Source organism: Salvelinus namaycush, unplaced genomic scaffold (assembly GCF_016432855.1).
Source record: "Salvelinus namaycush isolate Seneca unplaced genomic scaffold, SaNama_1.0 Scaffold402, whole genome shotgun sequence".
Taxonomy (NCBI): domain Eukaryota; kingdom Metazoa; phylum Chordata; class Actinopteri; order Salmoniformes; family Salmonidae; genus Salvelinus; species Salvelinus namaycush.
In genome coordinates, this window is record NW_024061031.1 from 71,490 (window position 1) to 133,547 (window position 62,058).

At 45.9% G+C, this 62,058-nt stretch overlaps 2 protein-coding genes across 3 annotated transcripts; one reads left to right on the plus strand and one right to left on the minus strand.

Annotated features, from left to right (window-relative positions):
* Positions 1-13,720: 13,720 nt before the first annotated feature.
* On the minus strand, positions 13,721-28,433 carry otud6b (OTU deubiquitinase 6B). Of its 2 annotated transcripts, XM_038986032.1 has the most exons (8): positions 28,202-28,433; positions 25,606-25,760; positions 16,801-16,905; positions 16,413-16,560; positions 16,046-16,210; positions 15,411-15,472; positions 15,051-15,157; positions 13,731-14,089 (listed from the first exon to the last, which is right to left on the minus strand). In XM_038986032.1, the coding sequence occupies exons 1-8, from the start codon at positions 28,275-28,277 to the stop codon at positions 14,005-14,007; spliced, it is 903 nt and encodes a 300-aa protein (XP_038841960.1). In that variant the 5' UTR covers positions 28,278-28,433; the 3' UTR covers positions 13,731-14,004. The 2 variants fall into 2 exon arrangements, with proteins under 2 accessions (XP_038841961.1, XP_038841960.1); XM_038986033.1 differs by lacking the exons at positions 25,606-25,760; positions 28,202-28,433 and having other exon boundaries at positions 13,721-14,089; positions 16,413-16,670; positions 16,801-16,906.
* Positions 28,434-29,345: 912 nt separating this feature from the next.
* On the plus strand, positions 29,346-58,589 carry pip4p2 (phosphatidylinositol-4,5-bisphosphate 4-phosphatase 2). The gene is made up of 7 exons (XM_038986037.1): positions 29,346-29,609; positions 36,611-36,759; positions 39,885-39,991; positions 41,663-41,786; positions 48,006-48,058; positions 55,957-56,047; positions 57,359-58,589. Exons 1-7 carry the CDS (start codon positions 29,501-29,503, stop codon positions 57,500-57,502), a joined length of 777 nt encoding a protein of 258 aa, XP_038841965.1. The 5' UTR covers positions 29,346-29,500; the 3' UTR covers positions 57,503-58,589.
* The last annotated feature ends 3,469 nt before the right edge of the window (positions 58,590-62,058 follow it).

The window sequence follows — 62,058 nt, forward strand, 5'->3', positions numbered from 1 at the left end:
GTCTACTCATACAGTTTGACTCGTACCTTCGATAAATCCAACATACGCACCACACAGAACGAACTGCAACTGCCTCTGCAACGCAATGCTGCACAATGCCGTTTCAATGGAAATGAATGTAATTCTGGTGTACCAAAATGCTATGCAGCTGTCGGTGTGTTCGAAGCGTAACACACACACTGCACTAACATATGATAAGCTATATGCATTTCACTCATTTACAACCGCTGTAGATTCCTACGGACCATTTCTATCTATACACATGGTGGTGACTCCTCCTAGGACTCCTAAAACGAATTCCACTAACTCCTATAATTCCACTAACTCCTATAATTCCACTAACACTTAGGACTCATTTTATTCCACTAACTCCTATTATTCCACTAACTCCTTTTATTCCACTAACTCCTATTATTCCACTAGCTCCTAGGACTCCAAAAAGTCGATTAAGGGCTTGGCATACTGCCCTGGCTAATCCAATGGTGAACTAACTATTCTGTTGATTAAGGGCTTGGCATAATGCCCTGGCTAATCCAATGGTGAACTAACTATTCTGTTGATTAGGGGCTTGGCATACTGCCCTGGCTAATCCAATGGTGAACTAACTATTCTGTTGATTAAGGGCTTGGCATACTGCCCTGGCTAATCCAATGGTGAACTAACTATTCTGTTGATTAGGGGCTTGGCATACTGCCCTGGCTAATCCAATGGTAAACTAACTATTCTGTTGATTAGGGGCTTGGCATACTGCCCTGGCTAATCCAATGGTGAACTAACTATTCTGTTGATTAAGGGTTTGCAGCAACAGCAATTTTATACTTAACACACATAAACATGAGCGAGCGTGCACACACACAAAGACCCAAACAGGACACACACATTAAAACAGATGTGGCCTCTCCAATGCCAGGCTTGTTTGTTGTTTTATTTTGGACACTCACTTGACAACTGGTTTTCAAAAAACAAACGAGACAAACCGTAGCACTGCTACTGTATGTGAAGCTGAACATTAAAAGGAACCTGCTGCTTGACTGGACCTACAATGGACTTGTAAGTGGCATTTGATAGATATAGGACAGTGAGTGAAGGGTCCAATTAAAAGTGTCCCCCCCGATTGTAAGAGCCATTAAATATGACTAAGACCCTGACAGGCTTTCATTCCAACTGGACATCCTCTCCGTTCCTCTGTCAAGGCCGTCTCTCTCTCTCCTAAGTGCACTTTCCCTCCTAACCCGACTAGCACTTTGGAATTGATTGAAACAAAATGTCACAATTATGCGATGTAACTCCGAGCTCCGAGCCGTCCTTCCATGCACGGCCTTAAATATTCATCAATTAGTGGCCTCTTTTTTTCCCCCCTAAATGATTTTTCATTCAGTTTGCAGAGATGTATGGTTCCCCTGCTGTTAACCAGTCTAAAGGCATTAGTTTCTGGGTTTGCAATTAAACCTTATGCATAATTCATGAGCCAGACCAAAACTCTGTCTGTCTGTCCTTAGACAGAGGCTCAGTCCTAAAAAGCACTCTATTCCCTATGTAGTGCACTACTTTAGACCAGGTTCCATAGCGCCCTGGTGAAAAGCGGTGTACTTTATAGGGAATAGGATTCCATTTGGGCCGCAGCCTGCTACAATGCACTGAGCTCTCTCTACTCTGGAGGCAGAGATGGGAAATGAATTCAGTCTCTCTCTCTCTCTCTCAGGTTGGAAGAGAACAGATGCCATCGGCCTGAGAGGAAGAGAATAGAGGAGGTGGCCGTGAAGATGAGCTTTCTGTGAGATAGATTAACGTATGCTGAGGGTAGACAGAATAGCAGAGGATAAGAATACCACTGAGGAAATTAATGTGTAGAAATCTATGAAACCTTAGCTCATGTATAAAGTATTACAATATATTGAAGAACATGTTATAACTAAATGATTAATGCAATAGCCAAGATGTCTGTATTTATAATATGGCATTAACATGTATATAACTGAAAATACAAAACAATATACTATCCTCTGAATATACAATAGAATACAAGTGGTTACTTTACTTATAGTGTTTTAAGTGTTTTCGTGTACATTTTCCATAGTGAACAACGGCAAACTCTCTATACTCTCTGTCCAACCTAGCTCTCTGTCGAACCTAGCTCTCTATCCAACCTAGCTCTCTGTCCAACCTAGCTCTCTGTCCAACCTAGCTCTCTGTCCAACCTAGCTCTCTGTCCAACCTAGCTCTCTGTCCAACCTAGCTCTCTGTCCAACCTAGCTCTCTGTCCAACCTAGCTCTCTGTCCAACCTAGCTCTCTGTCCGACCTAGCTCTCTGTCCAGCCTAGCTCTCTGTCCAACCTAGCTCTCTGGCCAACCTAGCTTTCTGTCCAACCTAGCTCTCTATCCAACCTAGCTCTCTGTCCAACCTAGTTCTCTGGCCAACCTAGCTCTCTGGCCAACCTAGCTCTCTGGCCAACCTAGCTCTCTGTCCAACCTAGTTCTCTGGCCAACTTAGCTCTCTGTCCAACCTAGCTCTCTGTCCAACTTAGCTCTCTGTCCAACCTAGCTCTCTGTCCAACCTAGCTCTCTGTCCAACCTAGTTCTCTGTCCAACCTAGCTCTCTGTCCAACCTAGCTCCTTGTTTTGGCCTTATGGTATTGTGTCAGGAGTCTGGCCTCTTACTATGGTCCTCTGCTGCCATCTGGTGGACATGCATGTAATAAATATTGGATTGAAAGAACAGGAACTAATTACTTATAATTATATCAAATACGTGTTTTAATAGAAGTACCTCTTCATACTGATGCAACACCATAGTATGAATGTCCACTCTTACTGAAGCACTGGTAGGAACAGAGGAGAACACATACAGGGATGGTCTGAGAAATAAGGCCATGCTAATACAAAACATTATTGTCCTCCCTCATCTTAAACGTCACCAACCGCCACTGTCTGGTAGTTCTGTAATCTGGCCAGTTATAACAAACTGTATATTTGATTGGGCAGTCTGACCAGCTTGTTGTTGGTTAAATTCATCTCAACTATTTTCTTGAGAAAACCAATTTCTACAGGAAGTTCTTCCAATTGGTTGTCCAGTGGACTGGGGGTTTCCAGTCTATGAAAACCGAGAAAAAATGTGGTTATATTTCTATATTAAGTCTAATCTCGGATGACCCAGAAGTAAAATCTTGAGTAATTTGGTCAGATGCTCAATATGTTTACACAGGCAGCACATTTCTGATATTTTTTTCCCCCAGTAATTGATATTTTGACCAATCACATCAGATCTTTTCAAATCAGATATTTTTCAGAGCTGATCTGATTGGTCAAAAACACAATTAGTTGCAAAAAAAAAAATAGAATTAGACTGCCTGTCGAAATGGAGCAATTGGGCACGTTCCTCTGCCGAAGCCTTGCTGACGCCTGGATAGGTATTTTACATATCAGCTGACCAGTGACCAGATCTCACAACACCTGGATAGGTATTTTACATATCAGCTGACCAGTGACCAGATCTCACAACACCTGGATAGGTATTTTACATATCAGCTGACCAGTGACCAGATCTTACAACACCTGGATAGGTATTTTACATATCAGCTGACCAGTGACCAGATCTCACAACACCTGGATAGGTATTTTACATATCAGCTGACCAGTGACCAGATCTCACAACACCTGGATGGGTATTTTACATATCAGCTGACCAGATCTCACAACACCTGGATAGGTATTTTACATATCAGCTGACCAGTGACCAGATCTCACAACACCTGGATAGGTATTTTACATATCAGCTGACCAGATCTCACAACACCTGGATAGGTATTTTACATATCAGCTGACCAGTGACCAGATCGTACAACACCTGGATAGGTATTTTACATATCAGCTGACCAGTGACCAGATCGTACAACACCTGGATAAGTATTTTACATATCAGCTGACCAGATCTCACAACACCTGGATAGGTATTTTACATATCAGCTGACCAGTGACCAGATCGTACAACACCTGGATAGGTATTTTACATATCAGCTGACCAGTGACCAGATCGCACAACACCTGGATAGGTAGTTTACATATCAGCTGACCAGTGACCAGATCGCACAACACCTGGATAGGTATTTTACATATCAGCTGACCACATCACGTTATAGCAATTGGTCGCACGCAACCATTGATTAATGCATGCAACGTCTGAGCAGGGCAACGTGACTATTGTCTGTCCGCGAGAGATTACATGGCAGCCCAATTCTGATCTTCTTTTCACTGATTGGTCAGCTCTGATAAAGATCTGATGTGATTGGTCAAAATACTAATTAGGCTAGTGGGGAAAAGATCAGAAATGGGCTGCCTGTGTAAACACAGCCTATGTAGCCTATTCTTCTATCATGCACAGGCTTGCTGTATGTATCACAATTAGGCTTTTGGTAAACAAATTGGTACCCTTTGACCTCTAGTGGAAGGACTGTGATGTGACCTTTTGATCTCTGGTGGAAGGACTGTGATGTGACCTTTTGATCTCTGGTGGAAGGACTGTGATGTGACCTTTTTATCACTGGTGGAAGGACTGTGAAGTGACCTTTTTATCTCTGGTGGAAGGACTGTGAAGTGACCTTTTGACCTCTAGTGGAAGGACTGTGATGTGACCTTTTGACCTCTAGTGGAAGGACTGTGATGTGACCTTTTGATCTCTGGTAGAAGGACTGTGAAGTGATTGTGGTTCAGATTGAGGAGAGTGAGGTTATGAAGTCCTTTATGATATGTGTGCGTGTGTGTGATGATGATGAGGGATTATCATGGAATGGCAGTGATGGTACTGTACCTATTCAGGTCACATTGACAGCAGGACAGTTTACATAACACCTCTGGTGGCAATCTTGAATGTCAAGAGGTGTAGGTAGCTCAGAACAGAGGCCTTCTCCTACAGAACATTATTTCACAAATTAACTTGTCAACTTTTCAATATGCAAATAGAGAACAAAAAGCAAAACATATACATTATAGCTAGCAGGCTAGTCATATAACCAGACACAGCTGTACTATAGCTAGCAGGCTAGTCATATAACCAGACACAGCTGTACTATAGCTAGCAGGCTAGTCATATAACCAGACACAGCTGTACTATAGCTAGCAGGCTAGTCATATAACCAGACACAGCTGTACTATAGCTAGCAGGCTAGTCATATAACCAGACACAGCTGTACTATAGCTAGCAGGCTAGTCATATAACCAGACACAGCTGTACTATAGCTAGCAGGCTAGTCATATAACCAGACACAGCTGTACTATAGCTAGCAGGCTAGTCATATAACCAGACACAACTGTACTATAGCTAGCAGGCTAGTCATATAACCAGACACAGCTGTACTATAGCTAGCAGGCTAGTTAAATAACCAGACACAGCTGTACTATAGCTAGCAGGCTAGTCATATAACCAGACACAACTGTACTATAGCTAGCAGGCTAGTCATATAACCAGACACAGCTGTACTATAGCTAGCAGGCTAGTCATATAACCAGACACAGCTGTACTATAGCTAGCAGGCTAGTCAAATAACCAGACACAGCTGTACTATAGCTAGCAGGCTAGTCATATAACCAGACACAGCTGTACTATAGCTAGCAGGCTAGTCATATAACCAGACACAGCTGTACTATAGCTAGCAGGCTAGTTAAATAACCAGACACAGCTGTACTATAGCTAGCAGGCTAGTTAAATAACCAGACACAGCTGTACTATAGCTAGCAGGCTAGTCATATAACCAGACACAGCTGTACTATAGCTAGCAGGCTAGTCATATAACCAGACACAGCTGTACTATAGCTAGCAGGCTAGTCATATAACCAGACACAGCTGTACTATAGCTAGCAAGCTAGTCATATAACCAGACACAGCTGTACTATAGCTAGCAGGCTAGTCATATAACCAGACACAGCTGTACTATAGCTAGCAGGCTAGTCATATAACCAGACACAGCTGTACTATAGCTAGCGGGCTAGTCATATAACCAGACACAGCTGTACTATAGCTAGAGCTAGCAGGCTAGTCATATAACCAGACACAGCTGTACTATAGCTAGCAGGCTAGTCATATAACCAGACACAGCTGTACTATAGCTAGCAGGCTAGTCATATAACCAGACACAACTGTACTATAGCTAGCAGGCTAGTCATATAACCAGACACAGCTGTACTATAGCTAGCAGGCTAGTTAAATAACCAGACACAGCTGTACTATAGCTAGCAGGCTAGTCATATAACCAGACACAACTGTACTATAGCTAGCAGGCTAGTCATATAACCAGACACAGCTGTACTATAGCTAGCAGGCTAGTCATATAACCAGACACAGCTGTACTATAGCTAGCAGGCTAGTCAAATAACCAGACACAGCTGTACTATAGCTAGCAGGCTAGTCATATAACCAGACACAGCTGTACTATAGCTAGCAGGCTAGTCATATAACCAGACACAGCTGTACAATAGCTAGCAGGCTAGTTAAATAACCAGACACAGCTGTACTATAGCTAGCAGGCTAGTTAAATAACCAGACACAGCTGTACTATAGCTAGCAGGCTAGTCATATAACCAGACACAGCTGTACTATAGCTAGCAGGCTAGTCATATAACCAGACACAGCTGTACTATAGCTAGCAGGCTAGTCATATAACCAGACACAGCTGTACTATAGCTAGCAAGCTAGTCATATAACCAGACACAGCTGTACTATAGCTAGCAGGCTAGTCATATAACCAGACACAGCTGTACTATAGCTAGAGCTAGCAGGCTAGTCATATAACCAGACACAGCTGTACTATAGCTAGCAGGCTAGTCATATAACCAGACACAGCTGTACTATAGCTAGCGGGCTAGTCATATAACCAGACACAGCTGTACTATAGCTAGAGCTAGCAGGCTAGTCATATAACCAGACACAGCTGTACTATAGCTAGCAGGCTAGTCATATAACCAGACACAACTGTACAATGGCTAGCAGGCTAGTCATATAACCAGATACAGCTGTACTATAGCTAGCAGGCTAGTCATATAACCAGACACAGCTGTACTATAGCTAGCAGGCTAGTCATATAACCAGACACAGCTGTACTATAGCTAGCAGGCTAGTTAAATAACCAGAAACAACTGTACTATAGCTAGCAGGCTAGTCATATAACCAGACACAGCTGTACTATAGCTAGCAGGCTAGTCATATAACCAGACACAGCTGTACTATAGCTAGCAGGCTAGTCATATAACCAGACACAGCTGTACTATAGCTAGCAGGCTAGTCATATAACCAGACACAGCTGTACTATAGCTAGCAGGCTAGTCATATAACCAGACACAGCTGTACTATAGCTAGCAGGCTAGTCATATAACCAGACACAACTGTACTATAGCTAGCAGGCTAGTCAAGTAACCAGACACAGCTGTACTATAGCTAGCAGGCTAGTCATATAACCAGACACAGCTGTACTATAGCTAGCAGGCTAGTCATATAACCAGACACAACTGTACTATAGCTAACAGGCTAGTCATATAACCAGACACAGCTGTACTATAGCTAGAGCTAGCAGGTTAGTCATATAACCAGACACAGCTGTACTATAGCTAGCAGGCTAGTCATATAACCAGACACAGCTGTACTATAGCTAGCAGGCTAGTCATATAACCAGACACAGCTGTACTATAGCTAGAGCTAGCAGGCTAGTCATATAACCAGACACAACTGTACAATGGCTAGCAGGCTAGTCATATAACCAGATACAGCTGTACTATAGCTAGCAGGCTAGTCATATAACCAGACACCGCTGTACTATAGCTAGCAGGCTAGTCATATAACCAGACACAGCTGTACTATAGCTAGCAGGCTAGTCATATAACCAGACACAGCTGTACTATAGCTAGCAGGCTAGTCATATAACCAGACACAGCTGTACTATAGCTAGCAGGCTAGTCATATAACCAGACACAGCTGTACTATAGCTAGCAGGCTAGTTAAATAACCAGACACAACTGTACTATAGCTAGCAGGCTAGTCATATAACCAGACACAGCTGTACTATAGCTAGCAGGCTAGTCATATAACCAGACACAGCTGTACTATAGCTAGCGGGCTAGTCATATAACCAGACACAGCTGTACTATAGCTAGAGCTAGCAGGCTAGTCATATAACCAGACACAGCTGTACTATAGCTAGCAGGCTAGTCATATAACCAGACACAACTGTACAATGGCTAGCAGGCTAGTCATATAACCAGATACAGCTGTACTATAGCTAGCAGGCTAGTCATATAACCAGAAACCGCTGTACTATAGCTAGCAGGCTAGTCATATAACCAGACACAGCTGTACTATAGCTAGCAGGCTAGTCATATAACCAGACACAGCTGTACTATAGCTAGCAGGCTAGTCATATAACCAGACACAGCTGTACTATAGCTAGCAGGCTAGTCATATAACCAGACACAGCTGTACTATAGCTAGCAGGCTAGTCATATAACCAGACACAGCTGTACTATAGCTAGCAGGCTAGTCATATAACCAGACACAGCTGTACTATAGCTAGCAGGCTAGTCATATAACCAGACACAGCTGTACTATAGCTAGCAGGCTAGTCATATAACCAGACACAACTGTACTATAGCTAGCAGGCTAGTCAAGTAACCAGACACAGCTGTACTATAGCTAGCAGGCTAGTCATATAACCAGACACAGCTGTACTATAGCTAGCAGGCTAGTCATATAACCAGACACAACTGTACTATAGCTAACAGGCTAGTCATATAACCAGACACAGCTGTACTATAGCTAGAGCTAGCAGGTTAGTCATATAACCAGACACAGCTGTACTATAGCTAGCAGGCTAGTCATATAACCAGACACAGCTGTACTATAGCTAGCAGGCTAGTCATATAACCAGACACAGCTGTACTATAGCTAGAGCTAGCAGGTTAGTCATATAACCAGACACAGCTGTACTATAGCTAGCAGGCTAGTCATATAACCAGACACAACTGTACTATAGCTAGCAGGCTAGTCATATAACCAGACACAGCTGTACTATAGCTAGCAGGCTAGTCATATAACCAGACACAACTGTACTATAGCTAGCAGGCTAGTTAAATAACCAGACACAGCTGTACTATAGCTAGCAGGCTAGTCATATAACCAGACACAGCTGTACTATAGCTAGAGCTAGCAGGTTAGTCATATAACCAGACACAGCTGTACTATAGCTAGCAGGCTAGTCATATAACCAGACACAGCTGTACTATAGCTAGCAGGCTAGTCATATAACCAGACACAGCTGTACTATAGCTAGCAGGCTAGTCATATAACCAGACACAACTGTACAATGGCTAGCAGGCTAGTCATATAACCAGATACAGCTGTACTATAGCTAGCAGGCTAGTCATATAACCAGACACCGCTGTACTATAGCTAGCAGGCTAGTCATATAACCAGACACAGCTGTACTATAGCTAGCAGGCTAGTCATATAACCAGACACAGCTGTACTATAGCTAGCAGGCTAGTCATATAACCAGACACAGCTGTACTATAGCTAGCAGGCTAGTCATATAACCAGACACAGCTGTACTATAGCTAGCAGGCTAGTTAAATAACCAGACACAACTGTACTATAGCTAGCAGGCTAGTCATATAACCAGACACAGCTGTACTATAGCTAGCAGGCTAGTCATATAACCAGACACAGCTGTACTATAGCTAGCGGGCTAGTCATATAACCAGACACAGCTGTACTATAGCTAGAGCTAGCAGGCTAGTCATATAACCAGACACAGCTGTACTATAGCTAGCAGGCTAGTCATATAACCAGACACAACTGTACAATGGCTAGCAGGCTAGTCATATAACCAGATACAGCTGTACTATAGCTAGCAGGCTAGTCATATAACCAGACACCGCTGTACTATAGCTAGCAGGCTAGTCATATAACCAGACACAGCTGTACTATAGCTAGCAGGCTAGTCATATAACCAGACACAGCTGTACTATAGCTAGCAGGCTAGTCATATAACCAGACACAGCTGTACTATAGCTAGCAGGCTAGTAATATAACCAGACACAACTGTACTATAGCTAGCAAGCTAACAAGGTGTTTGCATAAAAGGCTGGCTGGCTAGCTAACATAAAATTGTATTGGTCGCATACAAACATTTAGCAGATGTCATTGCGGGTGTAGCGAAATGCAACAGTGCAGTAATATCTAACAATACACACAAATCTAAAATAATTAAAGAATGGAATTTAGAAATATAAGGATGAGCAATGTCAGAGTCCAGAGTATGAACATATGGTCCCGCTTTAAATGACGTGCAGCTTATAAAGGCTTCATAAAGCCTTCATAAGTTCTTCACAAATACTACATACATGTGCCACTAATCCTCTATAACTGCATGTCATGTTCTATAAAGGGTTTATAAATGTGACATAACTGTGTGACATAATCACCAATGTCAAATGTGACATAACCCACTATGTTAAATATAAACCTGTGCTTAGGGTGGCATAAGCACCGCTTAATAAAGGCTTAATAAAGCATATTAAATCGAGGCATCACAAAGCATTTATAACCTTGGCATGCTTCTTGTTAGAGCATTGGAATGCCAGGATAGTGGGTTCGATTCCCAGGACTACCTATACATATATATATAAAAATGAATGCACACATGACTAAGTAGCTTTGGATAGAAGCATCTGCTAAATGGTATTTATTATAATACTCTAAAATACTTCTTTCCCTCCTGGGGGCACAGTCTATGACTGTCCTTCAGTGGCCCAGCCAGAGCCCGGACTTGAACCCGATCCAATATTTTCCAAAGGCACTGTACATATAAGACGAGTAAAGCAGTATGTAAACATTATTAAAGTGACCAGTGATTCCATGTCTATGTATATGGGGCAGCAGCCTCTAAGGTGCAGGGTTGAGTAACCGGGTGGTAGCCGGCTAGTGATGGCTATTTAACAGTTTAATGGCCTTGAGATAAAAAGCTGTTTTCAGTCTCTCGGTCTCAGCTTTGATGCACCTGTACTGACCTCGCCTTCTGGATGATAGTGGGGTGAACAGGCAGTGTTCACTGGTGGTTGTTGTCCTTGATTATCTTTTTGGCCTTCCTGTGACATCGGGTGGTGTAGGTGTCCTGGAGGGCAGGTAGTTTTCCCCCGGTGACGCGTTGGGCAGACCTCACTACCCGCTGGAAAGCCCTGTGGTTGTGGACGGTGCAGTTGCCGTACCAGGCGGTGATACAGCCCGACAGGATGCTCTCAATGGTGCATCCGTAAAAGTTTGTGAGTGTTTTAGGTGACAAGCTGAATTTTTTCAGCCTCCTGAGGTTGAAGAGGCGCTGTTGCTCCTTCTTCACAACACTGTCTGTGTGGGTGGACCATTTCACATCGTCAGTGATGTGTTATCCCCCCCGAGGAACTTGAAGCGTTTCACCTTCTCCACTGCGGTCCCGTCGATGTGAATGGGGGCGGGCTCCCTCTGCTGTCTCCTCCACGATCAGCTCCTTCATTTGTCGACGCTAAGGGAGTGGTTACTCACGTGTTGTAAGGACGGCCGTTCCACAGGCAGTTATTATTGTTCAGCAAAACATTAAGAACACCTTACTAATATTGATGTACCCCTCAAGCTAGAATCACCAAACCAACTTTCACATGTTCAGCCTATCCTAACTTCCAATTTTTAAAAAAAAACGTGTATCAACTAAAACTATACATTTGCATAAATTAGCATCAAATAATTCACCAACAGTAACTCTTGAACTGTTCCAAGCTAGAGACACTAAACCAACTTTCACATGTTCAGGCTACCCTAACGTTTATCAACTATAACTACATACACTGAGTGTACAAAACATTAGGAACACCTTCTTAATATTGAGTTACACACCCCCTTTTGCCCTCAGAACAGCCTCAGTTTGTCGGGGCATGGACGCTACAAGGTGTCGAAAGCGTTCCACAGGGATGCTGGCCCATGTTGACTCCAATGCTTCCCACAGTTGGGTCAAATTGGCTGGATGTTCTTTGGGTGGTGGACCATTCTTGATACACACAGGAAACTGTTGAGTGTGAAAACCCCAGCAGCGTTGCAGTTCTTGACACAAAATGGTGCACCTGGCACCTACTACCATACCCTGTTCAAAGGCACTTAAATATTCTGTCTTGCCCATTCACCCTCTGAATGGCACATACACAATCTATGTCTCAAGGCTTAAAATCCTTCTTTAACCCGTCTCCTGCCCTTCATCTACACTGATTGAAGTGGATTTAACAAGTAACATCAATAAGGGATCATAGCTTTCACCTGGTCAGTCGGTCATGGAAAGAGCAGGTGTTCATAATGTTTTGTACAGTCAGTCAGTGTACTGCGTTAATCTTGGAACAGATTTAGGAACGTTGATCATTTTCTTCGAGCTCATATTGAATGACTTTGAGTTAGCTTTCAAAAGCTCTGATAACCAGATTGCTAGCCATGATTTGGTACACAGGACACAAAAAGCTCCCACGAGAGAGGCAGGTTCCTATAGAAACACGACGCTTTATGACTTAACAAAATCCCATTTACAACACTCCTGGAAATCTGTTTTTATTACAAAAGAGATTATTTATTTTTTTGTCTGAACTTCAGAACCATTCTAGCTACTATAAGAGCTTTCCCCTGAATGTGTCCCGATCAATGGAAAATAAAATGCCTAAATTGGCACATTGGACATTCAACATGACAATATGTTCTGTTTTTTTTTGTATTTATGTCTTTCCAGTGGAAATGAAACAAAAATTGAAAACCGTTTTGATAATTGTATTGCCCATCAGCATACACACATACAAGACAATCAGCCTTCGATATTGCAGTCATAGGAAATAACAGCACATCACTACTAAAAGCAATATTTAACAGATAACATTTCCATGGTGATTTCAGGAGTTTCAAGCACTGATGAAGGGTGTATAAAGTTACTTCCAATTCTTCCTCAGCTCACTGACTAATCTCTCAGTCGCCACATAGTTAGGTGGAATTATTTTCAGTCTCCTCTGCCTCTCTCTCTCCTCTCCCATCAAATTCCATGGATGGCAAACACTTTATTTAGACAGTAAACCGTAAATCTGATAACACCATATAAACAGAACAAAAATATAAAAAAACGCAACATGCAACAATGTCCTTGATTTTACGGCGTTACAGTTCATATGAGGAAATCAGTCAATTAAAATTAATTCATTAGGCCCTAATCTATGGATTTCACATGACTGGGAATACAGATATGCATCTGTTGGTCACAGATAACTTAAAAAAAGAAAAATGGGCCTCACAATGGGCCTCAGGATCTCAGGATCCCGGTATCTCTGTGCATTGGATAAAACGCAATTGTGTTCGTTGTCCGTAGCTTATGCCTGTCCATACCATAACACCACCGCCGTAATGGGACACTCTGTTCACAACGTTGACATCAGCAAACCACTCGCCCACAAAACGCCATACACGTGGTCTGACGGTTGCGAGGCCGGTTGGACGTACTTCCAAATTCTCTAAAACGACATTGGAGGTGGCTTATGGTAGAGAAATTAACATTCACTTCTCTGGCAACGGCTCTGGTGGACATCGCTGCAGTCAGCATGCCAATTGCACGCTCCCTCAAAACTTGAGACATCTGTGACATTGTGTTGTGTGACAAAACTGCACAGTGGCCTTTTATTGTCCCCAGCACAAGGTTCACCTGTGTAATGAGCATGCTGTTTAATCAGATTCTTGATATGCCACACCTGTCAGGTGGAGGGATTATCTTGGGAAAGGAAAAATGCCCACTAGCAGGGATGTAAACAAATTTGTGCACAAAATTTGAAAGAAATAAGCCTTTTGTGCGTATGGAACATTTCAGGGATCTTTTATTTCAGCTCATGAAAACATGAAACCAACACTTTACATGTTGTGTTTATATTTTTGTTCAGTATAGTTGACTTTATAATTAATTATAATGGAACTCAATGAGAGTCTCAGGTCTCCTCTTGAGTGGCAGGGTCTCTCATACGTTCCACTGAGTTGTAGTGTTCTCCCAGTCCGTACGCATGCCGCATATAACTGAAACACAATGGCAACAGGCTCACTCCATCATTTGGATAATTTGTTTTTCTGCCAAATGGCAGCCACGTCACTTGGGGCTGAAGAAATGTACCCACTCAAATTACTTGATAAACTGATCTAGGGATGTAAGGGGAACTGACATGGTGCTAACAGAATGGTTAACTGACATGGTACTAACAGAATGGAGGTTAACTGACTTGGTGGTAACAGAATGGAGGATAACTGACATGGTGCTAACAGAATGGAGGTTAACTGACATGGTACTAACAGAATGGAGGATAACTGACATGGTGCTAACAGAATGGAGGTTAACTGACATGGTGCTAACAGAATGGAGGTTAACTGACATGGTGCTAACAGAATGGAAGAGAACTGACATGGTGCTAACAGAATGGAGGATAACTGACATGGTGCTAACAGAATGGAGGTTAACTGACATGGTGCCAACAGAATGGAGGATAACTGACATGGTGCTAACAGAATGGAGGTTAACTGACATGGTGCTAACAGAATGGAGGATAACTGACATGGTGCTAACAGAATGGAGATTAACTGACATGGTGCTAACAGAATGGAGGTTAACTGACATGGTGCTAACAGAATGGAGGATAACTGACATGGTACTAACAGAATGGAGGTTAACTGACATGGTACTAACAGAATGGAGGATAACTGACATGGTGCTAACAGAATGGAAGAGAACTGACATGGTGCTAACAGAATGGAGGTTAACTGACATGGTGCTAACAGAATGGAGGATAACTGACATGGTGCTAACAGAATGGAGGTTAACTGACATGGTGCTAACAGAATGGAGGTTAACTGACATGGTGCTAACAGAATGGAGGTTAACTGACATGGTGCTAACAGAATGGAGGATAACTGACATGGTGCTAACAGAATGGAGGATAACTGACATGGTGCTAACAGAATGGAGGTTAACTGACATGGTACTTACATAAGGGTGATGGGTGACTTGTCAAATTCCTCTCCAATCATTATAGCTGGGGAATCAGCTTGGAGCACTTCTATTGGCAGCTGAAGGACCTGTGTCAGAGCTCTCAGCTGTTAGGAAACAAAGGAACACATGAATCACAGAGTATATTTCACCCCATGTTGGTACCATTTTACAGTAAGGTACGCTAACTATAAGTCGTTTGTAAATGTCAATTTACAGTTTATAGATAATTTATAAATCATTATAAAACCATTTATGACACAAGGTGCTCTGTTGGGTCCTTTGATAAAACAAATTGATCAAGTGATTGAAAGGATTAACTCGCCTCGTTAATTAAAGTTTAAATAAATAAAAAGTTACCTCCAGTTGTCCACCCCAGGCGGCTGTGTCTGCCACGTCACTGCAATACTTGTCAAACTCATCTGGAAACACACACACACACACACACACACACACACACACACACACACACACACACACACACACACACACACACACACACACACAGAGGTAGTGATCACGCACTGGAGTGACACTGCAGAAGTGATACTGAATATATTTACGTAAGAAGATTGTTAGTGATAAATCCTACTCATCTTACAGAGTAAGAGTATCTTACAGAGTACTTCTCAATTATGCTTTAAGATACAAATGTCAAAAACAATCCTTCCTCCAAAAGGATGCTTTTACCAGATTACATTTCATGAAAATCCAAAGCATATTTTTATGTTATAATTTTATGTTATAATGTTAAAATAACACAGAGACGGTTTTTCTAGTTTAGTGAGGAATCAGCCATTCAAAACCTCATCAACAACAACATAAAACACAGAGCCGGTTATCTAGACACAGATTAAGTTAAATCCTGGATTGAAAAGCTATTTTAATAAAAGGTTCTCGCCACTGATGATGTTTTTTCGTACTCGACATGAGGCTTAATCTGTGTCTGGGAAACTAACTAAAACCCTGAAGTGAACAGAACAGTTGGTCCTCACCAGCCGTGTACATGTCCCCTGTGTTGGTGTTGGTGAGGAAGGGAAGGAAGTCGTCTGTGTGGCTCCTCATGTGCCGAGCGGTTTGGGCCCGGAGGTCCTTCAGGGTCAGACCTAAGCCACGCTGCCCCAACTGGTCCTCCACAGCACGGTACATACAGTGGCCATCTGAGGGGGGGGGCGGTTTACTTTACATGAACTTGCAGGGAACGAAATTGAGTCTTTATGCTCACAACCCGAACTCCCCCCCCCCCAGAGACACACACGTCCCTAAGAAAGTGCCTTGCTCATTCCAACCGGCAACCCTCCATTTGCTGGCCTGATTCTCTAACCGCTAGGCCATCTGCCGCCCCCCCGCTGCGCGTCCTACCTGAGGAAATCTCCCTGATCTGCAGCTGGCGCTCTACAAGCTTCTGGGTCAACTTCAGTCCCTCCTGGTGTCGCAGCCCAGACAGGTTCTCCACCTCAGCCTCCGCTATGCGACGCTCTCTCTCCTTCTCCGCGGCTGCCTTCTTATCCTGGGAGGGTTCAGAGAGCACAGGGAGGACATACATGGGACTTGAACGCCAATGAGAAACATGTCTTACCTGGCTAAATAAAGGATTACGTGAATCTCAGCTTATTGCACCTGGTAAATGAGAGGATTTGAACATCAAAAAACAGCAGGAGTTATTAAGGCTTATTGAATGGTAATATATTAATAATAATTAATAATGTATTAAGATGTACAGTGTCTGGCACAGTGCATTAGAGCTCACCCGTCTCTTCTGTGCTTTGGATGGACCTCCTCCTTGTTTGGCATCTTTCTGCTCCTCTTCTCCTTCCAAAGCCAGGGACTCTACTCCATTCACAACCTCTTCCACCTTAGAGAAGGAGGTATATTTTTATTTTATTTCACCTTTATTTAACCTGGTAGGCTAGTTGAGAACAAGTTCTCATTTACAACTGTGACCTGGCCAAGATAAAGCAAATCAGTGCAACAGAAACAACAACACAGAGTTACACATGGAATAAACAAACGTACAGTCAATAATACAGTAGAAAATGTCGTGACGAGGTAGGCAATAAATAGGCCATAGTAGCAAAGTAATTACAATTTAGCAGATTAACACTGGAGTGAAAGATGAGCAGATGATGATGAGCAGATGATGGTGTGCAAGTAGAGATACTGGTGTGCAAAAGAGCAGCAAAGTAAATAAAAACAATATGGGGATGAGGTAGGTAGATTGGGTGGACTATTTACAGATGGACTATGTACAGCTGCAGCGATCAGTTAGCTGCTCAGATAGCTGATGTTTAAAGTTACTGAGGGAAATGTAAGTCTCCAGCTTCAGCGATTTTTGCAATTCGTTCCAGTCACTGGCAGCAGAGAACTGGAAGGAAAGGCGGCCAAAGGAGGTGTTGGCTTTGGGGATGACCAGTGAGATATACCTGCTGGAGCGCGTGCTACGGGTGGGTGTTGCCATCGTGACCAGTGAGCTGAGATAAGGCGGAGCTTTACCTAGCATAGACTTATAGATGACCTGGAACCAGTGGGTCTGGCGACGAGTATGTAGCGACGGCCAGCCGACTAGAGCATACAGGTCGCAGTGGTGGGTGGTATAAGGTGCTTTAGTAACAAAACGGATGGCACTGTGATAAACTGCATCCAGTTTGCTGAGTAGAGTATTGGAAGCTATTTTGTAAATGACATCGCCGAAGTCGAGGATCGGCAGGATAGTCAGTTTGACGAGGGTAAGTTTGGCGGCGTGAGTGAAGGAGGCTTTGTTGCGAAATAGAAAGCCGATTCTAGATTTGATTTTGGATTGGAGATGTTTGATGTGAGTCTGGAAGGAGAGTTTACAGTCTAACCAGACACCTAGGTATTTATAGTTGTCCACATATTCTAGGTCAGAACCGTCCAGAGTGGTGATGCTGTTTCTGTTATTAAAACATGCCAAGTTATTCATCTGTGTGATTATCAACAATCGAAGATTGTGGCCGGTGATAACAATAATGATTCCATGAAATAAAATAACAGGTAAAAATAACATGATATTCACACACAGACACAAATATGTTCTAATTAATCATTTTGGAGGTGCTTATACAGTGGGGCAAAAAAGTATTTAGTCAGCCACCAATTGTGCAAGTTCTCCCACTTAAAAAGATGGGAGAGGCCTGTAATTTTCATCATAGGTACACTTCAACTATGACAGACAAAATGAGAAAAAAAAATCCAGAAAATCACATTGTAGGATTTTTAATGAATTTATGTGGGGTCACATCAAGGTTATCAGGGAGTGGGGTCACAGCAAGGTTATCAGGGAGTGGGGTCACAGCAAGGTTATCAGGGAGGGAGTGGGGTCACAGCAAGGTTATCAGGGAGTGGGGTCACAGCAAGGTTATCAGGGTGTGGGGTCACAGCAAGGTTATCAGGGAGTGGGGTCACAGCAAGGTTATCAGGGAGGGAGGGGGGTCACATCAAGGTTATCAGGGTGTGGGGTCACAGCAAGGTTATCAGGGAGTGGGGTCACAGCAAGGTTATCAGGGTGTGGGGTCACAGCAAGGTTATCAGGGAGTGGGGTCACAGCAAGGTTATCAGGGTGTGGGGTCACAGCAAGGTTATCAGGGAGTGGGGTCACAGCAAGGTTATCAGGGAGGGAGTGGGGTCACAGCAAGGTTATCAGGGAGGGAGTGGGGTCACGGCAAGGTTATCAGGGAGTGAGGTCACATCAAGGTTATCAGGGAGTGGGGTCACAGCAAGGTTATCAGGGAGTGGGGTCACAGCAAGGTTATCAGGGAGGGAGTGGGGTCACATCAAGGTTATCAGGGAGTGGGGTCACAGCAAGGTTATCAGGGTGTGGGGTCACAGCAAGGTTATCAGGGAGTGGGGTCACAGCAAGGTTATCAGGGAGGGAGTGGGGTCACATCAAGGTTATCAGGGTGTGGGGTCACAGCAAGGTTATCAGGGAGTGGGGTCACAGCAAGGTTATCAGGGTGTGGGGTCACAGCAAGGTTATCAGGGTGTGGGGTCACAGCAAGGTTATCAGGGAGTGGGGTCACAGCAAGGTTATCAGGGAGGGAGTGGGGTCACATCAAGGTTATCAGGGTGTGGGGTCACAGCAAGGTTATCAGGGAGTGGGGTCACAGCAAGGTTATCAGGGAGTGGGGTCACAGCAAGGTTATCAGGGAGTGGGGACACAGCAAGGTTATCAGGGAGGGTGTGGGGTCACAGCAAGGTTATCAGGGAGGGAGTGGGGTCACAGCAAGGTTATCAGGGAGTGGGGACACAGCAAGGTTATCAGGGTGTGGGGTCACAGCAAGGTTATCAGGGAGTGGGGTCACAGCAAGGTTATCAGGGAGGGAGTGGGGTCACATCAAGGTTATCAGGGAGTGGGGTCACAGCAAGGTTATCAGGGAGTGGGGTCACATCAAGGTTATCAGGGAGTGGGGTCACAGCAAGGTTATCAGGGTGTGGGGTCACAGCAAGGTTATCAGGGAGTGGGGTCACAGCAAGGTTATCAGGGTGTGGGGTCACAGCAAGGTTATCAGGGAGTGGGGTCACAGCAAGGTTATCAGGGAGGGAGTGGGGTCACAGCAAGGTTATCAGGGAGGGAGTGGGGTCACGGCAAGGTTATCAGGGAGTGGGGTCACATCAAGGTTATCAGGGAGTGAGGTCACATCAAGGTTATCAGGGAGTGGGGTCACAGCAAGGTTATCAGGGAGGGAGTGGGGTCACAGCAAGGTTATCAGGGAGTGGGGTCACATCAAGGTTATCAGGGTGTGAGGTCACATCAAGGTTATCAGGGAGTGGGGTCACAGCAAGGTTATCAGGGAGGGAGTGGGGTCACAGCAAGGTTATCAGGGAGTGGGGTCACAGCAAGGTTATCAGGGAGGGAGTGGGGTCACAGCAAGGTTATCAGGGAGGGAGTGGGGTCACAGCAAGGTTATCAGGGAGGGAGTGGGGTCACAGCAAGGTTATCAGGGTGTGGGGTCACGGCAAGGTTATCAGGGAGTGGGGTCACAGCAAGGTTATCAGGGAGTGGGGACACAGCAAGGTTATCAGGGTGTGGGGTCACGGCAAGGTTATCAGGGAGTGGGGTCACAGCAAGGTTATCAGGGTGTGGGGTCACGGCAAGGTTATCAGGGAGTGGGGTCACAGCAAGGTTATCAGGGAGTGGGGTCACAGCAAGGTTATCAGGGAGTGGGGTCACAGCAAGGTTATCAGGGAGGGAGTGGGGTCACAGCAAGGTTATCAGGGAGTGGGGTCACAGCAAGGTTATCAGGGAGTGGGGTCACAGCAAGGTTATCAGGGAGGGAGTGGGGTCACAGCAAGGTTATCAGGGAGTGGGGTCACAGCAAGGTTATCAGGGAGTGGGGTCACAGCAAGGTTATCAGGGAGTGGGGTCACATCAAGGTTATCAGGGTGTGGGGTCACAGCAAGGTTATCAGGGAGTGGGGTCACAGCAAGGTTATCAGGGAGTGGGGTCACAGCAAGGTTATCAGGGAGTGGGGTCACAGCAAGGTTATCAGGGAGGGAGTGGGGTCACAGCAAGGTTATCAGGGTGTGGGGTCACAGCAAGGTTATCAGGGAGTGGGGTCACAGCAAGGTTATCAGGGTGTGGGGTCACAGCAAGGTTATCAGGGAGTGGGGTCACAGCAAGGTTATCAGGGAGTGGGGTCACAGCAAGGTTATCAGGGAGGGAGTGGGGTCACAGCAAGGTTATCAGGGTGTGGGGTCACAGCAAGGTTATCAGGGAGTGGGGTCACATCAAGGTTATCAGGGTGTGGGGTCACAGCAAGGTTATCAGGGAGGGAGTGGGGTCACAGCAAGGTTATCAGGGAGTGGGGTCACAGCAAGGTTATCAGGGAGTGGGGTCACGGCAAGGTTATCAGGGTGTGGGGTCACGGCAAGGTTATCAGGGTGTGGGGTCACAGCAAGGTTATCAGGGAGTGGGGTCACAGCAAGGTTATCAGGGAGTGGGGTCACAGCAAGGTTATCAGGGAGTGGGGTCACAGCAAGGTTATCAGGGTGTGGGGTCACAGCAAGGTTATCAGGGTGTGGGGTCACGGCAAGGTTATCAGGGTGTGGGGTCACAGCAAGGTTATCAGGGAGTGGGGTCACAGCAAGGTTATCAGGGAGTGGGGTCACAGCAAGGTTATCAGGGAGTGGGGTCACATCAAGGTTATCAGGGAGTGGGGTCACATCAAGGTTATCAGGGTGTGGGGTCACATCAAGGTTATCAGGGAGTGGGGTCACAGCAAGGTTATCAGGGAGGGAGTGGGGTCACAGCAAGGTTATCAGGGTGTGGGGTCACAGCAAGGTTATCAGGGAGTGGGGTCACAGCAAGGTTATCAGGGTGTGGGGTCACAGCAAGGTTATCAGGGTGTGGGGTCACAGCAGGTTATCAGGGAGTGGGGTCACAGCAAGGTTATCAGGGAGGGGGGTCACAGCAAGGTTATCAGGGAGGGAGTGGGGTCACAGCAAGGTTATCAGGGAGTGGGGTCACAGCAAGGTTATCAGGGAGGGAGTGGGGTCACAGCAAGGTTATCAGGGAGTGGGGTCACAGCAAGGTTATCAGGGTGTGGGGTCACGGCAAGGTTATCAGGGAGGGTGTGGGGTCACAGCAAGGTTATCAGGGAGGGAGTGGGGTCACGGCAAGGTTATCAGGGTGTGGGGTCACAGCAAGGTTATCAGGGAGGGAGTGGGGTCACAGCAAGGTTATCAGGGAGTGGGGTCACAGCAAGGTTATCAGGGAGTGGGGACACGGCAAGGTTATCAGGGTGTGGGGTCACGGCAAGGTTATCAGGGTGTGGGGTCACGGCAAGGTTATCAGGGAGTGGGGTCACAGCAAGGTTATCAGGGAGGGAGTGGGGTCACGGCAAGGTTATCAGGGTGTGGGGTCACAGCAAGGTTATCAGGGAGGGAGTGGGGTCACAGCAAGGTTATCAGGGAGTGGGGTCACAGCAAGGTTATCAGGGAGTGGGGTCACAGCAAGGTTATCAGGGTGTGGGGTCACAGCAAGGTTATCAGGGAGTGGGGTCACATCAAGGTTATCAGGGTGTGGGGTCACAGCAGGTTATCAGGGTGTGGGGTCACAGCAAGGTTATCAGGGTGTGGGGTCACGGCAAGGTTATCAGGGAGTGGGGTCACAGCAAGGTTATCAGGGAGTGGGGTCACATCAAGGTTATCAGGGAGGGAGTGGGGTCACATCAAGGTTATCAGGGAGGGAGTGGGGTCACAGCAAGGTTATCAGGGAGGGAGTGGGGTCACAGCAAGGTTATCAGGGAGTGGGGTCACAGCAAGGTTATCAGGGTGGGAGTGGGGTCACAGCAAGGTTATCAGGGAGGGAGTGGGGTCACGGCAAGGTTATCAGGGAGGGAGTGGGGTCACAGCAAGGTTATCAGGGAGTGGGGTCACAGCAAGGTTATCAGGGAGTGGGGTCACAGCAAGGTTATCAGGGTGTGGGGTCACAGCAAGGTTATCAGGGAGGGAGTGGGGTCACAGCAAGGTTATCAGGGAGTGGGGTCACAGCAAGGTTATCAGGGAGTGGGGTCACAGCAAGGTTATCAGGGTGTGGGGTCACAGCAAGGTTATCAGGGAGGGAGTAGGGTCACAGCAAGGTTATCAGGGTGTGGGGTCACAGCAAGGTTATCAGGGTGTGGGGTCACAGCAAGGTTATCAGGGAGGGAGTGGGGTCACAGCAAGGTTATCAGGGAGTGGGGTCACAGCAAGGTTATCAGGGAGTGGGGTCACAGCAAGGTTATCAGGGAGGGAGTGGGGTCACAGCAAGGTTATCAGGGAGTGGGGTCACAGCAAGGTTATCAGGGAGTGGGGTCACAGCAAGGTTATCAGGGAGGGAGTGGGGTCACAGCAAGGTTATCAGGGAGTGGGGTCACACCAAGGTTATCAGGGTGTGGGGTCACAGCAAGGTTATCAGGGAGTGGGGTCACAGCAAGGTTATCAGGGAGTGGGGTCACACCAAGGTTATCAGGGTGTGGGGTCACAGCAAGGTTATCAGGGAGTGGGGTCACAGCAAGGTTATCAGGGAGTGGGGTCACAGCAAGGTTATCAGGGAGTGGGGTCACAGCAAGGTTATCAGGGAGTGGGGTCACAGCAAGGTTATCAGGGAGTGGGGTCACATCAAGGTTATCAGGGAGTGGGGTCACAGCAAGGTTATCAGGGTGTGGGGTCACAGCAAGGTTATCAGGGAGTGGGGTCACAGCAAGGTTATCAGGGAGTGGGGTCACAGCAAGGTTATCAGGGAGTGGGGTCACAGCAAGGTTATCAGGGAGTGGGGTCACAGCAAGGTTATCAGGGAGTGGGGTCACAGCAAGGTTATCAGGGCGTGGGGTCACAGCAAGGTTATCAGGGAGTGGGGACACAGCAGGGTTATTATAGAGTTTTTATTTCTATTCTGTTTTTTTGCAAATGGGGGGCAGTAATACCAGAGAGGAAGAGGCGAACCGAGAGATTTGACCCCTCCAAAAAATCTATCCGAGCGAAAATACAGCGTTAACCAGTGGAATTGGAGATTTTTTGAATGGAGGTCAGAGAGTGATGAATTTAGTCAACATAAAATTGAATTGATAATTTGCTACGTGAGGCTTATTTGATTGAATAGAAGTTCGATAATGTTTAGGTTGTAACGAATGTACTGATTAAAGTGGACGCACTTTAAAGCTAGGTTAAATAGTGTTTAACCTAGCTTTAAACTAACTTAAAGGAACGAGCTCCTGTAATTTCAGGAACATCCCGGGAATCTTCGAGAAAAAACATTTGATCGGAGTTGTGCCCGTTGTTCACATGCAAATCTGCCCTCTCATTGGCTAGAATGTTCCAGCCTGCTCCCACCTCCTCCCACCTGCTTTCTGCCTTCGCGGACATTTATTCCCATTATTAGAGTATTGAGTCCCGTCTCTTGTCAGTATACAGATAGTCTTTGGTATTACATCAGGTGATGGGTCAGCTGATAGGATAGGTTAGGTTTATAATGTCAATCTCAATGTGACTTTGATTTTAAAAGGAATAGTGGTGACTGGTGCAAAATATGGCATAAGGAAACGCTCTCATACATGTTTACACCAACCCAATGCTTTTTCAACTTGAGTAGCATTTAGCTACGTAGCCGATTTCCCCTGTAGTGATAGTGATGCACAAGCTCGGCCAATTTGAAACATCGCCATCTCCTGGACGCATAATTATTTACCCGCCAGATTAAGTAGCTTTAAAACTCCCCCCCCCCAAAAAAATTGAAAACACCTTTGAAACCCCATTAGAATTTTACCCGAAGTTTAGAAGAAAAACTAAAAATGTAACATAATTCATGATGATTTTAATTTTATTTCGTTTTGAGTCAAAGATATATATTTTCAGTATAAGTTGTAGTTTTCAAACGGATTTGTTAATTATTTTATTTCAGTTTACTAAATAGTTTCTTCATGAATAGTTTTGGTTTCAGTTTTTTTTTTGTGTTTACTATAATAACCTTGGGTCACCATTGTCAAGTGCCCCTGGAGAAATTGGGGTTAAATACCTTGCTCAAATTTAGTATTATTTTAATTTGACCAGGTTAGTCTCATTGAGATGAACAATCTCTTTTCCAAGAGATACCTGGCCAAAAAAGAAGAAAACAACACTGAAGACACATTCACAACATAAAACACACGACAGTGAAAAGAACATACATTTACACATTGAACAGAAAGTTGGTTTGGGAAAGTGTGGTGCAACTAGGAGTCAAAACATTGACAGCCTCCCCCCACTTCATTTTCCATCATAGTGTTTAACCGAGCTTTAAACTAACTTAAAGGAACGAGCTCCTGTAATTTCAGGAACTTTTAAAAACTCATTCCAAGCAGCAGGGGGCCAGGGAACTGGAAAGCTTTTCCTCCCTATCTCTGAACGAGCTTAGGTACAAACATCAAAACATTAATGCGAGAGCACAGGTGGTGAGATTTTTCACGTTGTCGGCTCCGGGATTTCAAACCAGTGACCTTTGGGTTACCAAGTAGGCCTACTCCTACAGTATATAACCACTGATATGTAGACAGCATATTTTATTGGTCATCAGATTGGCTGATATGTAGACAACATATTTTATTGGTCATCTGATTGGCTGATATGTAGACAACATATTTTATTGGTCATCTGATTGGCTGATATGTAGACAACATATTTTATTGGTCATCTGATTGGCTGATATGTAGACAACATATTTTATTGGTCATCTGATTGGCTGATATGTAGACAACATATTTTATTGGTCATCTGATTGGCTGATATGTAGACAACATATTTTATTGGTCATCTGATTGGCTGATATGTAGACAACATATTTTATTGGTCATCTGATTGGCTGATATGTAGACAACATATTTTATTGGTCATCAGATTGGCTGATATGTAGACAACATATTTTATTGGTCATCAGATTGGCTGATATGTAGACAACATATTTTATTGGTCATCTGATTGGCTGATATGTAGACAACATATTTTATTGGTCATCTGATTGGCTGATATGTAGACAACATATTTTATTGGTCATCTGATTGGCTGATATGTAGACAACAGTTACCGTCTTCTCTCCTCCTACTGATGAGTCCAGGTGTTGGAGTTCCTCGTTGTGTTTCTGATTCAGCTCAGCCTCCAGCTTGACGATATCCTCAGTCAGCTGTTTACGCCTCTTCTTGTCATTTTTGGGGACAGCATTTTTCATGCTCTGGATTTTAGCTGAAACATTTATGAGAAGTTTATGTCCGCGTCTCACATATTCTAGAGCAGTCATACGCCATAACAATAGCTTCCAGTAGTCATATCAACAGTCTACAGCAGTCATACGCCATAACAGCCTACAGCAGTCATACGGCCATAACAGCCTACAGCAGTCACACGGCCATAACAGTCTACAGCAGTCATATCAACAGCCTACAGCAGTCATACGGCCCTAACAGTCTGCAGCAGTCATACGGCCATAACAGCCTACAGCAGTCATACGGCCCTAACAGCCTACAGCAGTCATACGGCCATAACAGCCTACAGCAGTCACACGCCATAACAGTCTACAGCAGTCATATCAACAGCCTACAGCAGTCACACGGCCATAACAGTCTACAGCAGTCATATCAACAGCCTACAGCAGTCACACGGCCATAACAGTCTACAGCAGTCATATCAACAGCCTACAGCAGTCATACGGCCATAACAGCCTACAGCAGTCATACGGCCCTAACAGCCTACAGCAGTCATACGGCCATAACAGCCTACAGCAGTCACACGCCATAACAGCCTACAGCAGTCATATCAACAGTCTACAGCAGTCATACGGCCATAACAGCCTACAGCAGTCATACGGCCATAACAGCCTACAGCAGTCATACGGCCATAACAGTCTACAGCAGTCATACGGCCATAACAGCCTACAGCAGTCATACGGCCATAACAGCCTACAGCAGTCATACGGCCATATCAACAGCCTACAGCAGTCATATCAACAGTCTACAGCAGTCATACGGCCATATCAACAGTCTACAGCAGTCATACGGCCATAACAGCCTACAGCAGTCATACGGCCATAACAGTCTACAGCAGTCATACGGCCATAACAGCCTACAGCAGTCATACGGCCATAACAGCCTACAGCAGTCATACGGCCATAACAGCCTACAGCAGTCATACGGCCATATCAACAGCCTACAGCAGTCATATCAACAGCCTACAGCAGTCACACGGCCAAAACAGTCTACAGCAGTCACACGGCCATAACAGCCTACAGCAGTCACACGGCCATAACAGCCTACAGCAGTCATACGCCATAACAGCCTACAACAGTCATACGGCCATAACAGCCTACAGCAGTCACACGGCCATAACAGCCTACAGCAGTCACACGGCCATAACAGCCTACAGCAGTCATACGCCATAACAGCCTACAGCAGTCATACGCCATAACAGTCTACAGCAGTCATATCAACAGTCTACAGCAGTCATACGCCATAACAGTCTACAGCAGTCATATCAACAGTCTACAGCAGTCATACGCCATAACAGCCTACAGCAGTCATACGGCCATAACAGCCTACAGCAGTCATACGGCCATAACAGCCTACAGCAGTCATACGGCCATAACAGTCTACAGCAGTCATACGGTCATAACAGCCTACAGCAGTCACACGGCCATAACAGTCTACAGCAGTCATACGGCCATAACAGCCTACAGCAGTCACACGGTCATAACAGCCTACAGCAGTCACACGGCCATAACAGTCTACAGCAGTCATACGCCATAACAGTCTACAGCAGTCATATCAACAATCTACAGCAGTCATACGCCATAACAGTCTACAGCAGTCATATCAACAATCTACAGCAGTCATACGGTCATATCAACAGCCTACAGCAGTCATACGGCCATAACAGCCTACAGCAGTCATACGGCCATAGCAGCCTACAGCAGTCATACGGCCATAACAGTCTACAGCAGTCATACGGCCATAACAGTCTACAGCAGTCATACGGCCATAACAGTCTACAGCAGTCATATCAACAGTCTACAGCAGTCATACGGCCATAACAGTCTACAGCAGTCATACGGCCATAACAGTCTACAGCAGTCATATCAACAGTCTACAGCAGTCATACGGCCATAACAGCCTACAGCAGTCATATCAACAGTCTACAGCAGTCATATCAACAGTCTACAGCAGTCATACGGCCATAACAGCCTACAGCAGTCATATCAACAGTCTACAGCAGTCATATCAACAGTCTACAGCAGTCATATCAACAGTCTACAGCAGTCATATCAACAGTCTACAGCAGTCATATCAACAGTCTACAGCAGTCATATCAACAGTCTACAGCAGTCATACAGCCTACAGCAGTCATACGCCATAACAGCCTACAGCAGTCATACGGCCATAGCAATTAGCTAGCTAACCACAGACACAAGTTTATTTGGCTAAACTAAATTGCTGTTTTGATTTTCAACAAGTTAGACTTGTTATTATTAGCTAGCTAGAATAACAGATAGGCATGTCATCTCTATCCCACTCAGGATGCTACAGCGTGATTACCAGTACATGTTGAATTGCAAATGATTAAAACAGTAATTGTAAAAGTGGCGCTAGCTAGCAAAGACATAATTGTAGTAAAATCATAACACTACATCTAACCTTGCAGGTCCTTCTTCTCCTTGCGATGTTGCTTGGCTAAGATCTCCTCGGCTGTCTCTATCGTTACATCTTCCATGACTGTATTTTTGTTATTTTATAAATACTGTAACATATATATCCAATTCAACGTTATGGTTTTGCTGTTATGTAGAATCGGAACATTATTGATATCAGATACAAGTTTACGTCAGCTGGCCATCCATTACATTTGAAACGTGTTGAGCACCATACTTCCGGCTCCTGAAGTATCGCGAGTTTATTGGTCATCACATCGCAACAGTTTCCCTAGTCGACTAACGACGTTTTTTTTAACGTTAAATCCAAAATCGCTGTTTCACGTTCAACTTAAGTTTGATATCATTATTTTCAGGAATCTTTAAAACGTTGGTTTCTCAAATATCGATTATATCCGATTATATGGAATTGGCAATGAGCACAACGTCAGTGAAGCTTAATTAAAAATAACAAATACGTCTAAAAATACTGTCTTCAACACCAATCACAGAATGATTGAAATATAACATAAAGATAATTATTTATGGCTAGTAGAGATATGATCGATATGATATAATCTATTATTGGTAACTGAGGTGAAAATTATAGAAGTAGCAGATCTTCAAGCATGTATTCTCTTTTGCTGGACCAAACCACATTGTTTTAGAAAACACACCTATATCATTCAAAGTACCATTGAGTGTGTTTTTTTTAATCTGTTAAACATAGATCAGAATAGAATAAAACAGAAAAGATCATTCATTGATTGGATTTATATAGTGCTTTTTTTCTAGACACCCAAACCGCTTCTACACGAAGGAAACACCTCATCTACCACCAAGATCAGAAAATAATATTGAATATTCTTGGATAGTTTTGTTTAATGTTTTAAACATATAATACAGTATAACATAGCCTGTCTACAGTAGCCCCTAGTAGTATATTATTTCTCAAATCTATCATTCTGGAGGGTGTAAACTGTATCTCAAAGAATTAACATGCTGATGTAGTCTACTTTGCAGGCCTACTAAATGGCATGCCACCACTGTGCCTGAGGGGAACGGGTTGGGTTGGGGTGTCTGGCTCTCTCTCTGCATTCAGTTGCTCATAACCCTCCCACCCGGTCCCGTTTAGGTCTCTGTAGCTCCACCTCCGAGGAAGTGCCCTCGCCGGAGCAGTAGGCTACCACGGATCTGCTGGCCGCCCCCCCTCCTTAGGAAACACTGGCCAGAGGAGAGGCTCCGCCGCATCGGCTGTAGTTCTTCTCGTCGTTTATTCGTCTGGTTTGGGTGAACTGCTGCCGCCATGGCCGACGAAGGCATGGATGAACGGTCCCCGCTGCTATCAGCACCGAACTCCGGGAATGTCACACCGTCAGGACCGCCTTCGTACCTGCAGGACACGAGCCCGAGAGGTAAACCGACTTTAGGCTATGACACCCCACATGAATGCTGAATCATTTTGGGAGTATGGTGTTGAGCATGATTTTTTTACGTAGTGCGTTAAATTGTAACGGGCAAGAGAAGGACATCAGTCAGAAACCTAACGGTTGAGCTTGCAGTTGAAGGCCTAGCCGAATATTTTCAGAAAAATTCCAGTTGTCATTTCAGTATTCTGCAGAAATGACTCGCATCACGATCTGTGTTGCTGGGTAATAATGTTTACACGTCTTCTAAAAGGATATGATGCTGGGTAATAATGTTTACACGTCTTCTAAAAGGATATGATGCTGGGTAATAATGTTTACACGTCTTCTAAAAGGATATGATGCTAGGTAATACTGTTTACACGTCTTCTAAAAGGATATGATGCTTGGTATTAATGTTTACACGTCTTCTAAAAGGATATGATGCTGGGTAATAATGTTTACACGTCTTCTAAAAGGATATGATGCTGGGTAATAATGTTTACACGTCTTCTAAAAGGATATGATGCTGGGTAATAATGTTTACACGTCTTCTAAAAGGATATGATGCTGGGTATTCATGTTTACACGTCTTCTAAAAGGATATGATGCTGGGTATTAATGTTTACACGTCTTCTAAAAGGATATGATGCTGGGTAATACTGTTTACACGTCTTCTAAAAGGATATGATGCTGGGTAATAATGTTTACACGTCTTCTAAAAGGATATGATGCTGGGTATTCATGTTTACACGTCTTCTAAAAGGATATGATGCTGGGTAATAATGTTTACACGTCTTCTAAAAGGATATGATGCTGGGTAATAATGTTTACACGTCTTCTAAAAGGATATGATGCTGGGTAATAATGTTTACACGTCTTCTAAAAGGATATGATGCTGGGTAATAATGTTTACACGTCTTCTAAAAGGATATGATGCTGGGTATTCATGTTTACACGTCTTCTAAAAGGATATGATGCTGGGTATTAATGTTTACACGTCTTCTAAAAGGATATGATGCTGGGTAATACTGTTTACACGTCTTCTAAAAGGATATGATGCTGGGTAATAATGTTTACACGTCTTCTAAAAGGATATGATGCTGGGTATTCATGTTTACACGTCTTCTAAAAGGATATGATGCTGGGTAATAATGTTTACACGTCTTCTAAAAGGATATGATGCTGGGTATTAATGTTTACACGTCTTCTAAAAGGATATGATGCTGGGTATTAATGTTTACACGTCTTCTAAAAGGATATGATGCTGGGTATTAATGTTTACACGTCTTCTAAAAGGATATGATGCTGGGTATTCATGTTTACACGTCTTCTAAAAGGATATGATGCTGGGTAATACTGTTTACACGTCTTCTAAAAGGATATGATCGGATGGGGCTACACGTTTCAAATGTAACAGCCCCGTGTTGAAATCAGCATGTGCCTCATTGAAATGACTGGAGAGCCTACTAACCTAGAGTAAACCACACGTCTTTGTCAAGACACGCTTTTCTACTGAGCTGGCCTGATCTCAGTTAGAACACAGAGACTACGTTCCTAATGGAACCCTTTTCCCATTATGGTGCAGAGTTAGAACACAGAGACTACATTCTAAATGGAATCCTTTTCCCATTATGGTGCAGAGTTAGAACACAGAGACTACATTCCTAATGGAACCCTTTTCCCATTATGGTGCAGAGTTAGAACACAGAGACTACATTCCTAATGGAACCCTTTTCCCATTATGGTGCAGAGTTAGAACACAGAGACTACATTCCTAATGGAACCCTTTTCCCATTATGGTGCAGAGTTAGAACACAGAGACTACATTCCTAATGGAACCCTTTTCCCATTATGGTGCAGAGTTAGAACACAGAGACTACATTCCTAATGGAACCCTTTTCCCATTATGGTGCAGAGTTAGAACACAGAGACTACATTCCTAATGGAACCCTTTTCCCATTATGGTGCAGAGTTAGAACACAGAGACTACATTCCTAATGGAACCCTTTTCCCATTATGGTGCAGAGTTAGAACACAGAGACTACATTCCTAATGGAACCCTTTTCCCATTATGGTGCAGAGTTAGAACACAGAGACTACATTCCTAATGGAACCCTTTTCCCATTATGGTGCAGAGTTAGAACACAGAGACTACATTCCTAATGGAACCCTTTTCCCATTATGGTGCAGAGTTAGAACACAGAGACTACATTCCTAATGGAACCCTTTTCCCATTATGGTGCACTACTTTTGACCAGAGCATGGGCCCAGAGCCGGCTCTAGCCTTTTGGGGGTCCCCCTGGAGGTGGGGTCCCCCTGGAGGTCAGGGTGACTAACAGAATCAATGGGGTGCCCCTGGAGGTCAGGGTGACTAACAGAATCAATGGTGTGCCCCTGGAGGTCAGGGTGACTAACAGAATCAACGGGGTGCCCCTGGAGGTGGGGTCCCCCTGGAGGTCAGGGTGACTAACAGAATCAATGAGGTGCCCCTGGAGGTCAGGGTGACTAACAGAATCAATGGTGTGCCCCTGTGTATTCGGCCATGATTACTACAAGTTTAGGTAGATGGCTAAGCTAATTACCAATCCAAAACTTGTTAGCTGACATCAGTGGGGGCTGTTGAGGGGAGGACGGCTCATAATAATGTCTGGAACAGAGCGAATGGAAAGAAATCAAACACATAGAAACCATGGAAACCATGTGTTTGATATACATAGAAACCATGTGTTTGGCCTTAGAGGGCAGACGAGAGAGGGCAGACGAGAGAGGGCAGACGAGAGAGGGCAGACGAGAGAGGGCAGACGAGAGAGGGCAGACGAGAGAGGGCAGACGAGAGAGGACAGACTATGTGTTAGCTCCAGAGGTGTATTTAATCTGGTCATGTGTTAGAACCAGAGGTGTATTTAATCTGGTCATGTGTTAGCACCAGAGGTGTATTTAATCTGGTCGTGTGTTAGCACCAGAGGTGTATTTAATCTGGTCGTGTGTTAGCACCAGAGGTGTATTTAATCTGGTCGTGTGTTAGCACCAGAGGTGTATTTAATCTGGTCGTGTGTTAGCACCAGAGGTGTATTTAATCTGGTCGTGTGTTAGCACCAGAGGTGTATTTAATCTGGTTGTGTGTTAGCACCAGAGGTGTATTTAATCTGGTCGTGTGTTAGAACCAGAGGTGTATTTAATCTGGTCGTGTGTTAGCACCAGAGGTGTATTTAATCTGGTCGTGTGTTAGCACCAGAGGTGTATTTAATCTGGTCGTGTGTTAGCACCAGAGGTGTATTTAATCTGGTCGTGTGTTAGCACCAGAGGTGTATTTAATCTGGTCGTGTGTTAGCACCAGAGGTGTATTTAATCTGGTCGTGTGTTAGCACCAGAGGTGTATTTAATCTGGTCGTGTGTTAGCACCAGAGGTGTATTTAATCTGGTCGTGTGTTAGCACCAGAGGTGTATTTAATCTGGTCGTGTGTTAGCACCAGAGGTGTATTTAATCTGGTCGTGTGTTAGCACCAGAGGTGTATTTAATCGGGTCGTGTGTTAGCACCAGAGGTGTATTTAATCTGGTCGTGTGTTAGCACCAGAGGTGTATTTAATCTGGTCGTGTGTTAGCACCAGAGGTGTATTTAATCTGGTCGTTTGTTAGAACCAGAGGTGTATTTAATCTGGTCATGTGTTAGCACCAGAGGTGTATTTAATCTGGTCATGTGTTAGCACCAGAGGTGTATTTAATCTGGTCATGTGTTAGCACCAGAGGTGTATTTAATCTGGTCGTGTGTTAGCACCAGAGGTGTATTTAATCTGGTCGTGTGTTAGCACCAGAGGTGTATTTAATCTGGTCATGTGTTAGCACCGTTAACGGAAAGCGGCAGCTTTCCAATCTTAGGGAATCTCAGACGATACGAAAGACAGGTTGAACAGGCTAGTAATAGGTGTTGCAACAATTTCGGCAGATACTTTTAGAAAGAGAGGGTCCAGATTGTCTAGCCCGGCTGATTTATAGGGGTCCAGATTTTGCAGCTCTTTCAGAACATCAGCTATCTGGATTTGGGTGAAGGAGAAGTGGGGAGGCTTGGGCGGGTTGCTGTGGAGGGTGCCGGGCAGTTGACCAAGGTAGGGGTAGCCAGGTGGAAAGCATGGCCAGCCGTAGAGAAATGCTTTTTGAAATTCTCAATTATCGTGGATACAGTATATCACAAAAGTGAGTACACCCCTCACATTTTTGTAATTATTTGAGTATATCTTTTCATGTGACAACACTGAAGAAATGACACTTTGCTACAATGTAAAGTAGTGAGTGTACAGCTTGTATAACAGTGTAAATTTGCTGTCCCCTCAAAATAACAACACACAGCCATTAATGTCTAAACCGCTGGCAACAAAAGTGAGTACACCCCTAAGTGAAAATGTCCAAATTGGGCCCAATCAGCCATTTTCCCTCCCCGGTGTCATGTGACTCGTTAGTGTTACAAGGTCTCAGGTGTGAATGGGGAGCAGGTGTGTTAAATTTGGTGTCATCGCTCTCACACACCCTCATACTGACTGGTCACTGGAAGTTCAACATGGCACCTCATGGCAAAGAACTCTGAGGATCTGAAAAAAAGAATTGTTGCTCTACATAAAGATGGCCTGGGCTATAAGAAGATTGCCAAGACCCTGAAACTGAGCTGCAGCACGGTGGCCAAGACCATACAGCGGTTTAACTGGACAGGTTCCACTCAGAACAGGCCTCGCCATGGTCGACCAAAGAAGTTGAGTGCACGTGCTCAGCGTCATATCCAGAGGTTGTCTTTGGGAAATAGACGTATGAGTGCTGCCAGCATTGCTGCAGAGGTTGAAGGGGTGGGGGGGTCAGCCTGTCAGTGCTCAGACCATACGCTGTACACTGCATCAAATTGGTCTGCATGGCTGTCGTCCCAGAAGGAAGCCTCTTCTAAAGATGATGCACAAGAAAGCCCGCAAACAGTTTGCTGAAGACAAGCAGACTAAGGACATGGATTACTGGAACCATGTCCTGTGGTCTGATGAGACCAAGATAAACTTATTTGGTTCAGATGGTGTCAAGCGTGTGTGGCGGCAACCAGGTGAGGAGTACAAAGACAAGTGTGTCTTGCCTACAGTCAAGCATGGTGGTGGGAGTGTCATGGTCTGGGGCTGCATGAGTGCTGCCGGCACTGGGGAGCTACAGTTCATTGAGGGAACCATGAATGCCAACATGTACTGTGACATACTGAAGCAGAGCATGATCCCCTCCCTTCGGAGACTGGGCCGCAGGGCAGTATTCCAACATGATAACGACCCCAAACACACCTCCAAGACGACCACTGCCTTGCTAAAGAAGCTGAGGGTAAAGGTGATGGACTGGCCAAGCATGTCTCCAGACTTAAACCCTATTGAGCATCTGTGGGGCATCCTCAAACGGAAGTTGGAGGAGTGCAAGGTCTCTAACATCCACCAGCTCCGTGATGTCGTCATGGAGGAGTAGAAGAGGACTCCAGTGGCAACCTGTGAAGCTCTGGTGAACTCCATGCCCAAGAGGGTTAAGGCAGTGCTGGAAAATGATGGTGGCCACACAAAATATTGACACTTTGGGCCCAATTTGGACATTTTCACTTAGGGGTGTACTCACTTTTGTTGCCAGTGGTTTAGACATTAATGGCTGTGTGTTGAGTTGGGCAGTTAACCCACTGTTCCTAGGCCGTCATTGTAAATAAGAATTTGTTCTTAACTGACTTGCCGAGGTAAATAAAGGTATAAAAAATATATAGGTCAGTTCTGCTTTTTGACCCAAACAGAGGAGGGGGGGAGGGGGATGCACAATGTATTGACATCAGGAAGTAAATCCAGTCCTTCCCTTTGACTGTCAACTGACCCACCTTAGTTTCACTCATCTCCCAGGTCGAAAGTTAAAGAAAAAGGTAGTGAACGTGGAAGTGAAAGCCATGAAGTTGTGTCCGATGTCATTACATCAAGGTAGCCTAGTGGTTAAGAGCAATGGGCCAGTAACCGAAAGGTCGCTGGTTCAAATCCCCACGGCGACTAGGTGAAAAACCTGCTGCACCTTTTTCCTCCAAACATAACGATGGTCATTATGGCCAAACAGTTCTATATTTGTTTCATCAGACCAGAGGACATTTCTCCAAAAAGTGCGATCTTTGTTCCCATGTGCAGTTGCAAACCGTAGTCTGGCTTTTTTATGGTGGTTTTTGAGCAGTTGCTTCTTCCTTGATGAGCGGCCTTCCAGGTTATGTCGATATAGGACTTGTTTTACTGTGGATATAGATACTTTTGTACCTGTTTCCTCCAGCATCTTCACAAGGTTCTTTGCTGTTGTTCTGGGATTGATTTGCACTTTTCACACCAAAGTACGTTAATCTCTAGGAGACAGAACGCGTCTCGTTCCTGAGCGGTATGACGGCTGCGTGGTCCCATGGTGTTTATACTTGTGTACTATTGTTTGTACAGATAAACGTGGTACCTTCAGGCTTTTGGAAATTGCTCCCAAGGATGAACCAGACTTGTGGAGGTCTACAATTATTTTTCTGAAGTCTTGGCTGATTTCTTTTGATTTTCCCATGATGCCAAGCAAAGAGGCACTGAGTTTGAAGGTAGGCCTTGAAATACATCCACAGGTACACCTCCAATTGACTCAAATTATGTCAATTAACCTATCAGAAGCTTCTAAAGCCATGAAATCATTTTCTGGAATTTTCCAAGCTGTTTAAAGGCTCAGTCAACTTAGTGTATGTAAACTTCTGACCCACTGGAATTGTGATACAGTGCATTATGAGTGAAATAATCTGTCTGGAAACAATTGTTGGAAAAATTACTTGTGTCATGCACAAAGTAGATGTCCTAACCGACTTGCCAAAACTATAGTTTAACAAGAAATTTGTGGAGTGGTTGAAAAACGAGTTTTAATAACTCCAACATAAGTGGATGTAAACTTCCAAATTCAACTGTACATCTAATGTGTCATTAAACCAGGTGCTGTGTGTCTGTCTCTCCCCCTCCAGCTGAACTACCCCCCCCCTACACAGCCATCGCCAGTCCCGACCCAGGGGGGGTACCCGTCATCAACTGCCGGGTGTGCCAGTCCCTCATTAACCTGGATGGCAAGCTTCATCAGCACGTGGTGAAGTGTACTGTGTGCAACGAGGCCACGGTAAGACTCAACTGCACTTGTGTTCGTGGTGAGACCATGCAGACTCCCTACTGATACTGATGATGATTCTACTGCTTAGTAAATTCTCATCCTACTGCTGCTTCACTGGTCTTTCTGTCTCTCTCTCTCTCTATGTCTCTCTCTCTCTCTGTCTCTCTCTCTCTCTCTCTCGTTCTCTCTCTCTCTGTCTCTCTCTGTCTCGTTCTCTCTCTCTCTCTCTCTCTCTCTCTCTCTCTCTCTCTCTCTCTCTCTCTCTCGTTCTCTGTCTCTCTCTGTCTCTCTGTCTCGTTCTCTCTCTCTCTCTCTCGTTCTCTCTCTCTCTCTCTCTGTCTCTCTCTGTCTCTCTCTGTCTCTCTCTCTGTCTCTCTCTCTGTCTCTCTCTCTCTCTGTCTCTCTCTCTGTCTCTCTCTCTCTCTGTCTCTCTCTCATTCTCTCTCTGTCTCGTTCTCTCTCTCTCTCTGTCTCTCTGTCTCTCTGTCTCTCTCTGTCTCTGTCTCTCTGTCTCTCTATCTCTCTCTGTCTCGTTCTCTCTCTCTCTCTCTCTCTCTTTCTCTCTCTCTCTCTCTCTCGTTCTCTCTCTCTCTCTCTCTCTCTCTCTCTCTCTGTCTCTCTCTCTGTCTCTGTCTCTCTCTGTCTCTCTCTCTCTCTCTCTCTCTGTGTTTCTCCATATCTCTCTCAGCACCATCATCCTACCTCAAGGCCGGGGTTACACACCATTGTGTTGTAATATGATCCATTACTCCAGGACATCTAGGAGACGGATTCACACTGTAGTGACGTCACCGTCAGATCAGAGTCTAGGAGACGGATTCACGCTGTAGTGACGTCACCGTCAGATCAGAGTCTAGGAGAGGATTCACACTGTAGTGACGTCACCGTCAGATCAGAGTCTAGGAGAGGATTCACACTGTAGTGACGTCACCGTCAGATCAGAGTCTAGGAGACGGATTCACGCTGTAGTGACGTCACCGTCAGATCAGATTCTAGGAGACGGATTCACACTGTAGTGACGTCCCCGTCAGATCAGAGTCTAGGAGACGGATTCACACTGTAGTGACGTCACCGTCAGATCAAAGACTAGGAGAGGATTCACACTGTAGTGACGTCACCGTCAGATCAGATTCTAGGAGACGGATTCACACTGTAGTGACGTCACCGTCAGATCAGAGTCTAGGAGAGGATTCACACTGTAGTGACGTCACCGTCAGATCAGAGTCTAGGAGACGGATTCACGCTGTAGTGACGTCACCGTCAGATCAGATTCTAGGAGAGGATTCACACTGTAGTGACGTCACCGTCAGATCAGAGTCTAGGAGACGGATTCACGCTGTAGTGACGTCACCGTCAGATCAGAGTCTAGGAGACAGATTCTAACTAGACACTAGATGTCCTTCAGTCGCCACTGTGATGGCTGTTCTATGAGCCATCACAGTGGGCACACACACACGCACACACACACACACACACACACACACACACACACACGTTGAATGACAGGGAGCTAATGTGTTTGTCTGTCAGTAGAGCTGGGTACATATAACACCCTATCGGTCCACTGTTTAGATCACCAGGCCCATAAGGTTCTGGTGAACGTAGCATACTATGTAGGGAATAAGGTGCTGTTTGGGATATGGACTTAGAGACCGACGGGAGAGTGGAAGAGCTATCCTGAAGACCTGGGTGTGACCTGTCGTATTCAATGGATGTGGTTTAATGGTCCTTGTCAATGACTGTCACCTGATTCTAACCACATGGGGGCCTTTCTGGTGTATTTTATGGCTAAATACAGTTTCAACCGGCTACGTTGTAAATACACGTTCATAAGTCTAGCTTAGCTTCAAAACAAACTCTTAGTCCTGTGTCGTAACAGTGTAATAACACGGTTTATTAACATGTCGTCACATACGAATGAAGTAACTACTCTACAACTGTCATGGAGTTGAGCTGGGTTTTGTTGTTACACGACTGGAGTAAACATTGTAGCCTCGTTAAACCAGACAGATGTTTGCGAGCTCAAATTCTGTTTCACGTACCACAAGTGAAGTGAAACAAATTGTGAGTGCGGTGGTCCGTCTGGGTTTTCACCGAGGCTATAAAGATGGTTCCTCCTTCTACCACAGCGTGGACCCACAGTACCACAGCAGTTGTTGTCTGACAGCCAGTAGTTTCCCAACGCCTCAGTCGTCTCGGCTGAGACGGATCAAATAGGCAGTCTGTCGATCCGTGCGTGCCGAGGCTGACGCCTCAACAAGACGGTGTTAGTACCAGTCTTGTACTGCCGTGCTCCGCTCTGTCTAAACTCAACCAGGGCTTGTAACACTTGAATCCAGGGCCATGACTCAGCAAAATGACCAACTAATTGGAATGTAATTGGGTGTGTCCCCTGTGAATACGCCTGTTTGTAACGAGACTGTAATGACAGTTGAGAAGCAAGTTCAGTGAGTGTTTTAATCAAATAAATGGAACATAATACAAAGCAGGAAACACTAACAGCACACAGACAGGAACCACTAACAGCACACAGACAGGAACCACTAACAGCACACAGACAGGAACCACTAACAGCACACAGACAGGAACCACTAACAGCACACAGACAGGAACCACTAACAGCACACAGACAGGAACCACTAACAGCACACAGACAGGAACCACTAACAGCACACAGACAGGAACCACTAACAGCACACAGACAGGAACCACTAACAGCACACAGACAGGAACCACTAACAGCACACAGACAGGAACCACTAACAGCACACAGACAGGAAACAGAAACAGTGACGCCTGGGAAGGAACCAAAGGGAGTGACATATATATAGGGCAGGTAATCAGGAAAGTGAGGGAGTCCAGGTGAGTCTGACGCCGCGCAGGTGCGTGTAACGATGGTGTGCGCCATAACGAGCAGCCTGGTGACCTAGAGTCTGGAGAGGGAGCACACGTGACAGTGTTACTGTGATTGGGTTTTATTACGTGACGTTACTGTGTAATTTACTAGCAATGAAAGGCTTTAAATAAGAACCAGATGTTGGAAATACAGCCTGTGTCCTTTACAACGAGGATTCAACAGCAAAACTGGTTTAAAACTGGTTCAAAACTGGTTTAAAATGGTTTCTTTCTTTCAGCCCATCAAAAACCCACCGACTGGGAAGAAGTATGTACGGTGTCCCTGTAACTGTCTCCTCATCTGCAAAGACTCATCTAGGAGGATAGGATGCCCCAGACCCAACTGGTAGGTGATAGGATGCCCCAGACCCAACTGGTAGGTGATAGGATGCCCCAGACCCAACTGGTAGGTGATAGGATGCCCCAGACCCAACTGGTAGGTGATAGGATGCCCCAGACCCAACTGGTAGGTGATAGGATGCCCCAGACCCAACTGGTAGGTGATAGGATGCCCTAGACCCAACTGGTAGGTGATAGGATGCCCCAGACCCAACTGGTAGGTGATAGGATGCCCCAGACCCAATTGGTAGGTGATAGGATGCCCCAGAACCAACTGATAGGTGATAGGATGCCCCAGACCCAACTGGTAGGTGATAGGATGCCCTAGACCCAATTGGTAGGTGATAGGATGCCCCAGACCCAACTGGTAGGTGATAGGATGCCCCAGACCCAATTGGTAGGTGATAGGATGCCCCAGAACCAACTGATAGGTGATAGGATGCCCCAGACCCAACTGGTAGGTGATAGGATGCCCCAGACCCAACTGGTAGGTCAGAGTTCATGGCAGGCAGCTATTTCTCTCTGTCCACAGCAGCCCCAGGAATGCATACAGTGCACACAGGGTTTCTGGTCCAGTAGGTAAATCCTTGCTGGTCTAGAGTCCAGTAGGTAAATCCTTGCTGGTCTAGAGTCCAGTAGGTAAATCCTTGCTGGTCTAGAGTCCAGTAGGTAAATCCTTGCTGGTCTAGAGTCCAGTAGGTAAATCCTTGCTGGTCTAGAGTCCAGTAGGTAAATCCTTGCTGGTCTAGAGTCCAGTAGGTAAATCCTTGCTGGTCTAGAGTCCAGTAGGTAAATCCTTGCTGGTCTAGAGTCCAGTAGGTAAATCCTTGCTGGTCTAGAGTCCAGTAGGTAAATCCTGGCTGGTCCAGAGTCCAGTAGGTAAATCCTGGCTGGTCCAGAGTCCAGTAGGTAAATCCTGGCTGGTCCAGAGTCCAGTAGGTAAATCCTGGCTGGTCCAGAGTCCAGTAGGTAAATCCTGGCTGGTCCAGAGTCCAGTAGGTAAATCCTGGCTGGTCCAGAGTCCAGTAGGTAAATCCTTGCTGGTCCAGAGTCCAGTAGGTAAATCCTGGCTGGTCCAGAGTCCAGTAGGTAAATCCTGGCTGGTCCAGAGTCCAGTAGGTAAATCCTGGCTGGTCCAGAGTCCAGTAGGTAAATCCTGGCTGGTCCAGAGTCCAGTAGGTAAATCCTTGCCGGTCCAGAGTCCAGTAGGTAAATCCTTGCCGGTCCAGAGTCCAGTAGGTAAATCCTTGCCGGTCCAGAGTCCAGTAGGTAAATCCTTGCCGGTCCAGAGTCCAGTAGGTAAATCCTTGCCGGTCCAGAGTCCAGTAGGTAAATCCTTGCCGGTCCAGGGTCCAGTAGGTAAATCCTTGCTGGTCCAGAGTCCAGTAGGTAAATCCTTGCTGGTCTAGAGTCCAGTAGGTAAATCCTGGCTGGTCCAGAGTCCAGTAGGTAAATCCTGGCTGGTCCAGAGTCCAGTAGGTAAATCCTGGTAGCCTTTCAAAACAGCCTGATGGATGTTCTTGCATACGGAAATATTCAAGACCATGAATCCAATAACCAACTGACCATCAGTAACCAATAGTACCACTTACCTGGGAAACATGGGTAAACAAAGTGATCCATCACTACTGTATGGTAACCCCTCCCCCTCTGTGTCTCCCCCCCCCCCCCTCCACAGCAGACGCATCATCAACCTGAGCCCTGTGATGTTGATTCCAGAGGAGCAGCCGGCCCAGCCAGCCCTGCCAGTCCAGCCTGAGGGCACGAGGGTGGTCTGTGGCCACTGTGGAAACGCCTTCCTCGTATGTGGCCAATCAGTGTGCCCTCTGAGCAGCAGTTAGCACCTTCTGGCCTATCAGAGACTAGCCTGTATTCATAAAGTGTCTCAGAGTTGTAGTGCTGGTCTAGGATCAGGTCTCCCTTGTCCATTCCTTATAATCGAAAAAGGCAAAACAGCACTCCTACACTGAGACGCTTAATACATGTGTTGTGCAGTCTTGCCAACGACAGTGATCATAGGAGTTTGGCAAGACAGCACAAACAGATCTGGGACCAGGCTAATAAGACAACGACTGTGTGTGTGGTTCTCAGTGACTTGGGATGTCTTTTTTTCCAAGTTGGTCCATTCACAGAAATTCCCAAATGACAGAGACAGACCTCTGATTATTCACTGTTAACGGTTCATACACATTTTGACTGATGGAATTTCATGACTTTTCCATGACCTTACAGTTGAAGTCGGAAGTTTACATACACCTTATACATTTAAACTCAGTTTTTCACAATTCCTGACATTTAGTCCTAGTAAAAATTCCCTGTCTTAGGTCAGGTAGAATCACCACTTTATTTTAAGAATGTGAAATGTCAGAATAATCGTAGAGAGAATGATTTATTTAATATTTTATTTCATTCATCACATTCCCAGTGGGTCAGAAGTTTAAATACACTCAATTAGTATTTGGTAGCATTGCCTTTAAATTGTTTAACCTGGGTCAAACGTTTCGGATAGCCTTCCACAAGCTTCCTTGCTCGCACATGCTTTTTCAGTTCTGCCCACAAATTCTATGGGATTGAGGTAAGGGCTTTGTGATGGCCACTCCAATAACTTGACTTTTTTGTCCTTAAGCCATTTTGCCACAACTTTGGAAGTATGCTTGGGGTCATTGTCCATTTGGAAGACACATTTGCAACCAAGCTTTAAGTTCCTGATTGATGTCTTGAGATGTTGCTTCAATATATCCACATCATTTTCGTGCCTCATGATGCCATCTATTTTGTGAAGTGCACCAGTCTCTCCTGCAGCAAAGCACCCCCACAACATGATGCTGCCACCCCCGTGCTTCACAGTTGGGATGGTGTTCTTCGGCTTGCAAGCGACCCCCTTTTTCCTCCAAACATAACGACGGTCATTATGGCCAAACAGTTCTATTTTTGTTTCATCAGACCAGAAGACATTTCTCCAAAAAGTGCGATCTTTGTCCCCATGTGCAGTTGCAAACCGTAGTCTGGCTTTTTAATGGTGGTTTTGGAGCAGTTGCTTCTTCCTTGATGAGCGGCCTTCCAGGTTATGTCGATATAGGACTTGTTTTACTGTGGATATAGATACTTTTGTACCTGTTTCCTCCAGCATCTTCACAAGGTCCTTTGCTGTTGTTCTGGGATTGATTTGCACTTTTCGCACCAAAGTATGTTCATCTCTAGGAGACAGAGCGCGTCTCCTTCCTGAGCGGTATGACGGCTGCGTGGTCCCATGGTGTTTATACTTGTGTACTATTGTTTGTACAGATGAACGTGGTACCTTCAGGAGTTTGGAAATTGCTCCCAAGGATGAATCAGACTTGTGGAGGTCTACAATTTTCTTGGCTGAAAAGTCTTGGCTGATTTCTTTTGATTTCCCCATGATGTCAAGCAAAGAGGCACTGAGTTTGAAGGTAGGCCTCTGTAAATAATTGTTGGAAGAATTACTTGTGTCATGCACAAAGTAGATGTCCTAACCGACTTGCCAAAACTCATTAAAAATGAGTTTTAATGACTCCAACCTAAGTGTAGGTAAACTTCCGACTTCAACTGTATCGTGACTTTGAACCACATTTCCATGACCAATAATTGGCGCCTCTTCTTCTTTTTTTTGCCTACGTGAAGAAGTCAGGGTAAATGTGGTATTGACAGGAGAAGTCTGCTGGTCTCTGATCCCATGTAGGCCTACTACGTAACCCCCCATAAAGTAAAATAACTACACTGTAATGCTACTGTATAAAACACGTGGTCAACCCTCAGTCTGGTGAGATACTGGGTTTGCAGGCTTTTCATCAAGCCCTGATACACACCAGAGTCCTCTTATCAAAGTCCTGTTGACCAGGGCTGATGTTGAGGCTACAGTGTGGTGTATTAGACCAGGGCTGATGTTGAGGCTACAGTGTGGTGTATTAGACCAGGGCTGATGTTGAGGCTACAGTGTGGTGTATTAGACCAGGGCTGATGTTGAGGCTACAGTGTGGTGTATTAGACCAGGGCTGATGTTGAGGCTACAGTGTGGTGTATTAGACCAGGGCTGATGATGAGGCTACAGTGTGGTGTATTAGACCAGGGCTGATGTTGAGGCTACAGTGTGGTGTATTAGACCAGGGCTGATGATGAGGCTACAGTGTGGTGTATTAGACCAGGGCTGATGATGAGGCTACAGTGTGGTGTATTAGACCAGGGCTGATGATGAGGCTACAGTGTGGTGTATTAGACCAGGGCTGATGTTGAGGCTACAGTGTGGTGTATTAGACCAGGGCTGATGATGAGGCTACAGTGGTGTGTTAGACCAGGGCTGATGATGAGGCTACAGTGTGGTGTATTAGACCAGGGCTGATGTTGAGCCTACAGTGTGGTGTATTAGACCAGGGCTGATGTTGAGCCTACAGTGTGGTGTATTAGACCAGGGCTGATGTTGAGGCTACAGTGTGGTGTATTAGACCAGGGCTGATGATGAGGCTACAGTGGTGTGTTAGACCAGGGCTGATGATGAGGCTACAGTGTGGTGTATTAGACCAGGGCTGATGTTGAGGCTACAGTGTGGTGTATTAGACCAGGGCTGATGTTGAGGCTACAGTGTGGTGTATTAGACCAGGGCTGATGTTGAGCCTACAGTGTGGTGTGTTAGACCAGGGCTGATGATGAGGCTACAGTGTGGTGTATTAGACCAGGGCTGATGTTGAGGCTACAGTGTGGTGTATTAGACCAGGGCTGATGTTGAGGCTACAGTGTGGTGTATTAGACCAGGGCTGATGTTGAGGCTACAGTGTGGTGTATTAGACCAGGGCTGATGTTGAGGCTACAGTGTGGTGTATTAGACCAGGGCTGATGTTGAGGCTACAGTGTGGTGTATTAGACCAGGGCTGATGTTGAGGCTACAGTGTGGTGTATTAGACCAGGGCTGATGTTGAGGCTACAGTGTGGTGTATTAGACCAGGGCTGATGTTGAGGCTACAGTTTGGTGTATTAGACCAGGGCTGATGTTGAGGCTACAGTGTGGTGTGTTAGAGCAGGGCTGGAATAAAAGCCTGCTCTCCTGGAGGATGGGTTGGCCACCCCTGATAATAAATATTATAACATTACATCCAAATACTTTGTTTTAATGAGCGATTCCTTCATTCAGTGAATCAGCGATAACATGGATAAGGCAGGCTACTACATGTTGATCTATAACCTTATAAAGGCTCAAATATTCATTTCTCTTGGGAGATCTATGCTCCGCGTGGAAGCTATTTGTCAATTAGGCTATTCTTAAAATTATTTGTTTTACATAGCCTTCTGATTTAGTAGAGGGGAATCCCAGCTTTCCCATAACGTCGTCGGTGGGAAGGTGACGATGAGTCCGCGACATTTAGCTCGTTAACTAGCAACATTAATGCTTAGCTCTATAGCGAAACCGTTAACTAGCAACATTAATGCTTAGCTCTATAGCGAAACCGTTAACTAGCAACATTTAATGATGAGCTCTATAGCGAAACCGTTAACTAGCAACATTAATGCTTAGCTCTATAGTGAAACCGTTAACTAGCGACATTAATGCTTAGCTCTATAGCGAAACCGTTAACTAGCGACATTAATGCTTAGCTCTATAGCGAAACCGCTTCCTAGCAACATTAATGCTTAGCTCTATAGTGAAACCGTTAACTAGCGACATTAATGCTTAGCTCTATAGCGAAACCGTTAACTAGCGACATTAATGCTTAGCTCTATAGCGAAACCGTTAACTAGCGACATTAATGCTTAGCTCTATAGCGAAACCGTTAACTAGCGACATTAATGCTTAGCTCTATAGCGAAACCGTTAACTAGCGACATTAATGCTTAGCTCTATAGCGAAACCGTTAACTAACGACATTAATGTTTAGCTCTATAGCGAAACCGTTAACTAGCGACATTAATGCTTAGCTCTATAGCGAAACCGTTAACTAACGACATTAATGCTTAGCTCTATAGCGAAACCTTTAACTAGCAACATTTTGAAATGGGCTCTTTAGTTAGCCTATCATTATTTGAGAGAATACCTGCTGCTGAAATGTCTCAATCTCCAACAGTCTACTGGTGTGTGTGTGTGTGTGTGTGTGTGTGTGTGTGTGTGTGTGTGTGTGTGTGTGTGTGTACGTACACTGGATTCACAGACTAGTGTGGAATAAGCTTGAACAAAGCCGAGTCAAGATATGAAAGCACTCTCCACTGCTATTCAATACAGATCCCAGCTACTCTCCACTGCTATTCAATACAGATCCCAGCTACTCTCCACTGCTATTCAATACAGATCCCAGCTACTCTCCACTGCTGTTCAATACAGATCCCAGCTACTCTCCACTGCTGTTCAATACAGATCCCAGCTACTCTCCACTGCTATTCAATACAGATCCCAGCTACTCTCCACTGCTATTCAATACAGATCCCAGCTACTCTCCACTGCTATTCAATAGAGAGCCCAGCTACTCTCCACTGCTATTCAATACAGATCCCAGCTACTCTCCACTGCTATTCAATAGAGATCCCAGCTACTCTCCACTGCTATTCAATACAGATCCCAGCTACTCTCCACTGCTGTTCAATACAGATCCCAGCTACTCTCCACTGCTGTTCAATACAGATCCCAGCTACTCTCCACTGCTATTCAATACAGATCCCAGCTACTCTCCACTGCTGTTCAATACAGATCCCAGCTACTCTCCACTGCTATTCAATACAGATCCCAGCTACTCTCCACTGCTGTTCAATACAGATCCCAGCTACTCTCCACTGCTATTCAATACAGATCCCAGCTACTCTCCACTGCTATTCAATACAGATCCCAGCTACTCTCCACTGCTATTCAATACAGATCCCAGCTACTCTCCACTGCTATTCAATACAGATAACCAGCTACTCTCCACTGCTATTCAATACAGATCCCAGCTACTCTCCACTGCTATTCAATACAGATCCCAGCTACTCTCCACTGCTATTCAATACAGATCCCAGCTACTCTCCACTGCTATTCAATACAGATCCCAGCTACTCTCCACTGCTGTTCAATACAGATCCCAGCTACTCTCCACTGCTGTTCAATACAGATCCCAGCTACTCTCCACTGCTGTTCAATACAGATCCCAGCTACTCTCCACTGCTATTCAATACAGATCCCAGCTACTCTCCACTGCTATTCAATACAGATCCCAGCTACTCCACTGCTATTCAATACAGATCCCAGCTACTCTCCACTGCTATTCAATACAGATCCCAGCTACTCTCCACTTTGTTCAACCATTTATTTTTGCCAGTGTGTGTGAATCCGGGCCACTTTGTTTATATATAAAGGAGACTGTACGCAGTTCCTCATAAATTGGAGGTGCCGGTAGCGCCGGCCAAAGTCAAAAAGGAGTATAAAGTGATGTATTGATCCTCAGGTTGCACCCCAAATTGCACCCTATTCCCTATATAGTGCACTACTTTAGACCAGAGCCCTATGGAACCCTATTCCCTATATAGTGCACTACTTTAGACTAGACCCCATAGGGTGCCATTTGGGACACAGCCTACCTACAGTAGCAGTACCCTGGCGTGTTGTTAAGGTCGTTGTCCGTTATGCGTCTTGGTGTCTAGGGTAACGAGGACTCTGCCACGCCCCCTTCTGATCTGGCTCTCCATGACAACAGCACCTCCGCAGACCAGGTCTCTATGAGCTGGGGGTTTCCACCACAACCTTCAACTAACCCCTTAATCAACTCAAATTGATGAGCAACATGAAATGAATTAGCCTATAAACTAACGTCCAACATGTTTTGTGTACGACAGATCCCTAACAGGGACAACCTACACCAGCATCACGGACAACAAAAAGAGAGATGGTGGTGTGATTGATGGTGGTTGAAATCAGTGACAGTAGTCGTTAGTTGACTGTAGAGTAGAACTGAATAATATGTGTATCTGTGTGTGTGTGTGTGTGAGAGAGAGAGAGAGATGTGTGTATTCTCTGTCCTCTCTAACAGCCGCTTGTCTTTTCCTCTGCAGTGGATGGAGCTCCGATTTAACACGCTCGCAAAATGCCCTCACTGCAAAAAAATGTAAGTTCCTCAAAACTTCAAAATCATTCAAAGATGCTGAACCAAGGTTACGTCCGAGACCATTCAACGTTCTCTCTGTTGGATGCTTGGTGATTTGGAGTTTACCCAGACTCCACTAGGGCCACTTCAGCAGCGGATATGTGGTGGTTCTCAGGTTTTGCAGACTCTACATCAGGGGTGTGGCAACTCCAGTCCTCGGGGCCTGATTGGTGACACACTTTTTCTCCATCCCTAGAAAACAGCTGATTAATCAAACTGTTTTCTAAACTGAAGATCATGACCTGGTGATTATTGGAGTCAGGTGTGTTAGCTGGCTGCTGGGGCAGAACTGCGACAGCAATCAGGCCCTCGGGACTGGAGTTACCCACCCCTGCATCTAGTCTTTAGTTCATCTAGAAGTATGACAGGCATAGCAGCAGGAAGTAGGGGTGCTGAGGGTGATGCAACACCCCCTGAAAATTCTGAATTAAAAACAAATGATGACGGTCTCAGCAGCTTCAATTAACCCAGTGAGGAGGAGAATGAAGACACAGAGACCCAGGAAGACTAGGGAGAGAGGAGAATGAAGACACAGAGACCCAGGAAGACTAGGGAGAGAGGAGAGGAGAATGAAGACACAGAGACCCAGGAAGACTAGGGAGAGAGGAGAATGAAGACACAGAGACCCAGGAAGACTAGGGAGAGAGGAGAGGAGAATGAAGACACAGAGACCCAGGAAGACTAGGGAGAGAGGAGAATGAAGACACAGAGACCCAGGAAGACTAGGGAGAGAGGAGAGGAGAATGAAGACACAGAGACACAGGAAGACGAGGGAGAGAGGAGAATGAAGACACAGAGACACAGGAAGACGAGGGAGAGAGGAGAATGAAGACACAGAGACCCAGGAAGACTAGGGAGAGAGGAGAGGAGAATGAAGACACAGAGACCCAGGAAGACTAGGGAGAGAGGAGAGGAGAATGAAGACACAGAGACCCAGGAAGACGAGGGAGAGAGGAGAGGAGAATGAAGACACAGAGACCCAGGAAGACTAGGGAGAGAGGAGAGGAGAATGAAGACACAGAGACCCAGGAAGACTAGGGAGAGAGGAGAGGAGAATGAAGACACAGAGACACAGGAAGACGAGGGAGAGAGGAGAATGAAGACACAGAGACCCAGGAAGACTAGGGAGAGAGGAGAGGAGAATGAAGACACAGAGACCCAGGAAGACTAGGGAGAGAGGAGAGGAGAATGAAGACACAGAGACCCAGGAAGACTAGGGAGAGAGGAGAGGAGAATGAAGACACAGAGACACAGGAAGACGAGGGAGAGAGGAGAGGAGAATGAAGACACAGAGACCCAGGAAGACTAAGGTGAGAGGAGAATGAAGACACAGAGACACAGGAAGACGAGGGAGAGAGGAGAATGAAGACACAGAGACCCAGGAAGACTAGGGAGAGAGGAGAGGAGAATGAAGACACAGAGACCCAGGAAGACTAGGGAGAGAGGAGAATGAAGACAGAGACCCAGGAAGACTAGGGAGAGAGGAGAATGAAGACTAGGGAGAGAGGAGAGGAGAATGAAGACACAGAGACCCAGGAAGACTAGGGAGAGAGGAGAATGAAGACAGAGACCCAGGAAGACTAGGGAGAGAGGAGAATGAAGACTAGGGAGAGAGGAGAGGAGAATGAAGACACAGAGACCCAGGAAGACTAGGGAGAGAGGAGAGGAGAATGAAGACACAGAGACCCAGGAAGACGAGGGAGAGAGGAGAATGAAGACACAGAGACCCAGGAAGACTAGGGAGAGAGGAGAATGAAGACAGAGACCCAGGAAGACTAGGGAGAGGAGAGGAGAATGAAGACAGAGACCCAGGAAGACTAGGGAGAGAGGAGAATGAAGACTAGGGAGAGAGGAGAGGAGAATGAAGACACAGAGACCCAGGAAGACTAGGGAGAGAGGAGAATGAAGACAGAGACCCAGGAAGACTAGGGAGAGAGGAGAATGAAGACTAGGGAGAGAGGAGAGGAGAATGAAGACACAGAGACCCAGGAAGACTAGGGAGAGAGGAGAGGAGAATGAAGACACAGAGACCCAGGAAGACGAGGGAGAGAGGAGAATGAAGACACAGAGACCCAGGAAGACTAGGGAGAGAGGAGAATGAAGACAGAGACCCAGGAAGACTAGGGAGAGGAGAGGAGAATGAAGACAGAGACCCAGGAAGACTAGGGAGAGAGGAGAATGAAGACTAGGGAGAGAGGAGAGGAGAATGAAGACACAGAGACCCAGGAAGACTAGGGAGAGAGGAGAATGAAGACACAGAGACCCAGGAAGACTAGGGAGAGAGGAGAGGAGAATGAAGACACAGAGACCCAGGAAGACTAGGGAGAGAGGAGAGGAGAATGAAGACACAGAGACCCAGGAATACTAGGGAGAGAGGAGAGGAGAATGAAGACACAGAGACACAGGAAGACGAGGGAGAGAGGAGAGGAGAATGAAGACACAGAGACCCAGGAAGACTAAGGTGAGAGGAGAATGAAGACACAGAGACACAGGAAGACGAGGGAGAGAGGAGAATGAAGACACAGAGACCCAGGAAGACTAGGGAGAGAGGAGAGGAGAATGAAGACACAGAGACCCAGGAAGACTAGGGAGAGAGGAGAATGAAGACTAGGGAGAGAGGAGAGGAGAATGAAGACACAGAGACCCAGGAAGACTAGGGAGAGAGGAGAATGAAGACAGAGACCCAGGAAGACTAGGGAGAGAGGAGAATGAAGACTAGGGAGAGAGGAGAGGAGAATGAAGACACAGAGACCCAGGAAGACTAGGGAGAGAGGAGAGGAGAATGAAGACACAGAGACCCAGGAAGACGAGGGAGAGAGGAGAATGAAGACACAGAGACCCAGGAAGACTAGGGAGAGAGGAGAATGAAGACAGAGACCCAGGAAGACTAGGGAGAGGAGAGGAGAATGAAGACAGAGACCCAGGAAGACTAGGGAGAGAGGAGAATGAAGACTAGGGAGAGAGGAGAGGAGAATGAAGACACAGAGACCCAGGAAGACTAGGGAGAGAGGAGAATGAAGACAGAGACCCAGGAAGACTAGGGAGAGGAGAAGAGAATGAAGACAGAGACCCAGGAAGACTAGGGAGAGAGGAGAATGAAGACTAGGGAGAGAGGAGAGGAGAATGAAGACACAGAGACCCAGGAAGACTAGGGAGAGAGGAGAGGAGAATGAAGACACAGAGACCCAGGAAGACGAGGGAGAGAGGAGAATGAAGACACAGAGACCCAGGAAGACTAGGGAGAGAGGAGAGGAGAATGAAGACACAGAGACACAGGAAGACGAGGGAGAGAGGAGAATGAAGACACAGAGACCCAGGAAGACTAGGGAGAGAGGAGAGGAGAATGAAGACACAGAGACCCAGGAAGACTAGGGAGAGAGGAGAGGAGAATGAAGACACAGAGACCCAGGAAGACTAGGGACAGAGGAGAATGAAGACACAGAGACCCAGGAAGACTAGGGAGAGAGGAGAGGAGAATGAAGACACAGAGACCCAGGAAGACTAGGGAGAGAGGAGAGGAGAATGAAGACACAGAGACCCAGGAAGACGAGGGAGAGAGGAGAGGAGAATGAAGACACAGAGACCCAGGAAGACTAGGGAGAGAGGAGAGGAGAATGAAGACACAGAGACCCAGGAAGACTAGGGACAGAGGAGAATGAAGACACAGAGACCCAGGAAGACTAGGGAGAGAGGAGAGGAGAGGAGAATGAAGACAGAGACCCAGGAAGACTAGGGAGAGAGGAGAGGAGAATGAAGACAGAGACCCAGGAAGACGAGGGAGAGAGGAGAATGAAGACACAGAGACCCAGGAAGACGAGGGAGAGAGGAGAGGAGAATGAAGACACAGAGACCCAGGAAGACGAGGGAGAGAGGAGAGGAGAATGAAGACACAGAGACCCAGGAAGACGAGGGAGAGAGGAGAGGAGAATGAAGACACAGAGACCCAGGAAGACTAGGGAGAGAGGAGAATGAAGACAGAGACCCAGGAAGACTAGGGAGAGAGGAGAATGAAGACTAGGGAGAGAGGAGAGGAGAATGAAGACACAGAGACCCAGGAAGACTAGGGAGAGAGGAGAATGAAGACAGAGACCCAGGAAGACTAGGGAGAGAGGAGAATGAAGACTAGGGAGAGAGGAGAGGAGAATGAAGACACAGAGACCCAGGAAGACTAGGGAGAGAGGAGAGGAGAATGAAGACACAGAGACCCAGGAAGACGAGGGAGAGAGGAGAATGAAGACACAGAGACCCAGGAAGACTAGGGAGAGAGGAGAATGAAGACAGAGACCCAGGAAGACTAGGGAGAGGAGAGGAGAATGAAGACAGAGACCCAGGAAGACTAGGGAGAGAGGAGAATGAAGACTAGGGAGAGAGGAGAGGAGAATGAAGACACAGAGACCCAGGAAGACTAGGGAGAGAGGAGAATGAAGACAGAGACCCAGGAAGACTAGGGAGAGAGGAGAATGAAGACTAGGGAGAGAGGAGAGGAGAATGAAGACACAGAGACCCAGGAAGACTAGGGAGAGAGGAGAGGAGAATGAAGACACAGAGACCCAGGAAGACGAGGGAGAGAGGAGAATGAAGACACAGAGACCCAGGAAGACTAGGGAGAGAGGAGAGGAGAATGAAGACACAGAGACCCAGGAAGACTAGGGAGAGAGGAGAGGAGAATGAAGACACAGAGACACAGGAAGACGAGGGAGAGAGGAGAGGAGAATGAAGACACAGAGACCCAGGAAGACTAAGGTGAGAGGAGAATGAAGACACAGAGACACAGGAAGACGAGGGAGAGAGGAGAATGAAGACACAGAGACCCAGGAAGACTAGGGAGAGAGGAGAGGAGAATGAAGACACAGAGACCCAGGAAGACTAGGGAGAGAGGAGAATGAAGACAGAGACCCAGGAAGACTAGGGAGAGAGGAGAATGAAGACTAGGGAGAGAGGAGAGGAGAATGAAGACACAGAGACCCAGGAAGACTAGGGAGAGAGGAGAATGAAGACAGAGACCCAGGAAGACTAGGGAGAGAGGAGAATGAAGACTAGGGAGAGAGGAGAGGAGAATGAAGACACAGAGACCCAGGAAGACTAGGGAGAGAGGAGAGGAGAATGAAGACACAGAGACCCAGGAAGACGAGGGAGAGAGGAGAATGAAGACACAGAGACCCAGGAAGACTAGGGAGAGAGGAGAATGAAGACAGAGACCCAGGAAGACTAGGGAGAGGAGAGGAGAATGAAGACAGAGACCCAGGAAGACTAGGGAGAGAGGAGAATGAAGACTAGGGAGAGAGGAGAGGAGAATGAAGACACAGAGACCCAGGAAGACTAGGGAGAGAGGAGAATGAAGACACAGAGACCCAGGAAGACTAGGGAGAGAGGAGAGGAGAATGAAGACACAGAGACCCAGGAAGACTAGGGAGAGAGGAGAGGAGAATGAAGACACAGAGACCCAGGAAGACTAGGGAGAGAGGAGAGGAGAATGAAGACACAGAGACACAGGAAGACGAGGGAGAGAGGAGAGGAGAATGAAGACACAGAGACCCAGGAAGACTAAGGTGAGAGGAGAATGAAGACACAGAGACACAGGAAGACGAGGGAGAGAGGAGAATGAAGACACAGAGACCCAGGAAGACTAGGGAGAGAGGAGAGGAGAATGAAGACACAGAGACCCAGGAAGACTAGGGAGAGAGGAGAATGAAGACTAGGGAGAGAGGAGAGGAGAATGAAGACACAGAGACCCAGGAAGACTAGGGAGAGAGGAGAATGAAGACAGAGACCCAGGAAGACTAGGGAGAGAGGAGAATGAAGACTAGGGAGAGAGGAGAGGAGAATGAAGACACAGAGACCCAGGAAGACTAGGGAGAGAGGAGAGGAGAATGAAGACACAGAGACCCAGGAAGACGAGGGAGAGAGGAGAATGAAGACACAGAGACCCAGGAAGACTAGGGAGAGAGGAGAATGAAGACAGAGACCCAGGAAGACTAGGGAGAGAGGAGAGGAGAGGAGAATGAAGACAGAGACCCAGGAAGACTAGGGAGAGAGGAGAATGAAGACTAGGGAGAGAGGAGAGGAGAATGAAGACACAGAGACCCAGGAAGACTAGGGAGAGAGGAGAATGAAGACAGAGACCCAGGAAGACTAGGGAGAGGAGAGGAGAATGAAGACAGAGACCCAGGAAGACTAGGGAGAGAGGAGAATGAAGACTAGGGAGAGAGGAGAGGAGAATGAAGACACAGAGACCCAGGAAGACTAGGGAGAGAGGAGAGGAGAATGAAGACACAGAGACCCAGGAAGACGAGGGAGAGAGGAGAATGAAGACACAGAGACCCAGGAAGACTAGGGAGAGAGGAGAGGAGAATGAAGACACAGAGACACAGGAAGACGAGGGAGAGAGGAGAATGAAGACACAGAGACCCAGGAAGACTAGGGAGAGAGGAGAGGAGAATGAAGACACAGAGACCCAGGAAGACTAGGGAGAGAGGAGAGGAGAATGAAGACACAGAGACCCAGGAAGACTAGGGACAGAGGAGAATGAAGACACAGAGACCCAGGAAGACTAGGGAGAGAGGAGAGGAGAATGAAGACACAGAGACCCAGGAAGACTAGGGAGAGAGGAGAGGAGAATGAAGACACAGAGACCCAGGAAGACGAGGGAGAGAGGAGAGGAGAATGAAGACAGAGACCCAGGAAGACTAGGGAGAGAGGAGAGGAGAATGAAGACACAGAGACCCAGGAAGACTAGGGACAGAGGAGAATGAAGACACAGAGACCCAGGAAGACTAGGGAGAGAGGAGAGGAGAGGAGAATGAAGACAGAGACCCAGGAAGACTAGGGAGAGAGGAGAGGAGAATGAAGACAGAGACCCAGGAAGACGAGGGAGAGAGGAGAATGAAGACACAGAGACCCAGGAAGACGAGGGAGAGAGGAGAGGAGAATGAAGACACAGAGACCCAGGAAGACGAGGGAGAGAGGAGAGGAGAATGAAGACACAGAGACCCAGGAAGACGAGGGAGAGAGGAGAGGAGAATGAAGACACAGAGACCCAGGAAGACGAGGGAGAGAGGAGAGGAGAATGAAGACACAGAGACCCAGGAAGACGAGGGAGAGAGGAGAGGAGAATGAAGACACAGAGACCCAGGAAGACTAGGGAGAGAGGAGAGGAGAATGAAGACACAGAGACCCAGGAAGACGAGGGAGAGAGGAGAGGAGAATGAAGACACAGAGACCCAGGAAGACGAGGGAGAGAGGAGAGGAGAATGAAGACACAGAGACCCAGGAAGACGAGGGAGAGAGGAGAGGAGAATGAAGACACAGAGACCCAGGAAGACGAGGGAGAGAGGAGAGGAGAATGAAGACACAGAGACCCAGGAAGACGAGGGAGAGAGGAGAATGATCTCAGGAATGTTTCTGAACCTGATGAGGGTCATGTGATGTGAGGGGTAGTGGAGTCTTACTGAGGATGTGAAGGGAACACACACACACAGCTAGACATGTGACTCACCCTTGGCTCTTTCCCCTGACCCTAGCCAGCCAATCACGGCCTCTAGCTTACGAGATCATGTAGATGCCTGGCAGAGTTGGATCATTGTGAAAACTAGCTACAGTAGTTTCATTGAAGCCAAATTCATGGATTTCATCGGCTAGGCCTATAAAGCTGCTGTCTAGTTCTCTTTCTCATTCTGTCTCTGTCTCTGTCTCTCTCTCTGAATTTTTTTCACATGAATGAATTTATATTTGTTCAGAAACTCCTATCTCTCGTTCTCTCTCTCTCCTACAGATCGTCTGTGGGTAGTTACCTTGGTAGTGCCCTTCTTTGACCACTCAGTGATAACGTGACCAATGTCTTTGTGCCCTCCACCCTACAGATCGTCTGTGGGTAGTGCTCTTCCAAGGAGGCGTTGTTGTGCCTACATCACTGTGGGAATGATCTGCATCTTTATCGGAGTGGGATTAACAGTAAGTACTGCTGTGTTTCCCCCGGCTGAAACAATGGCTGCATCACATGGCATACTAAATTCCCCTTATAGGGCACTACCGTAGGACTCTGGTCAAAATAAGTGCACTATATAGGGTGTATTTTAGGACGTAGACATTCCATATTTACCAGACTCAGGCTTGTACAACATATTATAATCAGATAATAATAATTCTAGAAAGAATCTACTAGACCTCCTGAGCGGTCTAAGACACGGCATCTTAGTGCTAGAGGCGTCACTACAGACCCAGGTTCGATCCCAGGCTGTATCACAACCGGCTGTGACCAGGAGTCCAATAGGGCGGCGCACAATTGGCCCAGCGTCGTCAGGGTTAGGATAGGGTTTGGCAGGGGGGGGGCGCTTTACTTGGCTAATCGCACTCTAGCGACTCCTTCTGGCGGGCCGGGTGCCTGCAGGGTGCCTGCAGGCTGACCTGCGGTCGTCAGTTGAACAGTGTTTCCTCCGACGGTGCGGCTGTCTTCCCGGGTTAAGCGGACGGGTGCTAAAACCCGCTGTTTGGCGATGTTTCAAGGCACGACTCGACCTTCGCCTCTTCTGAGCCCGCTGGGGAGTTGCAGAGATGAGACAAGATTGCAATTGGATGTCACGAAATTGGGGAGAAAAAGGGGGGTAAAATACACCAAATAAAATCAGAATCATATTGTATGTTGTGTGGGTCATGTGGGTTAAATCTTTTGTCTAATGGAAAATAATTGAAAAAAAGGCAGATGACCTATGTAGCAAATTAGGCTAAAGTATCAGTTGGTCTGGTGAGGTCCTTCATTACATTTGAACTTTTTGTCATTTAGCAGATGTTCTTATCCAGAGCAACTTAGTGTTTGTCGTCTTTCCCGATTTACATTCGAGTCATTAAAATAGATTTAACCATAAATAATTCAAGACATACACATTATTATTTTAATAATAAGGAAATGTCCTTTTCTAGTTGAAATACATTGAACCGTGATGATAGAGTGGCATTAATAATGGCGTTAAACGTGACAAAATCACCTCAGTGATGTGACAATCCTCATTTAAATATCACCAGTAACAATATAACAATGTTGATACAGTAATCTGAATAAATCATTATTTCATTATTCAGAGAGTCTCTCTCCGTCTGTCTGTCTGTCTGTCTGTCTGTCTGTCTGTCTGTCTGTCTGTCTGTCTGTCTGTCTGTCTGTCTGTCTGTCTGTCTGTCTGTCTGTCTGTCTGTCTGTCTGTCTGTCTCTCTCTCTGTCTGTCTGTGTCTGTCTGTCTGCTCTCCTCTCTCTCTACTCTCTCCCTCCAGGTGGGGACTCAGGACTTTGCCAGTCGTTACCATGCCACCTATGTGTCCTGGGCGTTCTCCTACCTCCTGGGTCTGATCTGTCTGATACGAGCTTGTTACTGGGGCGCCATCAAAGTCAGCTATCCAGAGAACAGCTTTTCCTAGACAGACAGACAGACCGTTGTAAATCTCCCTTTAAGTTGTTCACATTGTTGTTATTCTGATTCTGCTCCAAGGTCAGTCCGGTCACTCCTGGTCCAAGAGAAAACAGAAATCCAGCCCTGGTTTTGCAATTAACTCAATAAATCTTTTAATATATTAAGATCAGTAATTAAGATATTAATTGGTTCGATAAATCATAAAGTGTGATTTAAAGTAATTGATATTGAAATGAAGAAACTTGACTTTGGTAAATATGCTGATTACAAAGAAAGCCAGGTGGCTGGATTTGGTCTCCTGGACCATGGCCCAGGTACTGACTGACTGACTGGTTGATGGACATGTTACACATTTTACGTACTACATTTTGTTACCAACCAAATGAGAAGGATAACTTTTATTAAGAAAAATGTTGCCCATTGCACTACAATTATATGCAATGATTCTGTTCAGTTGCTGCTAGTTACCCCAGCTCCAAAAGCTGTCTCTCCTCTCTCTCTCTCTCCATACTGTATGTAACCCTAGTAACGCCCAGCCGGTATAATACTCTGAAATGATCCCCCTTTTAACATCTTCCTCCTTAAAACCCGTGTGTGCCAACATTGCTGCCCAAGTACGTTTCACTATGCTTTACCTCCACTACCGAACTACTTATCTACTGTGTTTGAATTGCCTTCTCGTCATTGGTGGCAGAATGAGATGCATTTTTAAACACACCACTTGATGGGAAATCCAGTTCGCATGTTATTGTCCGTTTTCTAACCGACTCCAGGGTTGTATAGTTTATCTGATTCGGAAAGGAAAGGTACTGTCGATGTTTTGATCTCCCACCTGTGCTACTAGAATGTAACCTACTTCCTGCTTACTACCTGATTTAGTTTCCTGTAGCCAGTGAAACTCAGCCAGCTGGTGTTGCAGTCGATGAGAAATCCTGTTGAGGAAAAAAAATGGGCACAATCTCTTAACTAATGTTGTTCTGATGATGAAACAGTGTTACGTAGTTTAATTCAGCAATGTTGAAACTGTTTTGAATCAGATGAAATGGGTCTTTTTAAAAATATATATAATTTATCAATAAAATGAACGGATGTGAGTCGTGCTCTCTGTTTCATGATTTTGCTGATTTTTCTATTCAGATCCAACAGAAGAGTTCTTGCAATGTCGACCATTGATCTAAGATGGAGTCACTGACTCCCATCTCCCAGATCTACCTCTCTATGTGAAGGGCAACGTTCTCCACTGTATCAATTACATTGTATACAGTTGAAGTTGGAAGTTGACATACACTTATGTTGGAGTTATTAAAACTCGTTTTTCAACCACTCCACAAATTTCTTGTTCACAAACTATAGTTTTATCAAGTCGGTTAGGACATTTTTTCCAACAATTGTTTACAGACAAATTATTTCACCTATATTTCACTGTATTACAATTACAATTATGTCATGGCTTTAGAAGCTTCTGATAGGTTAAATGACATCATTTGAGTCAATTGGAGGTGTACCTGTGGATGTATTTCAAGGCCTACCTTCAAACTCAATGCCTCTTTGCTTGACATCATGGGAAAATCAAAAGAAATCAGCCAAGACCTCATAAAAAAAATTGTAGACCTCCACAAGTCTGGTTCATCCTTGGGAGCAATTTCCAAATGCCTGAAGGTACCACGTTCATCTGTACAAACAATAGTACGCAAGTATAAACACCATGGGACCACGCAGCCTTCAAGCCGAAGAACACCATCCCAACCGTGAAGCACGGGGGTGGCAGCATCATGTTGTGGGGGTGCTTTGCTGCAGGAGGGACTGGTGCACTTCACAAAATAGATGGCATCATGAGGGAGGAAAAGTATGTGGATATATTGAAGCAACATCTCAAGACATCAGTCAGGAAGTTAAAGCTTGGTTGCAAATGGGTCTTCCAAATGGACAATGACCCCAAGCATACTTCCAAAGTTGTGGCAAAACGGCTTAAGGACAACAAAGTCAAGATATTGGAGTGGCCATCACAAAGCCCTGACCTCAATCCTATAGAACATTTGTGGGCAGAACTGAAAAAGCGTGTGTGAGCAAGGAGGCCTACAAACCTGACTCAGTTACACCAGCGCTGTCAGGATGAATGGGCCAAAATTCACCCAACTTATTGTGGGAAGCTTGTGGAAGGCTACCCGACACGTTTGATCCAAGTTAAACAGTTTAAAGGCAATGCTACCTAATACTAATTGAGTGTATGTAAACTTCTGACCCACTTGGAATGTGATGAAAGAAATAAAAGCTGAAATAAATCATTCTCTCTACTATTATTCTGACATTTCACATTCTTAAAATAAAGTGGTGATCCTAACTGACCTAAGAGAGGGAATTTTTACTTTAAATGTCAGGAAATGTCAGGAAATGTGATAAACAGAGTTTAAATGTATTTGGCTAAGGTGTATGTAAACTTCTGACTTCAACTGCACATCCAAAATGGCGCCCTATTCTGTTTTTGGTGCACTACTTTTGATATGGGATCTGGGTACAAATGTAGTGTGTATCCTATTGCACAATACAACTCTCCTATGGTGTTATATAGAAATATACCCCCCTGACTGCATCTCATTACCAGACAGCAAGACTGGATCCCACCTCTAGACAAGAAGACTGGATCCCATCTCTAGACATGAAGACTGGATCCCACCTCCAGACAAGACTGGATCCCACCTCTAGACAAGAAGACTGGATCCCACCTCCAGACAAGACTGGATCCCACCTCTAGACAAGAAGACTGGATCCCACCTCCAGACAAGAAGACTGGATCCCATCTCCAGACAAGAAGACTGGATCCCATCTCTAGACAAGAAGACTGGATCCCATCTCCAGACAAGAAGACTGGATCCCATCTCTAGACAAGAAGACTGGATCCCATCTCTAGACAAGAAGACTGGATCCCACCTCTAGACAAGACTGGATCCCACCTCCAGACAAGAAGACTGGATCCCACCTCTAGACAAGAAGACTGGATCCCACCTCCAGACAAGACTGGATCCCACCTCTAGACAAGAAGACTGGATCCCATCACCAGACAGCAAGACTGGATCCCATCACCAGACAAGAAGACTGGATCCCATCTCTAGACAAGAAGACTGGATCCCATCTCCAGACAAGAAGACTGGATCCCATCTCTAGACAAGAAGACTGGATCCCATCTCTAGACAAGAAGACTGGATCCCACCTCCAGACAAGAAGACTGGATCCCATCTCCAGACAAGAAGACTGGATCCCATCTCTAGACAAGAAGACTGGATCCCATCTCTAGACAAGAAGACTGGATCCCATCTCTAGACAAGAAGACTGGATCCCATCTCTAGACAAGAAGACTGGATCCCATCTCTAGACAAGAAGACTGGATCCCATCTCTAGACAAGAAGACTGGATCCCATCTCTAGACAAGAAGACTGGATCCCATCTCTAGACAAGAAGACTGGATCCCATCTCTAGACAAGAAGACTGGATCCCAATATCAGACAGCAAGACTGGATCCCAATATCAGACAGCAAGACTGGATCCCAATATCAGACAGCAAGACTGGATCCCACCGCCAGACAAGACTGGATCCCACCGCCAGACAAGACTGGATCCCACCTCCAGACAGCAAGACTGGATCCCACCTCCAGACAGCAAGACTGGATCCCACCTCCAGACAGCAAGACTGGATCCCACCTCCAGACAGCAAGACTGGATCCCACCTCCAGACAGCAAGACTGGATCCCACCTCCAGACAGCAAGACTGGATCCCACCTCCAGACAGCAAGACTGGATCCCACCTCCAGACAGCAAGACTGGATCCCACCTCCAGACAGCAAGACTGGATCCCACCTCCAGACAGCAAGACTGGATCCCACCTCCAGACAGCAAGACTGGATCCCAATATCAGACAGTAAGACTGGATCCCAATATCAGACAGTAAGACTGGATCCCACCTCCAGACAGCAAGACTCGATCCCACCTCCAGACAAGAAGACTGGATCCCACCTCCAGTCAAGACTGGATCCCACCTCCAGACAAGACTGGATCCCACCTCCAGACAAGAAGACTCGATCCCACCTCCAGACAAGAAGACTGGATCCCACCTCCAGACAAGAAAACTGGATCCCAATATCAGACAGCAAGACTGGATCCCACCTCCAGACAAGAAGACTGGATCCCACCTCCAGACAAGACTGGATCCCACCTCCAGACAGCACGACTGGATCCCACCTCCAGACAAGAAGACTGGATCCCACCTCCAGACAAGAAGACTGGATCCCACCTCCAGACAAGAAGACTGGATCCCACCTCCAGACAAGAAGACTGGATCCCACCTCCAGACAAGAAGACTGGATCCCACCTCCAGACAAGAAGACTGGATCCCACCTCCAGACAAGAAGACTGGATCCCACCTCCAGACAAGAAGACTGGATCCCACCTCCAGACAAGAAGACTGGATTCCACCTCCAGACAAGAAGACTGGATTCCACCTCCAGACAAGAAGACTGGATCCCACCTCCAGACAAGAAGACTGGATCCCACCTCCAGACAGCAATATTA

What these genes read in the sequence shown, in the direction of transcription:
- otud6b (XM_038986032.1), bottom strand. Translation starts at nt 28,277, where the DNA reads ATGGAAGATGTAACGATAGAGACAGCCGAGGAGATCTTAGCCAAGCAA. An exon ending in CCAAAGCACAGAAGAGACGG is followed by an intron (nt 16,561 to 16,800) that starts GTGAGCTCTAAT and finishes GAACCCTCCCAG; the next exon opens with GATAAGAAGGCAGCCGCGGA. An exon ending in GATCAGGGAGATTTCCTCAG is followed by an intron (nt 16,211 to 16,412) that starts GTAGGACGCGCA and finishes CCCCCCCCTCAG; the next exon opens with ATGGCCACTGTATGTACCGT.
- pip4p2 (XM_038986037.1), top strand. Translation starts at nt 29,501, where the DNA reads ATGGCCGACGAAGGCATGGATGAACGGTCCCCGCTGCTATCAGCACCG. An exon ending in TGCCCTCACTGCAAAAAAAT is followed by an intron (nt 48,059 to 55,956) that starts GTAAGTTCCTCA and finishes TCCACCCTACAG; the next exon opens with ATCGTCTGTGGGTAGTGCTC. An exon ending in TTATCGGAGTGGGATTAACA is followed by an intron (nt 56,048 to 57,358) that starts GTAAGTACTGCT and finishes CTCTCCCTCCAG; the next exon opens with GTGGGGACTCAGGACTTTGC.